The sequence below is a fragment of the Rhinolophus sinicus genome, chromosome 7 (assembly GCF_057876585.1).
Source record: "Rhinolophus sinicus isolate RSI-liver-muscle chromosome 7, RSI-T2T, whole genome shotgun sequence".
Taxonomy (NCBI): Eukaryota; Metazoa; Chordata; class Mammalia; order Chiroptera; family Rhinolophidae; genus Rhinolophus; species Rhinolophus sinicus.
The window spans coordinates 23151595-23223683 of record NC_142507.1 but is presented as its reverse complement, the minus strand read 5'-3'; positions in this window follow the sequence as shown (position 1 = coordinate 23223683).

Below are 72089 nucleotides of genomic sequence, written 5' to 3'. Positions count from 1 at the left end.
GGATCCTGAGGCTAAGGATGTCTGGAGAGCCACTTAAAACAATGGCAGTTTGTAGCTCTGCTAATTAGGTATTGGCCTTTGCCTATCTTTTACTGTTAGAATTACTAAGCAAAAAAACATTGTGCTGAAACTCTGGGCATAACAGGAGGGAGAATTTATGGAGGGTTAACTTTCTTTCATCTTTTACTTTTTAAATAGGAGAACAAGTCTAACAAACTGAATTAAAGGGAGGTGCCTTCTCAAAGTCTTTGAAGTTTTTCTTTGCAAACAGAGTTGAGTTGATTTGAGCCCTTTCCCTTCAAAGTAAAAACCCTACAAGCAAATTTCTTTTATGCATTCTTTGCTCTTTGTGAATTAATAGAGGTTATACTGTAAAAAAAAAAAAAAAAAAAAAAAAAAGAGGATCTGATAAGGAGTAGGAACAAGCCAAGCCCTTTGGAATATTAATAAATGCTGATGAGCTCATAAAATGACAGGACAATGTTTTAATGATTGAAAAGTTTTCCTTCTGTATTCTGGAAGCATGAAATCTTTAGGGTGCTGACTGATTAACAAGAAAAAACTCCAAGTAATCATATGACTCTGAGATGTCTGCATCTCGGGGCTATTTAAATTCAGCCAAATGTTGTCTGATAGCTAGGATTTCTATGTTTCAGTCTCTGAAATAAATGAACAACAAAATCATGTGTAAAATGTTTCAAAATAGCCAACTGATGTCTTACATAAGGTACCAGTTTTGATGGTCACCCTACCTTCAGGATACTTTCTCAATTAAGATTGTACGCTGTAGATGGCTTATAGCAGCCTTAGTTCCACTGCCAGCTCTGCAACTTATCAGCTCTAGTACAGTCTTGCACAATCTTTCTGAGACCCCATTTCCTCATTTGTGCAATGGAGATATGAATGGGAGGGAGTAATTCAGGAAGCTACTTCTGGTGCGGTGGCATGGGATTATAGAAGGCATTCCCTTTATGTGCTTTTGAAATGCTTTGCATACATTTTATTTTACTAAGAAGAAAAAGAATATTTGGATTAAATGAAGCCATGTATGTAAGCAGTCCAGCTTATGTTTGTAGGATGTCATTGGAAGTGCTCTTACCTGTGAATTTACTGGCCTGGGCCTGCTGTCAGCATAGTGACAGTACCTGTCTGGGCTCACCCTCTCTCATGGTAAAATGAGGGGTGTCTGGCCTAGACCTCTTTATGGACTTTGATGTTTGAATCTTGAAAACCAAGCAGTTGCTTTACTCAGAGTTTGGCTCTGGAGAGCTGGAAAGGATTGAGAACTTTTTCTGTTAGGATTAGAAAGGGGAATCTGATGTACATGAGGCAGTGAGCATTTCCTAACTACTGCCTGCAGTCTCCTCATGTGCTCCCATGGTTGGATGCCCTATGCACACATTCTCATGCAGCCTGGGTAAACTGAGGTAGCAATTACTCTTACTAAGCTTGGGGACATCACTGCTAGGCCCTTCAGTGTGTAAGGTTTTTGTTCTCCAGATTTTCTTCTCATCTTTATCGTCCCTTTTCTCCCCCTATGTATATACTACGTATGCATGTAAAATTTTAGTTCAATGCCGTTTCATTCTAACATTGATAAGATGCCATGGAGACTTAATTTTTGTTTATGTTAAATTGCCTATGGTAAAATTGGTTTCATTATAGTTGTTTTGCTGCAGTTCCAAGAACCTGACAGCAATGTTAAATGAGAACTTACTGTATTCACAAACTCTGTATTTGTGAATTTGCATACTCGCTAAAACTTCTTTGTAACCTCAAGATCAATACTTGCTGCACTTCCCAGTCCTTCGTGGACATACACAGAGCAGAGGGAAATTTGAGCTGCCCGACTGGCCTTTGCCCCGCTGAGGTGGCACAAGGCAACACTTCACCTTCTTGTTTCAGCCTTGTAAGTATAAACAAGTGACCTTTTCTCGGTCTACTTAGTGCCACATTTTTTGCATTATTGTTGTTGATTCCACTGTTCAAAATGGCCCCCAAGCATAGAACTGAAGTGCTGTCTAGTGTTCTTAAGTGCAAGACGGCTGTGATGTGTCTTAAGGAGAAAATTTGTGTGTTAGAGAAGCTTTGTTCAGACATGAATTACTGTGCTGTTGTCCATTTCAAGTTAATGAATCCGCAATATTTATTAAATAAGGGTGTTTTTTTTAAAAAAAGAAACACACATAAAGCAAGATTGTATGTTGATCAGTTGATGAAAATGTTATGACCAGAGACTCACAAGAACCTAACTGTATTTCTCCTAGGAGCAATTATAGTGTCCATTAATTCATTGCTCACAGTTATTTTTAGGATACAACTACTGCAAATAATGAGAATTGATGTGTGTGTGTGTGTGTGTGTGTGTTTGCACACATTTATGTACATAATACACACACATAAAACTATCTTCAAAAATAAATCTGATAAGGTAAAATATACAAATAAATAAGAGCAATACAAATGGAAGCATTTGAATGACAACTTAAAGGGACTGATTAAAACAAATTGACAGCTGAATGGAGAATGACTTGATCTTGAACTCTAGGTAAAACTTTTTCCTGCCAATGGAATGGAGCAATGACACCCACTGCTTGGCTGGTTTCTGCTTATTTTTCATTACAAACAAAGCTGTATTCAAAATAAAAATAATCATATCCATGTTAATTTTATATAAGACTCTTCCTTGTAGAGTAATTTCTCTCATTTTCCTCCCGTAGCAAAGAGTATGTTTCTTTGATCTCTTCCTGCCATCTAAGCAGCACAATTAAAATTGCTACTTAATGTCCTTTGCTGCACTGGTTTGTGTTCCCTGAAAGTGACAGATTGTTCTGTGAGTAATCTACATCTAATCTGTATTTCTGCCAAGTTTCAATTCTTGTTTTTCCTACTTAGCAGTAGACCAAAGAGTTCAAGTGAAAAGTTTAAAACCAAAGTTTGTAATTATCAGATGAAAAAGTTAACTTAAAATGACCATTTTTAGAGGAGAGAGACTTGCATCAGTTTAACTTTTTCTATCATGTAACATGTCAAATGCTTGAAGCAACTTCTGAAATTCTGCCAGAATTTCAGCTAAGGACCAGTGTTCCCCAACTTCTTTAATTTTCACTCCTGAGACATGCAGAACAGAGTCCATAGCCAAGATATGATGATACCTTGAGTTGATTAATTCACAGTGTCTTGCACTTGATCGCTGACCCACAGGCTTTGTTCATAGGGGGAAACTTTAAATTGTTTATTCTTTTTCTTTTCTTCTTCTTCTTTTTCCATGCGTGGTACTCATGTGATTTCTCCAGAAGCACATCTTAGCTCCCCTTGTCTGGCTCTCTCTCCTCCTCTCCACTCCCCTCCTTTCTCTCTCCCTTTCCAGTGGGTTGATTAATCCAGTACCTTTACACTGTAAAAATGAACCCCGGGTTTCCTTCAGGTTTTCTCTGTGACCCCATTTTCTCTATGCACACTCCTCAGCTCTTTCAAATCAATTCCCAAAGGTTAGGTGAGAGTCCATCTCCATCTAGAATCACCTGGTCTTAGATTTCACTTTGTCCTGCCAGACCCATAGGTAGTATAAAGAGAATTTAGAACATCTTATCTAAGCTTAGCTATTGTTAAGTGCCCTTGGCCTCTGTTGCCATGGCTGAGAAGGGGAAGTCCATCAGCCACAGGATAATGAGCAGGTGGCCTTGGCAAAAGCAACCTACACAATTGTATGTTTTCTTTGTAGTTGGCTGCCATTATGTGAATTCAATGTTATAATGGCAAACTGATCCAGTTAGTCTAAAAAGCACCAAAATTGATAAAGAAGCCACATCAAGACTGGTAAGAGGGGCAGAGATGTGAAACAAGCTGGCCCCACATTTCCATGTGGCAGAAGAAAATTGGGAGGGATATCTTGGCCACAGAGGTTCCACACAGAAGACCATGGGACCCCAGCCCCACACCAGGCTCCCCAGCCCAGAGTACTGGTGCTGGCAAGAGGGGCCCCGACAACATCTGGCTGTGAAAAACAGTGAGGGTTCCTACTGTCTGGGTGGGACAGAAGGCTGTGGGAAACTCAGATGTCCTCTTAAGGAGTCCACACAGACTTGCTCACAGGCACTCACCCTGGGCTCCAACAGAGAGACAGTGACTCTGGGGGCATCAGAGACATATGTAGGTAGGGGTGGCAGTGGTGGAGGAGACTGAGGCATGTGGCTTCAGGCAAGGGCTGGAAGATAGTCACCATTTTCCCTATACGGGGTCATTCTCCCATGCATCCAGCAGGCAGGTGCCATCTTTCCTGTGTTGAGCCCTCCCCCATGCCCATGGCCAAATCTGAATCTGGTGAGCTATGCTTGCTCCACCTTGGTGACTCACTGAGACCCCACCATACCCAACTTTGTGCTTCACAAGGCTTTATCAGCAGGTATACCTGAAGGGAGTCAACAACTGGTAGCAGTCCTTGCTGTGTCCCAGTGTTTTGCAGAGCTACCCCAGACCTGGTACTGGTGGCAGCCATTCCCTGTTCATAGCGTGACCTCTCCCATGTGCCACCAGGTAAAGCATAGGTGGCAACCAAGTGTGGATCCCTTTGTAGCCCCTACCAGGTAGTCTCTGATATGTCACAGGCAGTGGATAACCTGGGCCTGCAATGAAGCCCCTCCCAAGAGGTCCCAGAATCAACATATTTGGAGGGTGGCTTCAGACCACAGCAGAGCACCACCCAATTAGCCCCACAAGTGGCATACCCAAAAAGTGGTCTCAGCAGGCACCAGATCCCACTGGGGAAAATCTCACTCCATGAGGTAAGCCTTCTGCAGCCCATAAGCTGTGGATGTGACCTAACCCCACACTCAGTCAGCCTGAGGGTCAATCCCACCCACTGACATGCCAGTAGCAATCAAGGCTCAAATACAACATGAGGGCACACACAACCCACAGAGGGACACTCCTGGAGCACCCAGCACAGGTGACAAGGGAGACTGCCACTGGGCCCCATGGGGCACCTACTACATAAGGCCACCAGGCAAGACTGGGAGACATAGAAGATCTACCTAATACATAGAAACAAACACAGAGAGGCAGCCAAAATGAGGAAACAAAGAAATACAACCCAAATGAAAGAACAGGAGAAAACTCCAGAAAAAGAACTAAATTAAATGGAGGCAAGCAACCTATCAGACACAGAGTTCAAAACACTGGTTATAAGGTTGCTCAAGGAACTTAGTGAGAACTTCAACAAAGGGATAGCAAGCATAAAAACAGATATAGAAACCATAAAAAAAGATCCAGTCAGAAGTGAAGAATACAAAAACTGAAGTGAAGAATGCACTAGAAGGACTCACCAGCAGACTAAATGAAGCAGAAGATTTAATCTGCAATTTGGAAGACAAAGTGGCATAAAACACCCAATCAGAACAGCAAAAGGAAAAAAGTACTTTTTAAAAAATGAGGATAGTTTAAGAGGCCTCTGGGACAACGTCAAGTGTATTGCAACAACATTCATGTCATAGGGTACCAGAAGGAGAAAAACGAAAGCAAGGGATTGAGAACCGATTTGAAGAAATAATGATTAAAAATGTTCCTAACCTGGCAAAGGAAATAGATATACAAGCCCAAACAAGATGAGCCCAAACAGACCCATTATACTAAGACACATTATAATTAAAATGGCAACAGTTTAAGACAAAGAGAGAATCCTAAAAGCAGCAAAGAGAAAGGCAACTAGTAACTTATAAGGGAGCCCCCATAAAATTGTCTGATATCTCAAGAGAAACTTTGCAGACCAGAAGGGATTTTCAGGAAATATTCAAAGTAATAAAAAGCAAGGATCTATAATCAAGACTACTCTACCCAGCAAGGCTATCATTTAAAATCAAAGGACAGATAAAGAGCTTCCCAGACAAGAAAAAGCTAAAGGAGTTCATCACCACCAAACCTGCTTTAAAGGAATGTGAGAGGGACTTCTTTAAGATGAAAAAAAAAAAAAAGAAAAAAATATGAGTAATAAGATGGCAATAACTATATACTTATCAACAATTACTGTCAGTATAAATGGATTAAATGCTCCAATAAAAAACATAGGGTGGCTGAATGAATAAGAAAACAAAACTCTTACATATGCTGCCTACGGGAGACTCACCTCAGATTGAAAGACGCACAGAGACTGAAAGTAAAGGGATGGAAAAAGTTATTTCAAAAAATGGGATAAAAAAAGCTGGAATAGCAATACTTATACCAGACAAAATTACCTTTAAAACAAAGGCTACAATAAGAGACAAAGGACCCACTAATCTCACTCTGGGTATTTAGCCTAAGAAAACTGAAACACTACTTTGAGGGGATGTGTGCATCCATATGTTCATTGCAGCATTATTTACAATAGTCAAGATGTGGAGGCAGCCTGGGTGTCCTTCAATGGATGAATGGATAAAGAGGAGGTGGTGCGTATATACAATGAAATATTTCTTGGCCAGAGAAGGAAATGAGTTCTTACCATCTGTGGTGGTATGGATAGACCTGGAGTGGAGTATGTCAGGCAGAAGAAGACAGATACTATGTGATTTTGCTTATATGTGGAATCTAAAGAACAAAATAAACAAACAAAACAGAAACACTCATAGATACAGAAAACATTTTGATGGTTGCCAGATGGGAGCAGGGATGGGTGAAAAATGGAAAGGTATTAAGAAGTACAAATTTGTTGTTACAAAATAGTAATGGGGATGTAGGGTATAGCATAAGAAATATAGTCAATAATATTGTAATAACTACGTATGGCATCAAATGGGTACTAGAGTTATTGGGGTGATAGATGGGAGGGGGTTTGGGCAACAGGATGAAAAGGTGAAGGGATTAAGAAGCACAAATAGGTAGTTACAAAATAGTCAAAGCATAGGGAATATAGTCAATAATATGGTAATGGCTATATATGGTGCCAGATGAGTAGTAGCCTAGTCAGAGGGATCACTTCTTAAACTATACAAATGTCTAACCACCATGCTGTACACCTGAAATTAATATAAAATAATATTGAATGTTAACTGTAATTGAAAAATTTTTGAATGAGGGGGAAAAGGTGAAGGGGATTAAGAAGTTCAAATTTCCAGGTATAAAACAAATAAGTCAGGGGAATGTAACGTACAGCATGGGGAATATAGTCAATAATGTTGTGATAGCATGGTACAGTGTCAGATGGTTGCTGAACTTATGGTGATCATTTCTTTAGGTATATAAATGTTGAATAACTATGGTGTACACCTGAAACTGATATAATGTTTTATGTTAGCTATATTTTTTAATAAAAATCTTTTTATAAAAATCCTCCCAAAAAGCAAAAAAAAGCACCAAAATCTATAAAAATAGTCTATATGGCAAAAAAAGAGAGATCTTTAAAGATATAAGGATTGAAAGCACTAAATACAGCCATCACATTTTACAACTAAAGTTAGTTTTGTACAGCTATTATACTAGAAGTAGGACCATAATTGAGGCCTGCAAACCTCTAGTTTCCAAGTTAACTTAGTCAGTGATTGGTAACTGTATATTTGGGTTTCATTATTAAATTTTATCCTTTGTTAATCAGTATTGTGAACTAGTACAATTATTTTTTTGTGATTTTTTTTCAGTTTTCTTGCAAAAGGTGTTTTAATAGCTTTATTAAGGTATAACTGACTTATAATAAAATGTAAACATTAAAATTGTACAACTTTATAAATTTTGACACATGTACATTCATGAAACCATCCACCACAAAGCAATAAAATGAATGTATCCATCATATGTTTCCTTGTGACCTTTTTGTAATACCTGCCCCCCCATCCCTCTTTGATCCCTCATTGTCCTCCTCCCCCACATTTGGCAACCATTTATTTGTTTTCTGTCATCATAGATTAGTTTGCATTTTCTAGCGTTTTATCTAAATGAAGTCATAAAATAGGTATACTTGTTTTAATTTCTCTTTTTTCACTCAACATTGTATTTTTGACTCATCCATGCTGTTTCCCGAATCAGTAGTTTGTTCCACTTAATTGCTGAGTAGTATTCCTTGGTATGGATATACCACAATTTGTTTGTCCCTTCACTGTTGGGTTGCTCCCTTTTGGAGTTATCAACACAGTTTTTCAAACTTGGCACCACTGACACTTTCGGCTGTATAATTCTTTGTTGTGGGGGAACTGTCTTGTGCATCGTAGGATGTTTAACAGAATTTCTGGTCTCTTTCCATTATATGCCAATATCACCCCCAAGTTGTGACAATCAAAAATGTCTACAGACATTGCCAAATATCCCCTTGGAAGCAAAATCACCTCCCGTTGAGAACTATAGGGCAGCAAATAGTGCTGCTATGAGCATTCAAGTACCAGAGTTTGTATTGAACACGTGTTTTCATTTCTCTTGGATAATATAGGAGCAGAATAGCTAGGTCATATAGATGTATGTTCAATTAAAAACAAAAACAAAAAACTTCCAAATGGTTTCAAAAGTGGTTGGAAGTTCCCACCGGCAGCGTATGAGCATTCAAGTTCCTCAATGTCCTTGTCAACACTTGATACAGTCAGACATCCGACAGTAGTGAGGTGGTATCTCATTGTGGTTTTACTTAATTTGTGTTTCCCTAATGACTAACAATACTGAACATCTTCATATGCTTATCTTATTTGGTGGAGTCATTCAGGGATCATTGTTCTTCATTGTCTGGTGTTCAATGTCTTGCAAACCATTATTTCATATATTTTGTTCATTTTATTTTTCAGTTGTTTCTGGTTGGAGTGTAGATCTGGTCCCTGTTACTCTGTCTTGGCTGGAAGCAGAATTCTTAACATCTGCCCATACATGTTTCTAGTTGTTTCTCACAGTCACATAACACCCGCTGTTATATCTTCTCTTTTTCTTCAATTTCAAATCCTTAGACCTTTGATTTTCTTGCTTTGGGCTTTGAAAGTTAGTTCGCTTAATGAAAAGTTTATATCATATGTTTTCTTTTCTTATCCTAGTTTTTTAACTTCTGCATCTTTAAACATTTCCATGGTACCTAAATGATGTTCGTAAATTTTAGTTTAGCAATCAGGATATCAAAAGGACAAATAGGAGGGATGGATAGAGACTGAGTTTGCCACTTCATTCCAGGTAGTTTTACTTCCGATGTCCTTAAAAGTAAACTGGCATAAAATAAAACAACTGGTTAAATGGGCTTTATCAAAATTAAATATTTTTATTCCTCCAAAGAATAAAAGTTAAGAAAACAATAAGGCAAGCCACAGATTGGGAGAAACTATTTGCAACACATTCAGGCTTATATAATCTATGCAAGTTAATAATAATGGTCAAAAATTTGAACAAACACTTCAAAAAATGATATCTACAAATCGCCATGAAGCACATGAAAAGATGCTCCTCATTTCTAGTCATCAGGGAAGTGAAAATTAAATACAGTAATCCCACTACACATCCTCTAGAATGGCTATTAATAAAAGGACTGACAATGCTGTGTGTTCAATAAGACATAAAGGAATTGGAAATCTCACACACTGCTGGTGGGAGTGCAAAATTGTATAGCCACTTTGGAAAACAAAATGTATGGTTTAATGTATATAAAATTCTAGGAATGGCAAAAAACTATTGTAACAGAAGATAGAGCAGTTTGTGTTGGTAATTAGTTACACAACTGTATACAAATTTATCAAACTTTAAACTATATAAAGGGAAATTTTATTCTATGTAAATTATACCTCAGTAAATATAAATGGGGAAAAATACAAATGTGATATTTACATTGGAAAGGTAAATGTGGAGTAACTATTTTCTACAGTAAATGGTGTAGCAGGCAACTTCTAATCTGCCCTCTAATTCTATTTTTAGGCTTCTTTGCACCCCATTTTTATGTTTTCTTTCAGGCATGTTTTGAAGAAAATAACATAAATCTTAGAAGTACCTTCAGTTTTTTTCATGAAAAATCCAATATAAATACTACATAAATCCCTATGAACATGCTAGAAATCCACACCAACTTGCAAGTATGTGATTAACAATTTAGGCTGAGAAATGAAGGGAGACTGACTCCATATATTTTATTCTCTTTGCTTTAAAAACATGTACTGTTGGACTTTGATTAAATTGCTTGGCTAAAGCACTCCAAACACTGAAAAAAGAACACTACTAAAAATACTTTCCTCACTGAGGAATATTAAAATCAAAGCCTAATTTGACAGCTGAAATGTTGTTGGTCCAACAACAAATAGTGGTGTATTCAATAGTGACCTTTTTCCCTTGGGTCTTTGAAACCTGAGATCCACTTTGATGTTTTTGATCCAAAATGTACATATGCGAAAATACTGCCAGAATCATGCTTTAAAAACATAGGCAGTAAGACCATGGAAGTGTATACAGAAAGAGGGGTCCAAAGAGTGAATCTTAGTGTACAGAGGTTTTTCAAAGCACAATTTCTGGAAAATCCCTTGCATTTCTAATCTACAGTGCAGTGCATTAGGCGGGGCTTAGAGATCTAATATCCAGTAATGGTATATCCATGAAAGCAAGAGGTTATGTGCCTGCATTTGAATGTCAATGCAATCTCTCCCTTTTTCTCCTGCTTTCTCTTATGTTCCTTTTAACTCAGGACATCTTATCTCCTAATTTCAGTTTAGATCTCTCTCTCTCTCTCTCTCTCTCTCTCTCTCTCTCTCTCTCTCTCTCTCTCTCTCTCTCTCTCTCTCTCTCTCTCTCTCGTAGATATGTCATTTTCCTCCAAAATCAGATATTTTCTTATATAAAAAAGGCGTAGCATTTCCTCTTGTGACAATCTCAGGGGCTTCATTGTTCCTGTCACTATTCTCTCCTCTCCGTCTCATCTGATCCATGAGACTGACCTGTATGTATATGCCTGGACCCAAAGTGTACACAGTGACTATGTATGTACATTCCCAAGAGGCTCCTGCATCCTGTAAAAATCAGGAGATGAACTAGACATGTTCATTTATTCAGCATTTTAAAAATACTAATCACTATACTAAGAAGAATCAGTGGTGGACAAGATAGGTTTGGTAAATGTCCTTACGGAACTTTTACCTCAGTAGCAGTAAATGTAATTAATATGCAATTAACCAGGCAAATAACCAGGCAAATAAAATAATGTGCTGAAGGGAGGGTAAGGAAGGAGCTACGAGGTCTAAGTGGATTGGTGGGTGTGACAAAAGCTTCTTGCAGGAAATGACATCAACCCTAGGATTAGATGAGAAAAATCAGTGAGTTTAATGAAGGGGAAAATATTGGAGTAGGGGCAAGGGAGGCATGGCTACCCTCCCAGGCTATGCAAAAGGAAGTATCCTTTAACAGAGGATGTAAAAAGAAGGATTTGAGTCTATGAGCTGAGGGCCGGGGATGAAGAGCCCTATAAGTGGGGTGGAGCAAGTAATAGCCCAGCCCACATCAGAAAGTGGCTTCAGTCATCTCTCCTGGCTCAGCTTGTTCCGGAGCAGAGGCTGCCCCATCAGGTAACCACCTGACACAAAAAGGCGGCATCCTGGACTTGCTTATGGGGACCCACATGAAATATGACCCGTGCTTTCTATAACTTCTCCTGGCAAAGCCTGTGTTCCTACCTAAATTCAGTGAGCCAGGTGTTCTCTTCACAATATCTTGACTAGCTGCAATAACATGAACACAGAGCCCTTACTACTGAGCAAGTGAAATTTTCTATTGCTGCTCAAATTCAGCAGTCTTTCACTCTCCTCCCTGAAAAAACACGGTAAATAGAAATGTTTTCCTACCTTCACTAGCTCTTCTGCTGCACTTTCTTTCCCCTTGGATTTCTCTGCTGTACACTTGTAAGAAAAACATATGCAAAAGAAATTAGAGGCGGCCTAAGTTTAGCTCAGTTCGTTAGAGCGCAGTGCTCTTAACAACAAAGTTGCCAGTTTGATCCCCACATGGGCCACTGTGAGCTTCACCCTCCCAACTAGATTGAAACAACTACTTGACAGATGGGTCCTGGAAAAACACACTTAAAATAAATAAAAGCTTAAAAAAAAAAGAAATGAGCAAAACATTGTGACAGCATTTTGCATTTCCTGTGGCAGGTCACCAGGACGCTTTTGAACATAGAAACTGACCTCAAACAATAAAAGAAGATGAGCAACTCTAAATTAAGAGATGACCAGGACTACCTGCCTGGCTCTCCTGTTTCTTCAGGGACAGACAACACACAGTGATACCTGCGATACCTTTTTTGGGTCTTGACCTCCAGGATAATTGCTTCTTCATTTTGAATCCCATATTGTTAAAAAACCTAGTGTTCTATTTAAAAAACTAAAAAACAAAAAACATTTCAATTGTAAAATACAGCATAAATATTAAAAGTACATAAAACACCCATATGCAGTTTGCCAAGTAATTATATAACACTCATAACAATACCACCCGCTCCGTGCCCCCAAATACCACCCAGGCCCAGATATAGAACATTGTCAGTTCCTCTGTACTCTAATGCAGAGAGGTAAAGACTAGAATATACAGTCCTTGTTTTCCTTTATAATTTTTACTACCTATGGTATGGTTGTAGCCTTAAATATTACAGTTTAGTTTAGCCTTTTTGAAATTTAAATAAACGGAATTATTATGTACATATTCACTTACATCTTTGCTTCTTTTGCTCTATGTTAGTAGGATTCGTCCATGTTGAGAGAAGCTATGGCTGTTCATTTTCATTGCTATTGTACTAGTTTATTGTGTGACATAACACAATTTGTTTATCTGTTCTAGAGCTGATGGTACTTAGCTTGTTTCCAATTTTCAATTATTGAAAACAAGGCTGTGATGAACACTTATACATGGCCCTGTGCAAGAATTTCTTCAAACTGTATTTTTAAGAGTGTCATTGATGGGTCACCTTGTATGCGTATCTCTTACCTTACAGGATAATGACAAACTTTTTTTACCAAAAGGCTTTACCTACTTACACTTCTACCAAATTATTAATATTTATTGATCACCTACTGTGTGATTTAGGTCTTGAGGGGAAAAAAACAATTAACAAAATAGGCAAAATCCCTGTCTTCATTACGTTTACATTCTAGTGGATGGTGACATACAATAAATATATATTTTAAGTGGTTAAAAAAAAGGAATAATAGCGCATAGTAAGGGAGTAGAGAGTGAGAATGGGTGCTCCTTTAAACATGGTGATTGGGGTGGTCTTTCTGCCTCTCTGGGGAGATAAAGGCCATACTTAAAAATTGTGCCCTTATGTTGATTTTAATTATAGTTCCTTGATTACTAGACATATGGGTATCTTTTCATATATTTTCTTGGATATTTGACTGTCCCCTTTTGTGAAGTTCTTGTTCAAGCCTTTTGTCCATTTTAATGTTGTTTCCTCTTATTTTCTTATTGATTCTTCAGGATGTTTCACTTTCTTAATCTTTTGATAAACAAATTTAAATTATGTAGTCAAATTTATCAGTCTTTTATTTATGAAGCTATGCTTCTTGTTGAGTTTTTCTCTGACTTGGTTTTCCTTTCTGTAATCCCAGCACTGGATATACCAGCTCTGTCTAGTAGGTGATACACACTCAAGATGTCAGACTGTGGGCTTCCAAACACGGGCTTGGGCTCCTGAGTCTATATCCTTGGTTTGTCTTTATTTTCCTAGGGAAATTACCAAATGGTGCATTCTTGCTTTCTGAGCCATTGTGTGATTAATGTGCTGCATGCTGTCTCTGGCCCCTGATGCTGCCCTTCACCTGGGAACACAGCTTCCCTTCTGTTCTGTTGCTTTTCTTCTCACCTCCTATGGGAACTATCCACCCACTTGGAGTCTCTCTTGGTCCCACCCCTACTGTGAGCTGGATTAGGACCACCTCATCATCTTCTTATTGGGCCCATTCTATACCATTATCACTGTCCTGACCACAATGCATAAAAAGTATTAGTATCTTTAAAAAGGAGTAAATGTATTAACACTCCGTACAGTATACTCCATGAGGACATGGGCAGCTGACTAATCCTTGGGGACCCAATGCCCAGCACAATGCTTAGCATATGATGGACACCCAATAAATGCTTGTTGATCTGGAAATTAACTCTGAAAAGTATTGTCAGCATCATCAGCCTAATGAATTCTGTTGGCTGATTACATTTTAGATGTGTTTATAGACTCGTTATTAAGGTGGGAACTTTCTCTTACTACTATTAACTAATACTAGGATTTCTTTCCTAGCAAAGAGATTCTCGTGGTGGGTTGAGGGTAGATGGGAGAAAAAAGAGACACTTGGAGGGAAATCAGCTAGGATAACCAGAGGCACTGAAAGCCCGCTGTGGATATTGTATAAAAGGCCATAATCAAACCCTCATATGCATCTCTATCCCATGTCCCAGAAGAAACAGTTATTTCACATTTTGGGGAGATTTGCAAAGTCTGGCAAAGTCTAAGAGGGAGCTCCTGTGTAGTTTGGATAAATTTGCAGCAGCCACCATGTGGATTTTGTGCTATTCATGCTGTTTATCTTTTAAAAATAGGGCAGTGGTTACACAGCTGAAGCCCTGAGCCTGCCCAGCTCCCTGCACGACTCTGCCCGCTCCCAAGCTTGACAGCACTTCCTTCCTGACCTCGAGTAGCTTCCTGCTCTGGCCTTATCGCACACAAAACTTGACACTGCACTGGAATGCACTTAAAGACCTTACATGGAAATCTCTTGCTTTCTACATTTACAAACAACTGTCATCTCCAAAATGCTTTCTTTATTTCCAGATGTACACTTTCTTTAGTAACATAAGATTAATACAATTCCAAAAGAGCAAAGAAAAAAAACACTTTCCATCCCCATCCCTCTTTTTCACCTGGAATTTTAACCTTTTGTTTTATGGGCCTAGGAAAAATAATAAGTATGACATATATATATATATATATATATATATATATATATATATATATATATATATATATTAGCAATAGAGAGGCAGTGGGGAGCGCCAGTGTTTATAGGAACTTTGGGAAATGCCTTCCCACGTAGAGTGAATTATACGATTCACTTTGTATGGTTTTCTTCATTTTATTATGTCTCCACCTTAAAGAAGAAGGGTGGGTCATTTGGTTGTGAATATTGTTATATAAAAACAAATAATCTTTTAGTACTGACATCTAGGTTTCCCTTGCAATATTTTAAGTTTTAATAATTACAAAATATTTTTGTTTCCCATCATCTGAGATCTCCTGATGTACTCTTTCTCCCATAAATTCTCAAGGTAGATAAGAGATAATTCTCACATTGAAAACTAAAATTTGGAATGCCAAATCTCCCAGAGATAAATGGGGCTCACAAAAATTTTAAAGCTCAATTTTCTGAGCTATTTAATATTGATAAAGATAGTGCAACAGAAAGTGTTTCAGGGAAATAAAGCACCAACAGCTCTCTACTTTGCTTGAAAATAATTTAAGATTTGGTATGGTGTTGATCTAGAAAATTCAAGGGGTTAATGGAGGAGAAAAGTATCTTAAAGGAGGTTCTTGGGAGTGTCTTGGCTTTCTAAATTTAATTGCTTTTCATGAGCTCATCAACCTTCTTAAGATATTATGATCTTTTACCCAGGCTGGGGGAATTTCCTCAGATGTGATTAAAGAGTGGGCTGGGCTATGTCCTTAGAAGTCAGAATACTTAATATTGGAAGCATGAACTCTCTTGGAGCCTTTCCCAATTTTATTTCAGAGGAATTCCCCCTCAAAGAACAACTCCCACGATGGAAGGCAGGGAACAGAGGAAGTCTTTTGAAATGTATTTATTTTTTAATTTGAAAGTTGAAGAATCTCCCTCCACCTCTTTGGGAACTACTTAAGTAAAAAGTCAGGGGGAACAGTTTGAAGTCTTTTCTTAGGATGAGTAAATTAAACAAGTGAAGAGTATTTAAAAATACTCATTAAAGGTGCACAATCATCCTGAGTTATTATTTCCAGTGTACATGACTTCAGTCATTTGAGGGAACCTGGTGGACCCTGTGGGTGAGGGTGTCTTAGGTTTTTCACTGATTCTTAAAGAACAAAGCAACTTGACTGAAACTCCTACATGTGAATATAAATTCCCCTGTGATATGTGATGAAGTAGAGTGTATGACAGAACGACAGGGACTGACTGAGGGTTGGAATGTGAGGAAATCGTTCTCTGTGGAGATAGTATTTAAGCTGTTGCCAGATGGAAGAGAAGCAACCCCTGGGTGGAGGGGAGGGAGTGGCTGAGGTACAAAGGCTCCCTTCTAGTGCATTGAGGGGAAGAGTAATGAGAGGGAAGTTGGAGGTAGGCAGGGGCTCTCGCCTACCTACCTAGGAGACATGCAAGGCCTCCTACGTCATGGTAAGAGTTTTGGATTTTTAAAAATTGTAATATACGTAATATAATTTACTATTTTAACTATGTTTAATTGTACAGTTCAGTGGTACTAGATTCATTCACATTATGGTGCAATCATCACCACCATTCATCTCCAGAAATTTTTTCATCTTTCAAAGCTGAAACTCTAAACCCATTAAACAACTTCCCATTACCCCTGCCCCATGGCCCCTGGCAACCACCATTGTATTTTTTGTCTCTTACGAATTTGATTACTCTAGGTGTAAGTCATGTGAATGGAATTATATTTGTCCTTCTGTGACTGGCGTATTTCACTTAGCATTATGTCCTCCAGGTTCATCCATGTCTTGCAAGTGGCAGGATTCACTTCTTTTTTTGAGGCTGAATAATATTCTATTGTACTTATACGTGGTCTGACAATTAAGTTCGTGAACTCGTTGCACCGATGTTGCTAAAAGTTTTTGATATCAGAGGGATTATTCATTATGAATTTGTACCAATTGGACAAACAGTTAGCCAAGTTTACTATTTGGAGGTGCTGAAAAGGCTGCATGAAAAAGTTAGACAAAAATTACCTGAACTTTTCACCAACAATTCTTGGCTCTTGCATCACGACAATGCACCAGCTCACACGGCACTGCCTGTGAGGGAGTTTTTAGCCAGTAAACAAATAACTGTATTGGAACACCCTCCCTACTCACCTGATATGACTCCCAGTGACTTCTTTCTTTACCCAAAGATAAAGGAAATTTTGAAAGGAAGACATTTTGATGACATTCAGGACATCAAGGGTAATGTGATGACAGCTCTGATGGCCGTTCCAGAAAAAGAGTTCCAAAATTAATTTGAAGGGTGGACTAGGCACTGGTGTCAGTGCATAGCTTCCCAAGAGGAATACTTCAAAGGTGACCATAATGATATTCAGCAATGAAGTATGTAGCATTTTTTCTAGGATGAGTTCACAAGCTTAATTGTCCAACCTACATATACTACATTTTATTAATCCATTCATTTGTCAAGGACATTTGGCATTATTGTGAGTAATGCTGTTATGAGTGTAATGCTGTAAAACCTGCACAACAGTATACAAATATGTGTTTGAGTCTCTGCCTTCAATTCTGGATATATTCCCAGAAGCGGAATTTCTGATCACATGGTAATTTTCTTTTTAATTTTTTGAGAAACTGCAATTCTATTTTCTACAGCAGCTGCACCTTTTAACATTACCACCAATTATACAGAAGGGTTCTGGTTGCTCCATATCTTTGCTCACACTATTTTTTCAAAATAATGGTCATCCTAATGGATGTGAAAGAGAGTTTGGAATTCTTAAGTTAGAACCCACTGAATGATTTTAAAGGCAGCAATACAATCCTCGTTCTTTTTTAAAATAATCCCTCTGGCTGCTTGATGCAGAATACATTGAAGGAGGAAGAGAGAGCAACTGGGAAGATCAATTAAGAGAATATTTTGTGTCCAGGAAAAGGATGATAATTGCAAGGACTAGGGTAGCGATTTTGAAGAAGAGAGGTATGCAGATTCAAGTTATACTTTAGAAGGAAACCTTATTGGTCTTGAAGATGGATTGAATGTGGGCGTGACTGAAAGGAGAAAGAGAAAGTAATAAGGTATTGAGGTGTCTGGAATAAACTAATGAGTGGATGTTGGTACTATTTTCAGACATGAGGAAGACTGTGTGTGGGGATAGGGGACAGGTTCCAGGACTGGAAATCAAATGCTCATAAAATATTCAACGGAAACATCAAGAAAGAAAATTGGATTGGTAACATGGAGACTTGGGGAAACTGAGTCAGAAAAATCAGAAAATTTAAGTAAGTAACTTAAGGTCACAGAGCACAGAATGCAAGTGGCAGAATCAAGCAAACCCAGGATTGTGTGACTATGAAGCCTAGTGTTACCCACTCTGTGTCACTGCCTTCCAGTCACAGCAGATCAATCTCCAAGAATTTTGATCAATGACTACATTTATATACTTTGGAAAATCTTTAGTAATAAAAGGGAGACATCACATTCATTAATAAGTGTGAAGTTTAGAATGCAAGCCTTGAAGATCTTTTGAAAATAAATAAAACAACACATTTGAAACATGATAGAAAATAATTGAACAGAGTATGTTTCTCAGAAACCATATCAGAGTTTAATAAATCCAATTGCCTATATCTGGGAAGCAAAGAACATATTTAATCTTATCCAAAAGGCTTTGGAGTCAAGGGTGGTGTTTTAACCACAATGCATAAAAATGCCAGTCGCTGGTATCGAATCATGTACTGATGCGGAAATATTTGTATAGGTGAAGGGATGCTAACCTGATAATAATGACGGACCTTCAGCGGAGAGTGATTATAGCATAAAGATTAAGACTAGAGTTCTGAAATGATACAGAAATGAGTTTGAACCCACTTACTAGCTGTACGTCCTTGGGCTAGTTATTTAACTTGTTTTACCTTCAGTTTCATCATCTGTAAGAGGAAAAACATGATACCTGGATCTAAGGGATGTTGTGAGTGTTAGATTAGATGGTACATATAACTTAGTAAAGATTAGTTATTTTTAAATCATTATTACAGTGACTCTTGAGTATATGTTTTACCTCTGGAGAAAGACTGAGCACCCTAGAGAAAGGACAGGTTGGTAATTTAGGATGGGGGCAGGTCAGTGAGTGTAAGGGGATGGCTATATTTATAGTCAGGGAATAAAATGATGCTTTGTTTTTAAATGTCAAGTTTCCTTGACAATTTTGTGATTTTTCATCCATTGACATTTTATCAGATTAAACACACAACATTTAAAACAAAGTAGCAAAACATTCTACATATTTTTCTACATATATTACCCACATGATTAATGATTTATGAAGCACTGCCTCATATCTTTATAGTCTTAAACATGTAGACTGCTCTAGTAAGGACTGATGGCATGTTTCCTAAAATCCTCTTTTTGGGGCTGGTGAAGTATGGACACAAAAGCACTGGATTTGCCCCCACAGGGAGACCTTGGTTTGAATCCTAGTTTTGCTTCTTAGTTAGCTGTGTGACACTAGGGAGATTGCTTACCGTCTCTGCACCTCTTTCTTCATTTGTAAAATGAGGATGATAATTTCTCATGGGATTTTGAGAGGCATGTAAAGTGGTTAGTTATAGCTGGGTTCATCTTGGTCTGTCTATAAACAGTAGCTATGATAACTATACTTAATATTTTTCCTTTTCTCTTTTTCTCTTGCACTATACAAAATGCTTTTTAACCAGATGAAAGGATAGAGAATAAACATTACTGAACACAGGCCATCAAATGTCCCGTGGAATCTTCGAGAAATCAGGGATGTCATTCTCCCTAGTGAGTCCACTTCCTAAAATAACTGCTTGACCATCTATAACCCTCCTTGATAGAAGTTACAGATGGACATGAGTGAGGAGTTCAGCTTATTTCTTACAGCACTTGTTTGGTTGCTTTCTTGGCTCTCAGCTTAACTGGTTTGCTTTTGAAAGACTATTACCACAACAAGGTTTCCCACTGCTCCTCACAGAGGTCACTCCACAGTGTAATGAGACTTCCTGGTGAAAAGCATGATGTTCTTTTGCTCAACTGGTAGCAGCTTGACCTTTTCCGACTCTCTCTTACCTAGGCCCCAGCACAGTGCCTGACTTCTTAAATTGAAGGGTGAGGACTATAAAGCAGGAATTGGATACTGGTGGATGCAGGGTGGTTGGGAAAGCAAGATCAACACTGCCTTGCAGGGTCAGTGGCTGAGGGAGGAGGGACTGGTCTGAGAAATAAATGATGAGTTTGAAGTTACTGAGTGATCATCAGGTGGTTAGAAGTACGGAGTGGGGCTTGTGGAGGGTTTCAGAATTGGGATACAGCCTGGTGGGCATATGCATGGAGGTGAAAAGTAACAGGGGCACGCTTGGATCACCCACAAGGAAGCAGAACGTGGGCAGAGAACACTGTGGAGGAAGAATTTGAAACTGATTACAGTGGCAAATAGAAGAAAAAGAAGCCAGTGGCATCAGCAGCAGAAAGGAGTTTAGGATGAGGAAATCCCGCATCTTGGGGTTACCATATCTAAGACAGCCCAGCACTGGAGGCACCAGGAGGTTAGAAATGGAGGGCAGGTCATGGCACTTGGTAGCTTCCAGTAACTGGTAACTGGTGACTCCTGAAGTACCCAGTTCAGAGACCGATGGAGAAGTTTCATCCTCACATTAAAGGGCAATAAGTCGTTAACTTGAGGGGTTGAGAATGATCTGCAACATATCAAATTTGATCAAATAATTATTTTTTGAAAATTGCCTCAAATTTAGGCACTGTTTTGAGCAGATTATATAAATACAGAGTTTCTATAAATTACTGATATAGACACAGTACTGATTATACCAAAAAAGTTTCAGAAGTGCTAAAATGTTTAAAAGACAATGTTCAATTTTCTCCTTATGTTTGAACTTGACTTAACATACCTGAACTAAAGTGCTTTTCAACTATTTTCAACTGACTTTTTGAGGTCTTTGTTTTATACTTACTGTTTTGAAATTTATTTTAGTTTTTATTTTAAAAATAAAATTTGAAATTTATTTACTGAGTTTATAGTGTGGATCTTAATTTTGCTGCATCAGATGAGTGTTAGCTTTCCTACAGACTGACTCTAAAACACTTTCTAATTACCTTTAAATGAGTAAGCTCCCAGGCAGGAGGGCAAGAGTCTTGCTATACCTCAGTCCCCTCCCTTTGAGAAAGTGACACATTATGGAAAGTATTAGCTCTTAAGAGGGGAACTGTTATTTCCAAGATTGTAGAAGAGATATATTATTTCAAAAGATTCACCTCTTTCCCTTTTATCTATCCTTGTTTATGTAGATGGAAGGTTCATATAAGGAAACCTAGCCTCACAGCGTTTGCCTTTTGAGGGTATTTGTAATGTTGGTGTGTGCCAAAATGCCTGAGTTTATTAATATGCACTACACATTGTGTTTATTTCTGTTTCATCAAGGTTTTGCCAGATTATGGCCTGTCTGTGCCTGATAGTGGCTGTGTTTGTGTATGAGCACAGGGTCATCTGATAACGAATTGTCGCATCATGCGATTAAGTGATGTTTAAAATGGGTGTAAGCCAGAAGAGTTTGACTCCCAGCACACTTTTAGAAGGTCCGATCAACAAAAGAAAGTTCAAAGTATCTTGGAAGAGGTCATTGATTACAACCAGCGTCTTGATCATTCTGGACTTGTTCCTTCCTGCAGAGACACAATTAAAATAATGTACAGTAGAAATGTTTCATAGTTGTAGGAAGGACACTTTTTTTCAGAGGTAAATTAATATAAAATCTATCTCTTCTTCAGGAAGATAACAAATTGTTTTAGAAGTTCACTGAATCAACTATAGAAGAGTTGATGCTTTATTACATGCATCAGTTCCCAAATGCTGTTTATGATGACTTTCCCTGCCATATCCAAAGCCACATGGGCAGACTGTGAACATTGTGGGAGAAAGGATTCTGTTGTACTCACTTTTGTATCCCCGGTACAGTTTTGCGGTACACAGTAGACAACTCGTAAATTTCTTTGAAAGACTGGATGAATGCTGCAAACAAATCCAGTTACTAGGCAGGAACATTCATTAAAACTTTGACTTGTAAAACTTATACTATGTTTTGTGTATTGATATCTAATCTCTGATTTATCAGTTCTTTAATCAGCTATAAAACTGAATTAGTCTGGAAAGTATTGGGAGAAAGTTTTGTCTGATAGCTAAAGTTCAGGAACAATATCACCCTCATCACTATTGGTTTTGTGCTCCAGGAAAAATTCCAAAATTAAAGTTTTTCCTTATTGATTGTTTTGGCCTTGGGTTCTTCTCCTCAATACTGTGGGCATATCATCCTGTTATAGGTCCTTTGAAACTTAAGAAAATGTGCAAAAGAAATGAATTTGTGTTCTCTTCCGTAAAATCTGGTAATTTTAGTAATCCGTTACCCTATGAGATACAAGGCAACTCTGCTTCCTCTGTAGTCTGTTTTTCCTCCTTTCTTTTAAAATAACCTGCCATCTTTCCAAAATAAACATGAAGGGGAAATACATTAGTGGGTATGTAATCACCCAGATATCTGAAGCAGCATGCCTCTAAAAAAAAAATAGTAAAAATAAAACAATCATCAGAAATTTGTCCTGGTTTTACAAAACTTGTTAGTGTTCTTGTCTTTTGTTTACAAGATTTTTGAAAGAAACATTTATATTTGTGTAAAAAGTTTGCCAAAGTGAAAATTAAATAACAATCTGCCTAGAACTTATTTTCTCTTCGATATCTGAGGTTCTAATTTTGGGTGAACATCATGAAAATAATTATTTTATAGATTTTTTTTTTTTAAGATTTTATTGGGGAAGGGGAACAGGACTTTTTCTCCAAGTCAAGTTGTTGTCCTTCCAATCTTAGTTGTGGAGGGTTCTGTTCAGATTCAAGTTGTTGTTCTGTCTTAGTTGTGGAGGGCGCAGCTCAGCTCCAGGTCCAGTTGCCGTTGCTAGTTGCAGGGTGCACAGCCCACCATCCCTTGCGGGAGTCGAACCGGCAACCTTGTGGTTGAGAGGACATACTCCAACCAACTGAGCCATCCGGGAGCTCAGAGGCAGCTCAGCTCAAGGTGCCATGTTCAATTTTAGTTGCAGGGGGCGCTGCCCACCATCCCTTGCAGGAGTCGAGGAATTGAACTGGTAACCTTGTGGTTGAGAGCCTGTGCTCCAACCAACAACTGAGCCATCCGGGAGGCAGCTCAGCTCAAGGTGCCGTGTTCAATCTTAGTTGCAGGGGGCAGAGCCCACCATCCCTTGCGGGACTCGAGGAATTGAACTGGCAACCTTGTGGTTGGGAGCCCACTGGCCCATGTGGGAATCGAACCGGCAGCCTTTGGAGTTAGGAGCATGGAACTCTAACCGCCTGAGCCACCGGGCTGGCCCCATTTTATAGATTTTTAACATTCTAGAATTACAATATGATGTTCTATTTCTATTCAATATTTATGAAAACTCATTCTGATGAACTTATCTGATAGCTATGTGAATCATATATTATGTTGTATATATTAATCATAAAATGCATATTCCACATTTATTTTTATACCTTGAATTTAAAAATACTTTAGTATTCCTTTTAATCCTGAAGAGTCTTTGATATTTAAGAAACATTTAGAACACTGGCTTGCTCAAAAGACTGTATCCAATCCAATGAGTCTGGTGAATAATTTTACTACTTTCAATATATGGTTCGGAAAATACAATGATCACTCTCCCTTCCATTATCCTGTTTTCCTGCTCCTTCACTTCTTCATCAGCATCCTTTTCATTGTCAACAAATATTTATTTAGGATCTACTCTCATACTGTACAACAGAATTTCAAAGTTTTCAGCTACTTCCCCTAGAGTCAAACCTTGACACATTCTATACTATTACGTGGCCAGGAACAGACCATTAGAAATATAGTGCAGGTTTGTTAATAAAGATTCTGTCCTTTGGAGTCTGTGATAATTTGCAGGGATCTAAGCAAAACCTTCTGTGTACAACCTTCTAATCTAGGAGAGAGGGTTTACCAAATAATTTAACATCATCATAAGATAATAATGTTTATTCCTCTTAAGCAAGTCAACATGCTTATGAGGCCTGAAGATGCTAATTACAAACCATTCTATTTTTAAAAAATTTTTATTGGGGAATATTGGGGAACAGTGTGTTTCTCCAGTGTACATCAGCTCCAAGTCATTGTCCTTCAACCTAGTTGTGGAGGGTGCAGCTCAGTTCCAAGTCCAGTTGCCATTTTCAATCTTTAGTTGCAGGGGGCGCAGCCCACCATCCCAAGCGGGAATTGAACTGGCAACCTTGTTGTTGAGAGCTCGCTCTCTAACCAACTCAACCAACCGGCCACCCCTCCGGAAGCTCAACAGTAGTTGGTTGTCTTCAATCTAGTTGTGGAGGGCGCAGCTCACTGGCCCATGTGGGAATTGAACCGGCAACCCTGTTGTTTAGAGCTTGTACTATGACCAGCTGAGTCATCTGGCCGCCCCCACAAATCATTCTTATCTTGTCACTAAAGTCACAAGGAGGTTGACCTGCAAGCAGATTTTAGTAACCATGGGAATCTTAAAGCCAAATAAACAAATTACAAAACAGTTCTTCAGTTTAGAATGGCTGCACCCCCAAATTCCAAACTACCTGACAATAACACACAGTGTATACACTTGTAGACCTTCCTTTCCCTTGAATGTTGATTTATTACAATTCTACATACTAAAAAGTTTCCATTGTTTACTCTCCTGTGAGTTAGCACTCCAACCAGGACTCTGAAAGGGGGGCCTCTGAGAGTGAGCTCACAGCTAAGCCCCTTTTGGGGTGAGAAGGGTGAGTTCTGAGGCTGGAGACCTTGATAATGGATCAGCCATCATTCCTAGTGGCTCTCTCTCTGAAAGAACTGAAATAGTCCAGTTCTGTCTCACTATAGGGCTAGGGTGTGACTGGGCTAGAAATAGGATATCAAGGACAAATATCCTCTGCCAGGACCCAGGAATTCCACGTCATTGTCCTTTCTCTGAATAGCTTCAATGGCTCACCCCATGCAGCCAGTGGAGGTAGTGCAAAAGCTACCCAGATCATAAAAGAAAAGAAAGAATAAAGAAAGAATAACAGTGGCTGTGTGCGCAGTTTGTTTTTGTGTGTACCTGTGCTGACCTCGGTCTGGCAGGATTCCTGCTGATAGATGATCAACTGGCTTCCAGCTCATCGTGCTGCGGTTCCTTGGCTGCTCCTGGAGCCATCAAACTCAATCCCCAGGAAACAAGCTCATCGACAATCACCACAGCTGTTGTCCATGGATTATGACAAACGCTCTTGGAGACAAGGAGGAAAAGTTCAATTAAATGTGTAGCCATGCTTCTTCAGGGCAGAGTTATGGACGATTTCTGACTGTATCTTGGAATTGGGCAAAGCAAAATGCCTGGTTTCAATTAGAAAGGGAGATGGGGTTGGCATCGGTGGAGATCATTCTTTCCCCCAAATGCAAAGTAGGGAAAGTTTAGTGTTGAAACCGATATCCCAGGCTAAGGAGTCAACCTCCCTGCATGAACACAGCTCTGAAATTTGGGGCAGGTTATTAAACATGTCACCTCAGTTTTGACATACAGTTGTCTCCCCTTTTTCACGGGGGATATGTTCCAAGACACCCAGTGGATACCTGAAACCACAAATAGTACCAAGACCTGTATATGCTGTTTTTTTTCTATACATATATACCTATAATAAAGTTTAATTTATGAGTTTGTCACAGTAAGAGATTAACAAAAATAACTAATAATAAAACAGAACAATTATAACAACATATTATAATAAAAGTTATGTGAATGGCATTAGGGCCGTTATTAAGTAAAATCAGGGTGATCTGAACATAAGCACTGTGATATGAGACAGTCGATATGCTAATAACCCAGACAGCTACTAAGGCGACTAACAGGCGGGGAGCATACGCAGCGTGGACACACTGGACAAAGGGATGATTCACCTCCTGGGTGGGACAGAGTGAGAGGGCATGAAATTTCATCATGCTACTCAGAATGGTTCACAATTTTAAACTTATGAATTGTTTATTTCCAGAATTTTCCATTTAATATTTTCAGACCAAGTTTCACTGCAGGTAACTGAAACCACAGAAAGTAAAACTGGTGTAAACTACTATGCCTATAAAAACAGATAAAAGAATAATACTTCAAAAGATTCATAGGGGTCACCTTTGCAAAATTAAATGTGCTATAAAGTTCTTATAACACTGCCTATCACAGAGTCAACACTAACCATAAGTTTATTTACATACATAGGCACAGGCTGTTATCAATATTTCATGTTAGAAGGCAAGAATTCTGGATGACTAAATAAAAAGAGAAAAACAGAGAAAAGAAAATCTGGCAAGGAAAAATTTAATTTTATATATATTACCTTACATAATATTTCCTTTGATTCTCACAATAACTGTGAAATAAATAAACAGCTAATACGTATTTTATGAGAGCTGGGAAGAGAACTGATTTTTTTCCCAGCTTTATTGAGGTATGATTGACAAATAAAGGTTATATACATTTAGGTTGTACAATGCGCTTTTTAAAGGTATACTATGAGATGATTTAATATACACATACATTGTGAAATGATTACTACAATCAAGTTAATTAACACAATCATCACCTCACATAGTTACCATTTGTGTGTGTGTGTGTGGTGAGAACACTTAAGATCTACTCTCTTAACAAATTTCAAGTAGGACATACAGTATTATTAATTATAGTTACTATGCTGTACATTAGATTCCCAGAACTTGTCTTATAACTGAAAGTTTGTACCTTTGACTAACATCTCCCCATTTTTGCCATCCCCAACCCCTGGTAACCAAGTTTCTACTCTCTGCTTCTATGATTTCAATGTTTTTAGAATCCACATAAAAGTGAGATAATATAGTATTTGATTTTCTGTGACGGGCTTATTTCTCTTAGTATAATATTCTCCAGGTTCATGCATGTTGATGCAAATGGCAGAATTTCCTTTTTTATTTTTCTGTCTTGTTTTGTATTTTATTAATTTTTTTGCAATTAAAATTTTTTCAATCACAGTTGACATTCAATATTATATTAGTTTGAGGTGTTAGGCATTTATATAACTTACAAAGTGATCACCCCAGTAAGTCTAGTACACCCACCTGGCACCATACAGTTACTACAATATTATTGACTATACTCCCTATGCTGTACTTTACATCCCTGTGACTACTTTGTAACTGCCAATGTGTTCTTCTTAATCTCTTCACCTTTTACACTCAGTCCCACCACACCCCCCAATCTGGCAACCATCAGTTTGTTTTCTGTATCTATGAGTCTGTTTCTGTTTTGTTTGTTCATTTATTTTGTTTTTTAGATTCCACGCATAAGTGAAACCGTATGATATTTGTCTTTGTCTAACTTATTTCACTTAGCTTTATACCCTCCTAGGTCCATCCATGCTGTCACAAATGGTAAAATTTCATTTTTTTCTATGACTGAGTAATATTCAATTATACACTGTATTATGTTCAACCTCTTACTTATCCAATCATCTATGGATGGACTGTTAAGTTGGCTATTGAAAATAATGCTGTAGTGAACATAGGGGTGCATATATCTTTTTAAATTAGTGTTTTGGATTTCTTCAGATAAATACCCAGAAGTGGAATTGCTGGGTCATAAGGTAGTTCTATTTTTAATAGTTTAAGGAACCTTCACACTGTTTTCGACTGATTGCACCAATTTGCAATCCCACCAACAATGTACAAGAGTTCCCTTTTCTCCACATCCTGGCCAGCACTTGTTATTTGTTGATTTTTTGATAATAACCATTCAGACAGGTGTGAAGTGATATTTCATTGTTGTTTTTATTTTCATTTCTCTGATAATTAGTGATGTTGAACATCTTTTCACAGGTCTATTGGCCATCTGTATGTTCTTTTTGGAGAAATGTCTTCAGGTTCTCTGCCCATTTTTTAATCGGATAGTTTGTTTTAGTGTTAAGTTGTATGAGTTCTTCATATATTTTGGATATTAACAGATTATTGGATGTATCATTGGCGAATATCTTCTCCCGTTTGGTAGGATGTCTTTGTTTTGTTGATAGTTTCCTTTGCTGTGCAAAATCTCTTTAGTTTCATGTGGTCCCATTGATCATGGTCTATGATCTTTTTAATGTATTGCTGAATTGGGTTGCTAATATTTTGTTGAGGATTTTTGCATCTATATTCTTCAGGAATATTGGCATATAATTTTCTTTTTTTTAATGTCTTTGTTTGGGTTTCGAATCAGGGTAATGGTGGCCTCATAAAATGAGCTTGGACGCCTTCCCTCCTTTTGAGTTTTTTGGAATAATTTTAGATGTGTCATTTAATTCTTTTTTGAATGTTTGTTAATATTCACTCGTAAAGCCATCTGGTCCTGGACTTTTGTTTGTTGGGAGTTTTTGATTACTGATTCAATTTTGTTAGTAGTTGTTGGTCTGTTCATATTTTCTGTTTTCTTTTTGACTCAGTCTTGGAAGATTGTATGTTTCTAGTAATTTATCCTTTTCTTCCAGATTGTGCACTTTGTTGGCATATAATTGTTTGTAGTATATTCTTATAGTCTTTTATATTTCTGTCGTGTCAGTTTGTCACTTCTCTTTCACTTTTGATTTTATTTATTTGGGTCCTCTTTCTTTTTCATTGATGAGTCTGGCTAAAGGTTTGTAAATTTTGCTTATCTTTTCAAAGAACCACCTTTTGATTTCATTGATCTTTTATATTTTTTAGACTTTATTAAATTTATATCCACTCTGATTTTTATTATTTCCTTCCTTATGCTCACTTTGGTTTTGCTTGTTCTTCTCTTTCCAATTTCTTTAGGAGTAAGGTTAGATCGTTTCTTTGAGATTTTTCTTGTTTTTGGAGGTAGGCCTGTATTGATATGAATTTCCCTCTCAGACATGCTTTGGCTGTGTCCTATAGATTTTGAGTGATTGTGTTTTCACTTTTATTTGTCTCAAGGTATCTGTGATTTTTTCCCTGAGCTTGTTGTTAACCCATTTATTATTTAGTAGCATGTTATTTAGCCTTCATGTTTTTTTGTGTTTTTTAGTTTTCTTCTTGTAACTGATTTCTCGTTTCATACCATTGTGGTTAGAGAAGATGCTTGATATGATTTCAATCTTCTTAAATTTATACAGACTTGTTTTGTAGCCTAACATCTGGTCTATTCTGGAAAATGTTCTGTGTGTTTGAAAAGAATGTATATTCTGCCGCTTTGAGGTGAAATGCTCTAAAAATATCAATTAAATCCATCTGCTCTAATGTGTCATTTAAGGTCACTGCTTCTTATTGATTTTTTTCTGGATGATCAATGCGGTACTAAAGTTCCCTATAATAATTGTATTACTGTCAGTCTCTCCTGCTTTTGTCCATCAACACTTGCTTTATTTATTTAAGTGCTCTTATGTTGGGTGTGTAAATGTTTACAAGGTTTATATCCTCTTGTTGGATTGATCCCTTTATCATTATGAAATGTCCTTCATAGTCTCTTGTTATAGCCTTTGTTTCAAGATCTATTTTGTCTGATATTAATATTGCCATCCCAGCTTGTTTTTCTCATTTCCATTTGCATAAAACAATTTTCCATCCATTTACTTTCAATCTATGTGTGTCTCTTGATCTGAAGTGGGTGCCTTGTAGACAGCATATGTATGGGTCTTGTATTCTTAACTATTCAGCCACCTTGTCTTTTGATTGAAGCATTTAATCCATTTACATGTAAAGGGATTATTGAAAGGTACCTAGTTATTGCCATTTTATTATTCATATTTTTATCTGTCTTTCTCTTCTCCTTCAATAAGTCTCATTAACATTTCTTGTAATAATGGTTTGGTGGTGATGAACTCCTTTTGCTTTTTCTTGTCTGGAAAGCTCTTTATCTGTTCTTTGATTCTAAAGGATAGCTTTGCTGAGTAGAGTAATCTTGGTTGTAAGTCCTTGATTCTCATCACTTTGAATATTTTGTGCTAATTCCTTCTGGCTTGAAAAGTTTCTGTTAAGAAATCAGCTGACAGTCTTATGGGAGCTCCCTTGTAGGTAACCAACTGCTTTTCTTTTGCTGCTTTTAAAATTCTCCCATTATCTTTAACTTTTGGCATTTTAATTATGATGTGTCTTGGTGTGGGACTCTTTGGGTTCATCTAGCTTGGGACTCTCTGCACTTTTTGGAGTCATATGTCTATTTCCTTTGCCAAGTTAGGAAAGTTTTCTGTCATTATTTCTTCAATAGGTTTTCAATTACTTGTTCTCTCTCTTTTCCTATTGGTACCCCAATGATATGAATGTTTGTACTCTTCATATGTCCCAGAGGTTTCTTAAACTATTCTTAATTTTTTTAAGTTCTTTTTTCTTTTTGCTGTTCTGATTGGGTGCTTTCTGCATCCTTGTCCTCTAATACATTGATTCAATCTTCTGCTTCATCTAATCTACTGCCGTTTCTTTCTCGTGTCTTCTTTATTTCAGTTATTGTATTCTTCATTTCTACCTTGTTATTTTTTATGGTTTCTGTGTCCTTTTTTATGTTTACTATCTAGTTGAAGTTCTCATTGAGTTTAACTAATCTTCCCCTAAGTTTATTGAGAATACTTATAACCAGTGTTTTGAACTCTGTATCTGATAGATTGCTCGTCTCTGTTTTTTTTTTTGTTGTTTTTTCTTTTGCTGTTTTTTTCTTTTTAGTTCTTTTTCAGGAGTCTTCTGTTCTTTCAATTGGGACATGTTTCCTTGTCTCCTCATTTTGACTGCCTCTGTGTGTTTGTTTCTATATACTGGGTAGATCTGCTACCTCTCTCAGTCTTGGCAGTATGGCCTTATGTAGTAGGTGTCCTGTTGGGCCCAGTAGCACTGTCTCCCTGGTAATCTGAGCAGGATACTCCAGGAGTGTTGCTTGTGTGTGCCCTCCTGTTGTTGCTGTGCCTTGATTGCTATTGGCACATCAGTGGGAAGGGTTGACCCTAAGGCTGACTGGCTGTGAAGACTGGTCACACAACATTGGATGTGCTGCTGTGTAGGGACTGACACTAAGGAGCAAGGCCAGTGGGGCTCTGGTGCCTGCCAAGACCACACTTTCAGTTTGCCATTTGTGGATCTAATCAGGTGGTACTCTGCTGTGATCTGAAGTCAGCCACCCTGTGTGTTTGTTCTGTGACCTCCTGGGAGGGGCTCTGGTGCAGGCCAAGGTCAGCTACTCCTTGTTCCCACCTGGGGGCCACCTGATAAGAGCTACAAAGCAATATGGGGTTGGTACCTTTCTGTCCTGGGCCCGAAGGCATGTAGGATAGGTCACACTGTAAACTAAGCCTGGCTGCAAGGCAAACCATCACTTACCTAGGATCTGCCGACCTTTGAGAGTTTTTAGAAAAGTCTATAGTACAGGTCAAAGATGGCTTCCTGTGAGTCACAACACTGAAAGAGGTTCAAGTGGTGCACAAGTCTCAAGGAGTCACCAAGGTGGGGCAAGTGGTGTTCACCAGATTAATACAGATTCAGCTTTGGCACATACCAGGGCTTGCAACCTGTGGTGGTGGGGGCGGCCTCAACATGAACAATGGCAGCTGCCCCTCCAGCCCTTGCCCCAAAAGCACACAATTCAGTGTCTCCCCTTATGTCATTGGCATCTTTTGAGCTGTTGTCCCTTTACAAGAGTTTAGGGTGAGTGTTTGTGAGTAAGTGAGTCTCTGCATGGGCCGTTTAAGAGAATGCTTGGGTTTACAGTAACACTTCATCTTACCTGGACAGAATCCCCACTAATAGTCCATTTTGTGCTCTGTTTCCCTTGAAGATTCCCCCACTGATTTTCACAGCCAGATGTTTTGGGGGTTCTTCTTCCTGTTACTGGTGCATGAGACTTGGGAGCCTGGAGTGGGTATGGGATCCCTAGCTCCTCAGAGGGGACCTCCACAACTGAGATATCTCCATGATTCTCAACTGCCACATGTTGGTGTTGGACCAGCCTGTTTCACGTCTCCACCCCTCCTACCCGTTTCAAAGTGGCTACTTCTTTATATCCTTAGCCAAAGGAACTCTATTCAGTTGGTCTTCTGATGATTCTCCAGGGTGATTGTTGTATAATTTAGTTGTAATTTTGATGTGGTCATGGGAGGAGCTGAGCACAGCGTTTACCTACTCCACCATCTTGACTGTGTAGAGAGCTCTGTCATGTCACAGTAACCATGTAAGTTTGGTATATTTTTTCTTATTCTAAATGAGAAATTCAAGTTCACTGGATTTACATGTGGTTACACAACTTGGTAAGCATCAGGATTCAAACCCAGATCTGTCTGACTCAAATCCTGCATTCTTGGAAGTAGGCTGCACAACCTCAGAAAGAAGCAGCATCTTCAGTGTCAGCAGGATGGTAGATCTCTGCTAGGATTTCCTTCTTATTATGGCTGAATGATATTCCATTGTATATATTTCCACATTTTCTTTAGCCATTTATCTGTTGACAAATACTTAAGTTGTTTCCATATCTTGGCTATTGTAAATAATACTGCAATGAACATGAAAGTGCAGGTATCTCTTTGATATCCTGATTTTATTTCCTTCCAGGATCTACACCTAGAAGTGTGAATATGAATCATATGGTAGTTCTATTTTTACTTTTTTGGGGAACCATCATATTGTTTATAGAATAATAACCAACTCCAAAATACTCAAAATTAAAATTCTGGGCCTCTTTGAAAATATTATTTTGAAACAAAGGGGTGCTGAGATTGTACCAAAATAATGGATATATTCTGTAGGTAGCCATCTGTGCTGCTCCTAGAAAAGGTGGATTCTGTGTCTCAGATGCTTGTGCTTAGCTTCATTCAACATACTTACTAAGCACTTCTATGTATCAAGTACTGGTATGTGGAGGTAAAAATGTTAACAAGGCACAGTCTAGAAATTCACAATTTAGTGAGGAAGACAGACATGATGCTTATAGTTAAAATACAGCATAATAAATGTTCTTTTGGGCACGTGCTCCTGGTCTCAGTGCTTTGGGGGTCCAGAACTGGAGCATCCTGGTCTGTCTGGGGGTGAGAGCCAAGTCTTCAATACAGGAGAGAGTATTTAGTTGGCTTTTGGAGGACAAGCAGGCATATACCAGGCAAGAAAAAGAGAAGAAAATTCCAGGCAGAAAGCAGCATGAGCAAACACGGAACTGTGAAATCAGTATTTCTGGTCGGTCAGCAAATGAGGAGGTGGGACAATTAAGGAAGAGAGGTGGGAAATGAAGCCAGAAGGCAGATTCTAGCCAGATTGCTAATGATCTTCTATGTTAATTTCTTACTTAAATGTTGCTGGCTCCAAAAGTGATATAAGACTGTCTGTTCAAGTGCATATTTATTTTCTGTATGCAGTAGGGACCCAGTAGATGTTTAACAAAAGAGTGACATGATCATTGTTCCTGCAGCCTGGCCACATAGCCCATCTGTTGGCAGTGTGGAGAATGGGCTGCAGAGTCAGAGACACCTGGGAAGGGCTTGAACAAGGTCCATGGAGATGGGGCCCAAAGTAGAAGAAGAGATGCACTCAGAATTGAGGCATGAGTGTTAGGATTTGGTGACAGGCTGTGGAGTCAAGAGAGGAAGGAATTGAGGGATGACACCAAGGGTTGCTGACCAGATAGTGACTATACACATTTCGGTTTAGTTGGGGAATTTAAACTTAGTATAGACGTGAAAACTATTTTCCAAAAACTCTGATTCTGTTTTAAAATAATTAAACTTAGCTTGTTTTCTACAGTATCACATTGCACCAAAAAGCTCACAACATATTGCTTCTGTCACTTATTAGCTATGTCATCCTGGGCAATTCATTCACTTTCTGAGCCTATATTCTATTATTGACAAAATTTGGATAATATCTATGCTTATAGAATTGGAAATTTAATTTATGATTTATGTGAATAATCCAGTCATGACCCAAGAGTTAGTTGGGTTAGTATATGTTAGTTCCCTTTGAAGGGAAGAATTTTAACTAATGGAGAGAGATGATGTTAATAGGTGGCTAGGGTGCTTTTTCTCCCTCCCCTTCCCTTCCTCTTCTGCCCGCCTTCCTCCTTCTCATCCTTGTTGCTTTCCACCCTCCTCCTATTCCCCTTCTCTTCTTCCTCTTCTCCTCCCTCTCCCCCTTCATCTTTCTTTTCTTTTCTTAGCTGTATTTTGCAATTCAGGGAAGTTAAATATTTGTTTTCTTGTCAATAAAATGAGACAAATAAGCTATTTCTGGACATTTTCTTGTGGATCTAGAATTTACATTATTGAATAAATCTACACTTATGTTTTAATATTTAAAATCACTGTTAAACTGGTCGTTTGCCTCAATTGATCTAAGTGTTCCTAGTTTCTATCTTCTCATTAGTTTCAAATCATTGAATCTCATTGTTTGAAAAGCCATGCTCAAGTGGCCAAGAGGATTTAAGTGTAAGCACACGCAGAGGGATGCTACACTGTTTGCTCACACTGAACCTTGGACAAGGCCCTGGCCTACTCCCCCAAACCTCTTCTGCTTGCCTGGCTCCAGCTTACCCAGGCTTCCATCCTATAGGAACTGGATACAGAGTTCTCACAAACCTCTGTCTAAGTGCTGAGCTTTCAAGGATGTAGGCCAACTCTCGTGGGCTATTTGGGTCTCTGTGCACTTCCAGATCGTAGCACCCCAAATCACACTATCATTTAAATACCTCTTTGCTTGTCCTCTCTTTCATTAAACCTTGAATCTCAAATGCAGGGACCTTGCTCTATTTATAGCTTTATTCCAGCACCTGACATAAGAGTGGGTACAAAGTACTTAGCAAGTGACTGAAGGGCAAGTATGGGTAGAGATAAATCTACTGCTACATTACTCCCTGAGAAGAGTTTGGACCATGTTGAACTGGGGTTATTCATCAGACATGTGTAAACAGGAGACCAAGTCTTGGGAGAATTTGTTATAACATCAGGCGCTGGATGGGAGGATAAGCTATGGGGCCTCTGGTTTTTCCAGGCTAGTCTTCCAAGTCCTTTCCAGTAAAATTTCTGTGTAGATATTCCATTACAAGAACAGAGCTCTTTTAAGGTGAAGGAGCTTTAAGCTACCAATGGTTCTCCATAGTCAGTCTGGACACAGCAGCATCCTATCCTTTTCCTACTTGATAGTCTAAGGTGTTGGCATCCCTAGATTATTGTAATTTAACATGTGTGTATACTGAAGAAATGTTTGAGCCTGGGTGGGGAGCGGAGATTGGACCTTCCCTGAGTTGGTGTATTTTCATGGGGGCTAGAATTTGACTATCTTTTGCCCTGTGGCCAAGGCTAAGCAATGCTGAGTCCTCTTTCTGGTGGCTTCTCAGCTTGGGTGTCCTCTCAGAAACAGGAGAAAGGAGAGAATCACTGTGCTAGCACTGATGTTGCTTCTCCTGGGAACGGCTTTATCTCTGTCTTTCTAGCACGTAGGCTTTGTAAATAGACCAAAGTCTTGACTTCCCTGCTTTGTTAGTGTGCGCTATCATCAGGACCTGGAGCCACTTAGCCTTTCTGTCAAAGACTTGTTTATGTGTAGTCTAGAAAGTCAAATGCTGCTGGGAGGGGAGGGCCAGCTTGCCTGGGGAAGTGTGTCTGGAGTGTAGACCAGAGTGTATCTTGTCTTCCCTTTTGATTTTTTGACCTGATGGGAGCTCAATGTTATAAAACAAAGTGAATATTATAAGCCAAATTTCCACAAACAGAGATGCTAAATTGCTTCCGGTCTTCTGGTAAATTACCATAGTTCCCATTCCTCTTGGGATCATCTTCTAAACTATGCTCTATAATTAAGATTTAAATTAGGTGCTATCCACTTCAGACAAGGTAAAACTAACCCCCCAAAAAATTTGTTTTAAAGATAAACATTAAAAAAGAAGGGGTACTGGTAGGGCTGAACAGGATGTTATCTGCAAGGGAAACAGAATAAAATACCTTCCATCTTTTTTTATTGTGGTAAACTACACACAGCATAAAATTCATCATATTAATTATTTCAAAGTGGCACTTAATATATTCACAATGTTTTACAACCATCACCGCTATCTTTCTACAATATTCTGATGACTCCACTCACCCTCTCTTTAAAAAAATGAAGATTCTGGATGGCTGGATGGCTCAGTTGATTAGAGCATGAGCTCTGAACAATGGGGTTGCCAGTTCCATTCCCACATGGGCCAGTGGACTGGGCCCTCCACAACTAGATTGAAGCAATGAACTGCTGCTGAGCTTCCAGAGGGGCGGCCAGATGGCTCAGTTGGTTACAGCATGGGCTCTCAACAATAAGGTTGCGGGTTCAATTCCTGCATGGGATGGTGGGCTGCACCCCATGCAACTAAAGATTGAAAACAGCAACTGGACCTTGGAGCTGAGCTGCGCCCTCCACAACTAGATTTAAGGATGACTTGGAGCTTATGTGCCCTGGAAAAACACACTGTTCCCCAATATTCTCCAATTAAAAACAAAACAAAACTGAGATTCTGTCTGCCTAATAAAGAAACCAGAACAATTTTAATCAACCAGTGACTGTAGCAATCAATTCATAAAACATCTATATTACAGATAACCCCCATATAACAGCGCACTCCTATAACACGGTTTCGCTCTAACATGGTTCGAGAATTTGGGAAAACACTCCTACAATGTGGCATCCTAGAACACTGTTTCACTCTGTCATGCGGGGCGGCCTCCCCACATAAGAACGCAGGATATGGTGAAGCCAAAAAGGAACACCCACGGAGCCATAGATAGGGGAGTCATACCACTATATTCTCTCTGGCGGCCTGGTGAGACACTCGCAGTAGCAGCCACATGATCCGCAGTCCACCATTCACTTCTCTGCCTGACAACCAACCAACCAATCAATGCAGCCCGCAGTTACATCAGTAGCCAATTGGCTAACCGGTTACAGCTGATGGCCAACCAATCACAGTTGATGGTCATTAACTACCAGAGCCAGCACCTCCCCACGCCAGGCGGAGAGCCTGGAAACTGCTCTCTGGGACTCTGTCCCCACACACTCTAACATAGTTTGAGAATTAGAGAAATCCCTGAACAACATGGAGCATAATAAGAGCTTTTAAGAGCAAAAGATATCTCATTTGAAATTAGGGAAATCCCCAAACAACGCAGAACGTAATGAAAGCCTGGTAGTGATGACAAAGAAAACATTATTTAATACATATTAATGTTATACTTTTGGTGAAAATTGCTTTAATAAAGGTATTTCTTTTAATTATAAAAATATAATAGTATGTTGTTTTTAATTTTTGGAAACTAACCCCCTTTTTTGTATTAGTTCTTTGTTTCATATAACATGGATTCCCATTACATGGCATTTTTTAGGAACCTAACAACCGTGTTATATGGGGGTTACCTGTATATGTCAACCATCCACAAGGAACTGTAATCTGACTGAACTCTTTGGTATGGACTATTATGAAGAGATTTAGCAAAGTAATACTGTAAAAATATAGGTAAAAAATTTTGACATGTAGAATATTTGAAGAAATATAATTTTATTGCTTTTATGTTCATAGAGTACCCTACAAACAGAAAAGAGAGGGTAGAAACACATTTGATTATTCTACTTAATAAATATGAAGACATAGATAGGTGATATAGATCACAATAATATTCTTTATTATTATTACTAAAAAACAAGATAGAAATCATGAATGATTATCACATTAATTAACAGCATGTGGTTTAATAACAATATTTGTACATGATGATTTTCTAGGGGCTCTATGCTTATTGACTCCATTTTAAAGCAGGCTATACCTTTCCTTTGATTGCTTTAAAATTTTTCCCTAGCAAATACTCTCACAGGAAATGCAGTTACATTTCAGTGAGGCATGACAAATTCTAAGTTATTAGAGCCCTAAAATCTCTTTATCAGCAAGTACTTGGCAACCACTCTCATCAACAAGTAGCTTTGTAGTAATCTCATTCAAGAGATTGAACTTATTTTCCTTTTTGTAAGTTAGTCACAGAGTTCTAGTTGTAATGTGAGTCACTATTTCTAACAAAGTGACACATTAAGGGAATTTGTGTACATTAAACTCTGATATTATATATATATATATCTTATTTCCTCAAAAATAAGACTGGGTCTTATATTAATTTTTGTTGTAAAAGATGCAGTAGGGCTTATTTTCAGGGGATGTCTTATTTTTTTTCATGTAAAACAACCTACATTTATTCATTTATTCATGTACAAATATCTACATTTATTCAAATACAGTCATGTCATCTTCTTTTGGAACATTGTCATAACTCTCCAAATCCTGAATTCCGGCTTGAATTTCTTGCGACTCCATTTTCTGTAGAACCATTGGCCTCAATCTCTCATGTCCAGCAATAGAGCTCTCCTTAAATGAGCATTTCTTGTCCGTGTAGCCTGCTTATAGTGCATTGGCAACACAGCTGTCAGTGATTTTATCCCATGAATTCTTCACCCAAGTCACGACCTCTTGCAGGCTAGGCTTCACAAAGTTTCCACGCTGATTTCTCTCCATTCTATTTTCAATGTAGTCATTGATTTCCATGCACTAAGGGTCTTTGAATGGCTTGTTTATTGCAATATCAAGAGTCTGGTGACAGGCAGCCATTCCTGCGGGAATCATTATTTTATCTATTCTTCTCTCTGCAAGGAAGTTCTTCATGTCTTTAGCGCGGTGAGTGCTGGCTGAATCCCAGATTAGCAGACCTCTTTGGCCACCTCGCAAAACAAGTGGCAGCATTAAATCGACCCACTTCCTTATAACTGCTTGTGTGCACCAGGCTTTTTTGGTTTCAAGAACATAAATTCCTGAAACACGTTCAACCTTTTCTTTCTTGCCCTTAGTGATGATTAGAGGTGGGGCTTTCTTTCCATCCAGATGAATTGCCAAAATACAGGTAACATGTGCACTTTCGTAACCAGTAGAGGGAATGTAGATTGACGAGGTGCCCCTCTGATCAATTGTCGTTTGAGGTCCTTGGCCCATAAACACTGCAGTTTCATCCATAGCAATCATGTTGGAGAGTTGGTATTTAAGAAAAGTCGATGCCATCAACAAGGGACTTGAATGCAAGTGCACGTTTAATAACTTCAGTATCTTCCAGCTTAAACAGTGTTGTCGATCTTAGAGACAGTTCATATAGCTGAAGGAAGCCATCCAGCCAGTGTTGTGATGCTTTTAATTCTTCTGGAGATATTTCTAACTGTGGTGCCATTACAAGGGCAAATGCTTGAATATCAGTCCTGCACACAACCAAATCCTTTGCTCTCCTGTCAGCAATCCATTCACAGATGATGTCTTCCAGCTCAGGAAATAATGGTTGCCGACCTGATCCACACTTGTGCTTCTTAGCATTTCTTTTGTCCACCTGTTGACTGAGGTTATCATACTCTGCTTGCCATTTTTGGACCATTCGGAGATCCAACTTCTTCTCTTTGCGGAAAGCCGTAAGATTCTTGCCCGGGAGTCCTCCACAATTTCTTTCTTGTACTCAATGGAATAGCTCTTTCTTTTTGCACTCATTTTGTCTGGGGGTCAAAATATTCCCTTTAAATCTACCATTAAATCAAGTGTTAACTGAAGATTTACATTACGAGACAGGAGTGGCAACAAAAATCATGACAGTTAAGAATGATGGTCCACACAAAAGCAACGAAAAATTGCAGGCACCAAAATTCAGAAAATGTTTCTTTATTTCACACAAGTGCATTAAGTATGTCCATTACAACACATGATGTATTTAATTATGAAGATTCATATTAGACACAACCACGTCCATTCGTTATCAAGTGTGCATGTTATTTATGCGGTGTGTCTGTACTCTGATTGGTCATTTGGCAATAAGTCTCCTGTTCACCTGTTTACATAGGTGTTTACCTCTCATCCAAAGGCACCTGCCTGGGTATTTACAAATAATTATAATTTATATTATCATTTATTTTAAGTATTAATGTCAATAATATTATTTATTTATATTTAATTATATATTAATATTATTTTATAATTTAATGCATCCATCATGTGTTGCAATGGATATACTAAATGTATCCATCTGGCTGACAATCTTAACTGGGGCTTATTTTTGGGGTAGGACTTATATTTCAAGCATCCTGAAAAATCATGCTATAGCTTATTTTCTGGTTAGGTCTTATTTTCAGGGAAATACTATGTGTGTGTGTGTGTGTGTGTGTGTGTGTGTGTGTATGCCTGCCTTAGCAAATTAATCTTGCATTTCTTAGTGATTATCTTTTAAAACTTCATGGATTACCTTTCCATCTTCTCTTACCATATTCCTCTTTTTTAAGTGATAAGGTATTTTCTTCAAATTCTTCCTATGTTGGGGACTCTAAATTCACCTCTTATTTTGTTACTTACCAGGTTTTATGCAATTGAAATGCAGCACCATATTTTGTCAGTGGGTACTGTCTACAATGTTATATATTAAATATAGATAGATAGATGATTGATAGATAGATAGTGTTGAAAGTGAACTGACATCTTAAGATGCTTAACCATAGAGCTGGGAGGACTAGGGGTGGAGCTGGGCCCCTTATTAACTCTCTAGTCTTGACGTCCTGCTGAACTCTATGGTAAGTTCTGGAGGAAGGTGCAAATCAAGGTGGGAGCTATGTTGGGCTCACCCTTCTTCCCATGTGGGTGGCCTGTTGCGCAAGACCAGCCAGCAAGTATGCACACACTCTTTGGTTCTGTTTCTTTTTCTTCTTCTGAATAAACCTTTTTTCTGTTGGTATATTATCTGGAGAATTATTTGGCCAGTTGACAATAGATATAGATAAATAGATAGATAGATAGATAGATAGATAGATAGATAGATAGATAGATAGATAGATAGATATATTTATAACTGAACCAAATGAAAGAATTGACCAAACTGGGTAATGGATGCAAGAATGTTTCTCATGTTATTCTCTCTATAGTTCTCTTTGTTTATATTATTTAGTTATTTTAACAATGTGAAAAAATATAACTAACCTAAGTCCATGAATCAGAGGCTTTAAAATTTGTAAATTGGAATTAAAACTCAACTTCATTAAGCTTGAAGTTAAAATTATATCTTCTTTTATGTTCATAGTTTACTTGCAGTGTTATCAAACAAAATGGTTTTCCTAGTGTTCATAAATAGGTTAAATTTGTTTCCGCTCATTTTTAATTAAAGGTTATACATAGCCTTCAAATTTCATCCTCCTTTAAGAAGACTTTCCCCAAAGCCAGAATATGTCTTGCTGATTGCTCTTGATTCTCTTTTAGCTTTAATCATTCATTGCTCTGTGATCTTAGCCCACTTACTTAAACTTTCTAAGATGTGCCATGAGTGTGAAATAAAGATAATAGCAGAACCCAGCTCCTAAACTGATTTTTGAGGAACCTCCACACTGCCTTCCATAGCTGGCTGCACCAATCTGCATTCCCACTGACAGTATATGAGGGTACTTTTTTCTCCACAGCTTTTCTAACACTTGTTGTTTGTTTTGTTGATGATAGCCATTCTGACTGGTGTGAGGTGATATCTCCTTGTGGTTTTTATTTGCATTTCTGATGATTAGTGATGTTCAGCATCTTTTCATTTGTCTACTGGCCATCTTTATATATCCTCTTAGGAGAAATGTCTATTCAGGTCCTCTGCCCTATTTTGAAATGTCTATTCAGGTCCTCTGCTCTATTTTTTTTTATTGTTGAGTGGTATGAGTTTCTTATATATTTTGGATATTAGCCCCTTATTGGAGGCGTTGTTTGCAAATATCTTCTCCCATTTGGTTGGCTGCCTGCCTCTTTGTTTTGTTGATGGTTTCTTTTGCTGTGCAGAAGATTTTTAGTTTGGTTCATTTATTTTCGTTTTTACTTTCCTTGCCTTTGAGGTCAAATTCATAAAATCCTCTTTGAACCCAAAGTCCATAAGTTTAGTACCTATGTTTTCTTCTATGCAGTTTATTGTTTCAGGTCTTATGTTTAGGTCTTTGATCCATTTTGGGTTAATTTTGGTACATGGTGACAGACAGCAGTCTAGTTTCATTCTTTTGCACGTGGCTTTCCAATTCTCCCAGCGCTACTTATTGAAGAGGCTTTCCTTTCAGCATTGTATGTTTTTGGATCCTTTGTCAAAAATTATCCTTCCGTATTTATGTGGGTTTATTTCTGGATTCTCAATTCTATTTTATTGGTGTGTGTGTCTGTGCTTCTGCCAATACCATGCTGTTTGTTGTTGTTGTTGTTGTTGTTTGTTTTTTAGTTAGTTTATTGAGGTGACAATTGTTAGTAAAGTTACATAGATTTCAGGTGTACAATTCTGTATTACATCATCTATAAATCCCATTGTGTGTTCACCACCCAAAGTCAGTTCTCCTTCCATCACCATATATTTGATCACCATGCTGTTTTGATTTTGGTGCTCTGTAGTACAAGCTGAAGTCAGGGAGTGTGATACCTCCAACATTATTCTTTTTTCTTAGGATTCCTTTGGCTATTCAGCATCTTTTATGGTTCCATACAAATCTAATGATTTTTTCTTCTGCTTCTTTAAAAAATACCATTGGGATTTTGATGGGGATTGCATTAAATCTGTATATTGCTTTGGTTAATATGACCATTTTTAACTATGTTGATTTTTCCAATCCATGAACACGAATGTCTTTCCATTTCTTTGTGTCTTCTTCAACTTCCTTTAAAAATTTCTTATAGTTTTCAGTGTGTAGGTCCTTCACATCCTTGGTTAAGTTTATTCCTAGGTATTTTATTCTTTTTGCTGCAAGTCAAAAAGAATTGTTTTTTGTTTTGTTTTTTAATTTCTTTTTCTGAGATTTCATTGTTAGTATATAGGAATGAAATGGATTTTGGTACGTTGATTTTTTAGCGGGCAACTTGATTGTATTCATTTATTGTTTCTAATAGCTTTTCAGTGGAGTCTCCAGGGTTTTCTATATAAAGAATTATGTCATCTGCAAAAAGTGACAATTTAATGTCTTCATTTCCAATTTGAATGGCTTTTATTTATTTCTCTTGCTTGATTGCTCTGGCTAAGGCTTCCAATACTATGCTGAATAACAGTGGTGATAGGGGACAACTCTGTCTTATCCCTGAACATAGAGGAAAGGGCTTCAGTCTTTCACCATTAATTATATTAGCTGAGAATTTGTCATACGTGGCCTTTATTATGTTAAGGTGTTTCACATCTGTACCCAGCTTATTAGGTGTTTTAATAATAAATGGATGTTGTATCTTGTCAAGTGCTTTTTCTGCATCTATTGATAAAATCATATGATTTTTTTGTCCTTTATTTTGTGTATGTGGTGAATCACATTGATCGATTTGCGTATGTTGAACCATCCTTGTGCCCCTAGGATGAACCCCACTTGGTTGTGATGAATAATCTTTTTAATGCATTGTTGCATTCAATTTGCTAAAATTTTGTTTAGAATTTTTACATCTGTACTTATCAGAGATGTTGGTCTGTCATCTTCTTTTTTTGTATTATCCTTACCAGGTTTTGGTATCAAAACAGGATAACAGGTTGGCCTCATAAAATGAGTTAGGGAGTATTGTCCCTTCTTCAATTTTTTGGAAGAGTTAGAGTAAGACAGGTATTAGATCCTCTTTGAATGTTTGGTAGAATTCACCAGTGAAGCAATCTGGCCCTGGACTTTTGCTTTTGGGAAGGTTTTGAATGACTGATTCAATTTCCTTACTGGTGATCAGTCTATTTAGATTTTCCAATTCTTCGTGATTCAGCCTAAAAGGCTATATGCTTCTAAGAACTTGTCCATTTCTTCTAGGTTATTGAATTTGGTGGCATATAGACCTTCATAGTATTCTTGGATGATCCTTTGTATTTCTGTGGCATCTGTGATAACTTCCCCTCTTTCATTTCTGACTTTGTTTATTTGTGTGTTTTCTCTTTTTATCTTAGTGAGTCTAGCCAAAGGTTTGTCAATTTTATTGATATTTTCAAAGAAGAAGCTCTTTGTAGCATTAATTTTTCTATTGTCGTTTTGTTCTCTATTTCATTTAGTTCAACTCTGATTTTTATTATTTCCTTCTTTCTGCTGACTTTGGCTTTCGATTTGTTCTTCTTTTTCTAGTTCTTTAAGGTGTAATGTGAGGTTTATACCAGGGATTTTTCTTGTTTCTTGACATAGGCCTGTAATGATATAAATTTTCATCTTAAAACTGCTTTTGTTGCATCCCCAAATTTTGGTAGGATGTATTTTCGTTGTCATTTGTTTTTATGTATCTTTTGATCTCTCCTCTCATATTTTCTTTGACCTAGTTGTTCTTTAAAAGTATGTTGTTTAATCTCCACAGATTTGTGGTATTCCTACTTTCTTTTTGCAGTTGATATCCAATTTAAAGCTTTATGATTAGAGAATATGCTTGGTATGATTTCAATCTTCTCAAATTTGCTGAGGCAAGTTTTGTGTTTCAATATATGGTCTATCCTTGAGAATGCTCCATATACACTAGAAAAGAATGTACAGTCTGATGTTCCAGGATAAAGTACTCTATAAATGTCAGTTATGTCCATTTCATCTAATGTGTCATTTAGAGCTGTTATTACTTTATTTTCTGTTTGGATGATCTATCCATAGCTACTATAGTTGTGTTTTGGTCAATTTCTCCCTTTAGTTCTGTTAGTAGCTGCTTGGTATATTTCAGTGCTCCCTGATTGGGGGCATAAATATTGATGACTGTTATGTCTTATTATTGTATAGTCCCCTGAACTATTATGTTATGTCCACCTTTGCCTCTTGTTGCTGTTTTTATCCTAAAGTCTGTTTCATCTGAAATCAGTATGGTTACACCTGCTTTTCTCGGGATACCAGTTGCTTGGAGTGTCAATTTCTACCCTTTCACTTTGAGTCTATATTTGTCCTTGTAGCTGAGATGTGTCTCTTGGAGTCAGCATGTGGTTGGGTTTAGTTTTTTGATTCAATCTGCTACTCTGTGCCTTTTTATTGGTGCATTCAGTCCATTCACATTTAGGGTGATTATTGATATATGAGGATTTCCTATCATTCTATATTTGGTTTTCTGGTAGGACTGTGTGTCCATTGTTTCTTTGCCTTTTTGTTGCTGTCTATTATTTCAGTGTGGTAGTTTTCTATGATATTTCCCTCTGTTTCTTCTTTTATTATGTTATATATTTCAGTTCTGGATTTTTTTTTTTTTTTTGAGTGGTTACCATTGAATTTATGTAAAATTTATGAAAGTTTCATATTAAGCGTATTCTATTTTATTCAGCATGCTTACTTTCTCCATTCCCTTATGCCAGTTCAGACCTTTACTCTCCCCACTTTTATGTTTTTGTTGTCACAAATTATCCCTATTTATGCTGGTCAAATAGCCTCCTTCAGTGTTTCTTGTAGTGCAGGTCGTGTGTTAGAAAATTCCCTCAGCTTCTGTGTGTCTGGAAAGGTCTTTATTTGCCCATCATATCTAAAGGACATCTTTGCTGGATGTATTAATCTTGGCCCATAATTTCTCTCTTTCAGTAGTTTGAATATTTGAGTCCATTTCCTCATGGCTTGTAGAGTTTCTGCTGAAAAATCTGATGATAACATAATGGGCTTTCCTTTGTAAGTTACTGTCTTGTTTTCCCTGGCTGTTTGAGGATTCTTTCTTTGTCGTTAAATTTTGACAGCTTCAGTATAATGTGCCTTGGAGAAGGCCTGCTGGGATTGAGGTAATTAGGTGTTCTATTTGCTTCTTGGTTTTGAGGATCCAGTTCTTTCCACAAGTTTGGGAAGTTCTCATTCACTATTTATTTGAATATACTCTCTGTTTCCTTCTCCTTCTGTTATACCCATTATTCTTATATTGCTCTTTCTGATGGAGTCAGAAAGTTCTTGTAGAGTTTTTTCATTTCCTTTAAGTCTCTCTCTTCTTCCATCTGTGTGTGTCATTTCCAGATTTCTATCTTCGATATCACTAATTCTTTACTCCATCTGGTCAGCTCTATTACCTAAACTGGAATTTCTGTTTGGTTCTTCTTTAAAATGTCAATCTCTTTGGTAAAATATTCATTTTGTTTTTTATTGTGTTTCTGAGTCCATTAAACTGCCTGTCTGTGTTTTCTTGTATCTTGTTGAATTGTTTAGGAACTGCAATCTTGAATTCTCTGTTAGTTAAGTGACATATTTCCATGTCTTTAAGTTCGTTTTCTGGAGACTTTTCACTTTCTTTCTGAGCTGTCTTATTACCTTAGTTATTCAGGGCAATTAATGAATTATTATTTCTCTTCCTGGGCATCTACAGGAGTGGATTCTGCAGCAGGTTGACATGAAGAGGTCTTTTTTTGCTTTCTAGTAGTTGTTGGTGGAATGTTTTTTCTCTCTCCCGCTACAGCCTCTTATTCTCGCTCACACTGTAGCATTATATTTTTCTCTTGCAGTGTTCTGGCTTCTCATGCATTTGGGGCAGGGGGTTCCCTGGAGGGTGGGCTTTTCCGCTGTGAGCAGGTCATCTGGGTCTCAGGGTACCATCTCTGTGGGAGGTTGTGGAGGGTGAGAGAGATCTGAGCTTTTGTATTCCTAATGTCCCCCCACAGCTCAATGCAGAGCCTGTGTGCCTCAGCACTCTGGTTGCCCCTGCAGGGTTCCACTCAGAAAGGTGGGGGTGAGGTGGACTGTGAGAGGTGACTCTGAGCAATGATGAATACCAGTCCACATTTGTCTTACCCCTACAGTTCCTTCCCTTTCACTGGAATTAATTGTGCTGTGAGTCTGTGGCTGCGGGGCTGCAGTTCTCAGGGTTGTAAATATTCTGTTCTTTAATCTGACATTGCTACTGTTTCTTCTGGAGCCCTCTTCTAATCCTGGCAAGGTGGGAGTGATGCAAGCTCTGGGAGGGCAGCCAGGCTATGTGTATGTTTTCTGCCTGGCAGTGATGGTTCAAATCCCCATTCTCTGACGTGTCTGACTCCAGCTCTTGGTTCAACGGTATTATACGCTGATTCCTCAAGCAGGACTGTGGACAAAGGGGTGCACTCACAGCCTGGATTCTTCCCTCTCCTATGACTGCTCCAGACTGCAGCAAGCTCTGGTGTGAGTCCTGTGTCCTGAAGTCTGCATCTTTGTACTTCCCCCTTCCCTCCTCCCTCATTCGCCCCATTTGCCTAACTTCAGTTGATTCGATTTTATCTGTGGGTCTCTTAGCTGTTCCTGTGTGCCATGTAGGGAATCCTTTGTTGAATTATAGCTGTTCAATTTTTTGTATCTTCTAAGGGAGAGTTCAAGAAGCACTCCTCAAACTACCATTCCTGTGATGTAATCCCATTTGAATAATTTTTAAGTGTCCAATTCAGTGGAATTAAGTACATTCACATTGTTGTGGAACTATCACCACCATCTGTCTTTAAAACTGTTTCATCTTCCCAAATTGAAACTCTGCTAAACTCCGTTAAACACTAACTCCCCCTCAAGGTTCATCCAAGTTGTACCATGTGTCATAATATTATGCCTTTCTATGGCTGAATAATATTCCATTTTATGGATATACCACATATCTGTTTATCCACTTTTTGGCTATTGTAAATAAAGCTTCTATGAACATTGCTACAAATATCTCTTCAAGACCCTGCTTTCAATTCTTTTGGGAAGACACCTAGGAATGGAATTGCTGGGTCATATAGTAATTCTATGTTTAACTTTTTGGGGAATCTCCATATTACTTTTCATAACAGCTACTCCATTACACCGTTTTATTTATTATTTTTTGGTTTTGCCATTTTAATTTATTCATTTTTATTAAAGTATAATTGACATACAATATTTTATTAGTTTCAGGTGTACAACATAGTTATTCAACATTTATATACCTTATAAAGTGATCACCATGATAAGACTAGTAACCTTCTGTCACTGTTCAAAATTATTAAGATATTACTGACTATATTCCCTGTGATGTGCATTACATCCCTGTGACTTATTTATTTTATAACTGGAAGTTTATACCTCTTATTTCCCTTTATGTGCCCATCTCCCCACCCCCCTCTCCTCTGGCAACCATCAGTTTGTTCTCTATATCTATGAGTCTGTTTTTATTTTGTTTTGTTTGTTCTCTTGATTTGTTTTTCAGATTCCACATACAAGTGAAATCATATGGTATCGACCCTTTTATGTCTGACTTATTTCACTTTGCGTAATACCCTCTAGGTCCATCCATGTTGCAAATGGAAAGATTTCATTTTTTATGGCTGAATAATATTCCACTACAGATATATATATATATATATATATATATATACACATATATGTATATATAGTGATATATATAGTGATATATATAATGTGATATGTATACAATGTGATATAGCTATATCACATTATATATATATATATATATATATATATATATATATATATATATATATATGTATATATGTATCACATCGTTTTTATCCATTCATTGATCAATGGACACTTAAGTTGCTTCCATATATTGGCTGCTGGAAATAATGCTGCAATGAACATAAGGCTGCATATATCATTTCAAATTAGTGTTTTTGTTTTCTTCAGATAGATAACCCAGAAGTGGAATAAAACTCCTAGGAGAAAACATAGGTAGTAAACTCTTTGACTTCCATCTTAGAAATAATTTTTTGGATATGTCTCCCCAGGCAAGGACATCAAAAGCAAAAATAAATAAATGGGGTTACATTTAGCTGATTATACCAAACTAAATCTTTTGCACAGTGAAGGAAACCATCAACAAAAGGTAAAGACAACGCCACTGAATGAGAGAAGATATTTGCAAATGATATATCTGATAAGAGGTTAATATTCAAAATATATGAAGAACTCATACAACTTCACATTAAAAAACAAACAATTCAATTAAAAAATGGGCAGAGGACCTTAATAGACATTTTTCGAAAGAGGACTAAAATGGCCAATGAACATGTGGAAAGATGCTCAATGTTGCTAATCATCAGGGGAAATGCAAATCAAAACCATAATGGGATAGCACTTCACACCTGTTAGATGGCTATTATAAACAAGATAACAAATAACAAGTTGTTGGTGAGGCTGTGGAGAAAAAGGAACCCTTGAGCTCTGCTGGTAAGGTTGCAAACTGGTGGAGCCACTATGGAAAACAAGTGAGACATTCCTCATTTCCTCAAAAATTTATTTAAAAAGCAGCTACATCATTTTACATTCCCACTAGCAATGGATGAGGGTTCCAATTTCTCCACATCCTTGCCAACACTTTTGGCAAGTCTTTTGGCTTCTAAGTGTCTCAGTATTCATGACTAATAGCTACTAAAGGGAAACTTATGAATCACCACTATTTTTAACATGTTAAGTGTTGAGATATTATGAAAAATTATCAAAGACAGTTTGATAATTATCAAAGAAATAACATGGGAATCAATAACTTATGATGGTATTTAAGCCCAGCTTTGTAATTGAGTCACACCTCTCCTTGAATTCTTTTTTTAAATTAAATGTATTGGAGTGGCATTGATTAGTAAAATTATATAGGTTTCAAGTATACATTTCTATAATACATCATCTATCCATTGCATTATGTGTTCATCACCCAAAGTCAGTTCTCCTTCACCACATATTTGACCCCCTTGTCCCTCTTCTACCACCCACCTCCCCTTACCCTCTGGTAACCACTAAACTGTTATCTGTGTCTATGAGTTTTTGTTTCTTTCTTTGTCTTGTTCATTTGTTGCTTTCAGTTTTATATCCCACATATGAGTGACATCATATAGTTCTCAACTTTTTCTGTCTGATTTATTTTACTTAGCATGGTAATCTCAAAATCCATCCATGTTGTTGCAAATGGCAGTACTTCATCTTTTCTTATGGCCAAATAATATTCCATAGCATATGTGTACCACATATTTTTTTATCCAATCATCTATCAAAGGACACTTTGGTTGTTTCCATGTCTTGACCAATGTGAATAATACTGCAATGAACATAGTGGTATATATATCTTTATGGATAAATGTTTTCAGATTTTTTGGGTAGATACCCAGAAGAAGGATTGCTGGGTTGTATGGTAATTCTACTCTTAATTTTTTAAGGGATTCTTGAATTCTAGCTTTGCATCTGTCAGCTATGTAACTTTGGCAAGTGATGTGACTTGTCTGCATGTAAGCCTACTTACATGTAAACTAAGGATCACAGTACTTAGTTCTTATGGTTGTTATGGGACCAAAACAAGATGTGAAAAACGTACACAGTGCTGGTCACGTAGAACTTAAATGCAACTTTCATTGCTATCTTTGAAAAACTTTTTTCTTAAGAAAATGATTATTTAAGAATGTCATCTTCTGCTACTTCAATTAGTATATATTTTATTTCCATTTTGGAAACGTTTCTTCATTCTACAAATTTACACATACACACAGGCACTTCAAAGATTTAATTTTGATCTGATCTGGAAGATGAGAAGTTGATATACGAGGTCTGACAATTAAGTTCGTGAACTTGTTGCTAATTTTTTTTTAATATCAGAGGGATCATTCATTACGAATTTGTACCAACTGGACAAATAGTTAACCAAGTTTACTATTTGGAAGTGCTGAAAAAGCTGCGTGAAAAAGTTAGATGACCTGACTTTTCCCCAACAATTCATGGCTCTTGCATCACGACAATGCACCAGCTCACATGGCACTGTCTGTGAGGGAGTTTTTAGCCAGTAAACAAATAACTGTATTGGAACACCCTCCCTACTCACCTGATCTGGCCCCCAATGATTTCTTTCTATATCTGAAGATAGAGGAAATATTGAAAGGAAGACATTTTGATGACATTCAGGACATCAAGTATAATACAACGAGAGCGCTGATGACCATTCCAGAAAAAGAGTTCCAAAATTGCTTTGAAGGGTGGACTAGGCACTGGCATTGGTGCATTGCTTCCCAAGGGGAGTACTTCGAAGGTGACTGTAGTGATATTCAGCATTGAGATATGTAGCACTTTTTCTAGGATGAGTTTGCGAACTTAATTGTCAGACCTGTAAGATTAGAGTAGGAAACAACCTAACCTAACTGGAGATAAATTATTTGCCCTGTTTTGAATGGTAGGAAGATGGGGCAGAAGTAAAATGGTTGACAAGTGGCAGGGTCTAACGGAGAAAGATCTGGGGTTCAGGAAACCTAAATTCTGTATCAAAGAATAGCACAGGCTGGCCAGGGCTTTTGTGTTCTTTATTTTCCTTGTTCTCAATTTAACTACCTTTAAAATAGCCATGAAAACATTTATTCCTCTTTCATGTGACAGTGCTCCCCAGGGAGTGGATAAATAAAAGTAATGGTTCATTGTAGATGTTGAATGTGGCCCCAACGCTGGTCAAAAAGTCCTAACTCTGCTTATGATACCAGTTTCCAGTACTGCGCCTCACTTCTGACAGTAGGAAGTTAGCAGGACCTGGACTGCTGAGTTCCATACTACTCTGCTTAGTGACTTGGGACTGTCAAGGGGTCTTTTAACAGGCACTAAATATTCTTACAGTTCTTGGCAAATGGTAGCTCTTTGCGTTTTCTCCATTTTCTTTTCCCCTTTTCTTATTTCCCAGCTTTTTTTCTTTTTTCTTTTTTTCCTTAAATCAGCTATCACTAAAGAGCACTTGGATTAGTGCCAGGTAAAGCCAGCCCCAGGGGACTATACCTTTGGCCAAGTCCTTATCAGTAAACACTTCTACTGTCAGAAAAGGGAAATTCATCATTGTCTTTGGATGTTTGATTAGGGTCCTACTGGCAGCCTAGCTGGACTGTGGCTCTCAAGTTCCAACATGCAGAATTTTAATTTCATTTTAGAAACAGTGATGGCAGGGGAGCGTCTTTGCCATTGATTACACTGCAGCTAAACATGGGATTCCTCCTTTGGAGACAAACTATTCCATCCCTTCCTTGGTGGAAAAAGTAAAGATGGTCTAAAGACAGAACCGGTGGCACAATTTATGGAAGCTAGATAGACAGACTATTGCTCAACAATGATTTGGAAGCCCAGGCAAAGATCTACAATGACCCTGAAGAAGAAGAGTTCATGGTGGTTAAGACACGAGCCAACTGGATCCAGAGAGAAAAAGTCCACTGGAAAGAAAATTCAAAATTCTTTAATAATGAGAACAGAACATTAATTCTCCCTTTCTTAAGATCATTGTTAGTTCTCCACATCTTAGAATAATTAATAGAGAGCAGGCATCTCCACATGGAAAAATAGAATAATAACCTGAATTATATCTCTAAGCAGTAAGTTGTAGACCTGTCAAAAGATATAAAATGTTCAATTCCCAGTGTAAATTTGGTCTCATTTTTGCTATTGTGCTATTGCTTTTTTGATATAGCATAAGCACGTAGTGTTTTTCTTCAGTGTAGGACTTGATCATTATTATATTTCATATAATACATGCAATTTTTTTACATAGGTAAAACAAAATTCTATTTCCTAATTTATATAATATTGTGGAAAATGAATATGATGTACTAACAGAAATTTTCTTTAAAAATGTCTTCAAATTAAGTATGTTATTGATACACTCAAACTGATATACGAGTCTGCATTTGTACACATATGCATTAGCCTTCAGGAAAGAAATACATAACAATATCTCTATAATGTCTATTTTTCATCTCAAATTTTCAAAGTGATGTGTTTCAAAGAGCCATTGTTTTCTCCATTTTCTCTTTCTATTTGAAACCATAAAAGTACAAATACTTTTTACAAATATCTTTTAACAAGTTGGCGGAGCACCTTATTCTGGAAAAGTAGAGATTGAAACTGATTTGTTACACCCAAGTTGGGGGGGAAGTTGTTTGTTTGTTTTAGAGTGGATTTAATTGTCTTTAAATCAGTGTTTCCAGCTCCAAAAGCTACCTGTACTTTGTTGAGAAAGATCACTACACAGAATTTTTGTGATATTCTTGGAAGCTACTTGAAGCAAACTTAATACACAGCCTTTGATGACTTGAAACATACCTACGATAAGTTCAGGTCTCATTGACCCAATGGAAAACTACAGATTGATACTTCTTTTGTTGAACAGCTTGTGACTTCATTAATTTCATTGACAGTAATTCTGAGTGAAAATTATGAAGGCCACAGAGTAGAGTTAGTGAACCGCATGAAATGTCAGCATGCCCACTTTGGACTCTGCAATCTATATTTCTCTCTCCCCACTCCCACCCATACTGTTTGCTTTGCCAGGCGGCTTTTTTTCTAATCTAATTTATAATGCTCCAACATTTAACCATGACTTCACAGGAGCTTCATTACTGACAGTCCTGGAAGGCCTCCCTAATTCCACTGAGCACTGTGGATGTTTTACTATGGACATTTTGCTTTCTATGTAGGCAACACACACATGCACGCACGCACGCACGCGCACACACACCCACCACACAAAGCACACACATACTACACACACCACACACACGTACTGTGTCTCAGAGATAGCATCAAAAAAAACACTTACCTAAGTTTTACACCAGATGGATTCTTTTATACCTCATAACAATAGTGAGCAATTGTTTTTCCGCCTATGGTCTATTTCACTGTCTTTAATAAAACAGCATCCCATCTCAGTCCTGGCCCTTTCACCTAGTGCCTAGTGCCTCTTTCTGACCCCAGTACTAGGTATCAGGGTAGGTTTATCAAAGCTAAGGAGGCCCAGCCCAGGGGCTTTTGCTGGAGCTGTTGAGAGAAAGACACACTCATTTTTTCAGCTGGGTTTGGGGTTGTGAGTCACAGTCCTGCCACCATGAGAGAAAGCCTATTTGAGAATGGAGCCAGCATAGAGGTGAGAAAGACTGTGACATGCAGTTCAGGCCTGAATCCCCTGCCAGGTCCTCCTCCCCACACTTCCCATTTTGGCCATAAAGCTTTGGGGTTTTTTTTCAGTTTCAGTTGGAATTTTTTGTAAGTTTCAGTTGTATTTTCTGTCATTTGCAATCTGAAAACTCCTGACTAATCAATGATTTTTAGAGAAAATTAGTTTGTTACCTTCTGAGATAGATTGAATACACAGTATTCTTCTAGGGGTGACCTCTTAATTGGTGTGTTTAGTAAAAACTTTTTCCACAAGGCAAGTGGCATAAACTTAAATTATAAGAATTAAAACTAAGACTGTATTACGATGCCACGGTATTAATAATAAATAGAAATATTTTTGTTTTGATGAATATAATTTTTGGTTGGGAATTTTAGATATTATGTCTAGATATAAAGATAAGCATATAGCCCTTAATTAAAAATATTAAAGGAAATACTTACATATATTTAATTAGAAGGATGATTTAGTAAAGACAAGAAGAGCAAATGCTATCTGACCGCAATTAAAAAATCAAATCTATTAACATAACAATGAGATAGCCAAAATGTGAGAAAAAAATAAAATTTTTAAAGTATTTAATCTGTCAGAATTTTTAAAAAGAGCAATAATTACAATAAAGCACTACTAAGTATTTATGCAATATCTAATATTATTACACCTGTAGTTTTAGTAGTTCAGTACTCTGTGTCTGGGTGTGTTTTAAGGATATAAATGGGTTTTTTTCAACAAGAAAAGAAGCACTACAAATTATAAGTTTAAAAAAGTTAACAATGCATCACAAAAAGATCACCAAATTTTAAAAAAATATCACATATTTTATTAGCTAATTGTTTGACATAGCTCTATAACATTTTTCCTTTACTTTTTGGTGACATACTCTTTAAGTGCCTCTCTATATAACATTGATTTTGTAATAGAATTTTCTATAAAGATAATATAAAGATGACTAAGTCTTTCCTTTAGCAAGCTTGACAGATTTTTAAAAAGTTTTGATAGTGTAGACACATTTTTTTTTCAGTTTCACAACATGCTATTGGCAAAATCTTAACAATTATTACCAAATTTGGGAAAACGTCTATCAAGTTTCTTTTATATAAGATTTTAGGACATTTCAACCTTCTTGTAAAATAACTACTTTTATCTATATTCTTGGGATTGACAACACACAATTTGTCCATGATGTTCTTTTTATAGTGTTACCTTATGAATTATCGATCATGTTTACTGACATCAGTATTTTGCGTAAACTACCGTCATAGCCAGGTGTATAACGTATAAGAGCATTCCAGCACTATCTGATGAAATGTCAGAGTGGAAATAGACAGAGATCTTAACTGATTATTGTGAAATATCTTATTCTTTCAAATTTTTAAAAATATAAGACCAATTGAACACACAAGACCCTTCCTAGAGTTTTGGGATGGGCCAGTGTGATTGGAGACCCTGAAACCTAAATTTATGAACTTCAGCTAAATTCAGTTTTGGGCAACACTGAAAATTAGAAAGAGTTCAGCTAAATCTCAGTTCTAGTCTGCTAGTTAGAAAAATGAGACATATTTCTTTGCTAAATTATTCAAGAATCCCTAGGAAAAAGACCATTATACTTTTGGTTTGCATAAATACAATAATAGAACTATTTCTTGGCCATTTGACATGAAGTTTGGTCACTCCTTGAGGCTGAAATGTTCTGATACCACGTTGGTTCCATTAGTTCTTGGAGATGAAACTGGGAGATCAACTTCCTCTTTGGGTATTTTCAAAGTTGAATCACATGTTCCTGGGAGATCTAGTTTTCTAAAGCATTTGTGATCAGACCTCCCAGGGATTCTCTAGAATTCTGTCTCTTTGCTCCACCACTCAATTACCAATACTTTGGAAGCCATCAGCACTTGGAAAGTATAGCTAAGGGGTTTAGAGTATACCAGACTGATCCCTATCCCTACGTAATCTTGTAACTTCTGTCATTTATTTGATTAAAAATGGTAAAATTTCTCTCTCTGAGTCTCTTGTTTAGGGGGAAGGCAGGTGCCATGTTGTGAGGACACTCAAAGAACCCATGGGGAGAGGCCCACATGGGGAGGAACTGAGAGGCTTTCTAACAACAACCAGAATCAACTCATCAGCCATGTAATGAAACATCTTGTTAGTGGATCCTCCAGCCCCAGCCAGGCCTTCAGATGGCTACTGCCCTGGCTGACATCTTGACTACTACCTTAGGAGAAACTCCAAACCAGAACCAGTATCTGTAAAATTCGAATACACAGAAATTGTAAAAAAATTAATGCTTTAACTTGTAGATTTAAAAAATATTTGACAGCTTTATGGTGATATAATTCAGATCACAAAATTAACCTACTTAGAGTGTACAATTTAATGTTTTTTCTTTAGTATGTCCAGAAAGTTAATGATGGACTTTTAAAAATTGTGATAAAAGAAATTTAACACAAAATTTACCATCTTAACTATTTGTAAGTGTCCAGTTCAATGGTGTTATGTACATTCACATTCTTGTACAACCAATCCCCACAACTGTTTCACATTTCTAAACTGAAACTGTATACCTCTTAAAAACTAACTCCCTATTACCCCTCCCCTGGCCCCTGGCAACCACCATTCTACTCTCTAGCTCTATGAATTTTACAGCTTTATTCAAGGTAACTCATATAAGTAGACTTATACAATGTATGTCCTTTTTATGGCTGTATTATTTCAATTAGCATAATGTCTTCAAGGTTCATACTTGTTGTCACATGTATCAGCATTCCATGTCTTTATATAGCTGAATAATTGTCCATTGTATGTACCAACCACATGTTGTTTATCCATTGATCTATTGATGGACACTTGCGATGCTTCCACCTTTTAGCTATTGTAAATAAAGCTTCTATGAACATGATTGTACAAATCTCTTCAATACTCTGCTTTCAGTTCTTTTGGGTATATACTCAGAATTAGGATTGCTGGATCATATGGCAATTCTATATTTAATGTTTTGAGGGACTACCACAATGGTTTCCATAGTGGTTGCACTATTTTACATTTCCACCATAATTGGTCTCATGTAAAGTTGTTCTTATGTAAAATATACATGAATAGAGAATGCATGAATGATCTGGTGAACACAGTTTCACATTTAGACATTTAGCTTCTCATATGTACAGTTACAGGACAAATCCTGTGAAAATTCTGATGAAACCATCATAAAAAGTGTTATCAATTATCGGTTGTTCAGCATACTTCTGAAGTGGCTCAGTATCTGAATATCAGAATCTATATATCTTACACCTTGCCAAACCTTCTGGAAGCTACTCTCTTACTTTTCCTCTCTTTATGATAACTGTATCTACCGGAGATCAGTTGTCCAGTATAGAACTCTTGATCCACAATCTGGGTCCTTAAGAAGAGAATACAAAGTTCAGAAAAATGTGAAACAAAACTACATTATTTCAGTATATATGAGAGTACGTACTCAGGTTTACATTCTTTTTTTTCTTTTTCCGTAAATCATTAAAAACAAATGCAAAAAAAATGAGAATACCCTAAAACAGTCCTCTCAAGGAGCCAAACAATGTGTGATTGGGAGACCCATTTGTCAGAGGAGAAAGTTCAGTCTCTGAGCTCAGCCTTAGGTTCTTAGAGCTGGACAATCTGGAGAATAGAAGGAAATATTCTGCCTGAGTTGAATCTTTGACAGATCTTCCCCATGCAACAAAACCATTCCAGAGAGAACCCAGTGTCTGTGACCCTGCAGCCCATCCACATTTGATGTGGCACGCCAGCAAGGTCATTGTAGGGAATAGGAGAGGAGTTGCTGATGGAGGAAGTGTTTACTAGGCCCATCGAACCCTTGTATTTAAGGGAGGAAAACGATAAGCTGGAGAATACAATAACCCACCTCTTAATGGTGGTGAGCAATCAGGACTGGAAAACTATCAGAAAACGGGGCAGGTAAAAATGAGGGGTTAGAGTGTTTTTGACCATTTGAGCTACTTTGTTTTCTTTTGTCTTTGATTCAGACATTTGTTCATCACCTCCCTTAAAAGATGAATTTGTTCAAGATGAAGTTTCCATATTTCCTATTAGAAAAAAGCATAGCATATACTTAAATGAAGAATATTCTTTTATTAGAGCTCCCATTACTAGATATGAAGAATATTTAAAGTGACTTTAGAATACTTTTCCAGAAAATATCCTGGGTTCTACCCATATTAGTGGGTGGTCCCCACAAACCTCACTATGCAGTGAGATGGGACCTTCCATTTTGTGGCAAAATGGCTCTAGAAGGGCCTTCAGGGCTTCTTTGTGGTTCCAGTGGAGTTCTCATACAAAGAAGGTGAGTATGTGCAAACAGAAGTCCTCTGGATATCAGCAGTGCAGAACGTCAGCACTGGGAGGAACTGCCTCAACATTTATCTGTAAAGTTGGAGGCTCAAATTAGATGAGTTCTACTGCTTAGCAGCTTTTGGATCCTGGTAAGTTTTGTTGATCCAGGTCAGGGCCATCTCCATGTCCAGGCCCAAGAGCCAAACCCAACCTGTTCTTCAGGACTTGCCTCTTTCCCTTCTCTTATGTATCTGCCTTGTTCACTAGCCTGTGAGCTTTTGGGAACAAAGGATCATGTCTATCTTTGAAATCCCAAAATTTGCACAATATGTGGTATAAAATCCATTCTCAATAAGTGTTCTTTCAATTTCAATTTTTAAAAAAGATAAAGAACGTTGATTGGTGTGTCTTCCAATTAAACACCAGGCCCATAGAGAAAAATGCCTCTCCTTCCCCTTATCACCCCCAGTCTTCCCAGTCCCACAGATCAGAGAATAAACTCACCACCATCTCTCTCAAATCTGGCCTATTTTCTGACTTCACTCCAGGTACCTTAAGATAAAACATAAGGGTCATCTTAGACCGTCTACCCCCCTCATCCTTTATTATCCCTTATTTCACGATCCCATGTCCTACTGACTCAGTCCCCAAAGTCCCTCTTGTTTGCCACTGGATTCTCAGTACTTAGTAGTACAGTGCCTGACAGAGTAGGTGCTCAATGACAATTAGGTGAATAAAGGAATGACATTATTAAGGTATTTGAGGAATCTCAGATGCTGCCCATCCTCAGTAGTACAATGAATTGTCATCTGTTTGAAATCGTCTAAGTTTAAGCACAGAGAAGGGAGAATGCGCCATGTGATTCTGCACATTACTTTTCAGTGCTCTGACTTGATTTTTTAGAAGGGTAGTCTACGAATGTTTTCCTCGAGGTATAATGAAGACTGTCCAGGAGGTACTCGGCATGAATGGTCCCAAGGAGTCAGTTTCCTACTCTCAGGTTGCATATATGCTCTGAATTAAAGGTGCTGTGTGTTATTTTGCACCTCTGCAGGCACCTTTACAGGAAGCCTGACCCCAGTTGACAAGAAAAGGGTATTTCACTATACATTGCCTTAAGGGACAAAAATCTAGGTATCAAAAAAGAAACCATTTGGGGACTGGCCCAGTGGCTCAGGTGGTTGGAGCTCTGTGCTTCTAATGCCGAAGGCTGCCTGTTCAGTTCCCACATGGGCCAGTGGGCCTCAACCACAAGGTTGCTGGTTCGACTCCTCGATTCCCAAAGGAATGGTGGACTGTGCCCCCTGTGGCTAACAATGGCAACTGGACCTGGAGCTGAGCTGCGCCCTCCACAATTAAGATTGAGGGACAACAACTTGACTTGGAAAAAGTCCTGGAAGTGCACACTGTTCCCCAATAATGTCCTGTTCCCTTCCCCAATAATCATTAAAAAAAGAAACCATTTGCAATAGTGTCTCCTTTAACCAAGTTAACATCTCTACCTCTGCATTTCATGAACAGATACTTCATACAAAATTTTACCTTCATATTTAGTAATTATTTATCAAAAGTGGAAAAAGTGCTCAATTATATACTAGCAAAAATTGTATCAGTTATTTCATCCAGGATAAATCATTTTTTTAACAATTACTAGAACCATTTGGTAATAGTAATTGTTAAAAATACTAAACTTTAATTTACATACGTTTTCCCAGGGACAAATGATGAGTGATCAGAAAAATAAAATCTCAAGCATATAAATAACTTGCACTAGGATAAAATTATGAAAGGCATGTGAAATGGAAATATAGATTTGAGGAGAAAATGGATTGATGTCAAATTTCTGAGTGTTGATGAAGATCGTATTCTAATATTTTAAAACAGGTAATGGTAGTTAACAAATGACTGTGTTACTGCTATTCCACTGGATGTATTTGAGAGTGAGACAAATAATTTTATTTATAAATTTAAATAGTTCCAATACAATGGAGGTCACATCCTTTGCAACTACTTAAATTTAAGGTAAGATTTTTGAATGGCAATGCATCAACATAAAGGGGAGCGGTAGTTTTTCAAAATTCTTAACGGGGATGCGTGTTTTAATCATTTTCTAGATAAAGCCATAATATTAATTAAAGAAAACATTCCTTGTCATTCAGTTTAACATAAAACTGTAGAAGGTTGCCATTGAAGAACTGAAAATAGAAGTGCCTCTGCAGGTCATGTTGCCATAGCATAGGTGCTATTTAGAGCCAGGAAAAGTGAAGCTCGGTTGCCATACAAAAGACCTCCCCAATTGTGTATTGCTTATTTCCTCACATTGTGGGCCTCCAGGATCTGTTGGCAAATGTGGGGGTGAGTCAGGCCTGAGCTGCTGATTCCAGGGCCTAGATAAGGCATCTGGAAATCTCTCCGAGAGCCTGAAGAAATGGTAAGGCAGCCACCCATTTTATCAAGGTTGCTTAGGGTGGTGCCAAGGGCATGGTTCTGCTGGGTCCTGTGGTACCTACTTGAAGACATGTTTAGGCCACTCTATGGTGAATCTACACAGCCTAACACCAGGACACATGCTATCGGTGGAAGAACTCAACTTTGGGAAGGACAGTCTATCCGCAGAGAGAAAAACCCAGGGCAGTTCCTGGCACTTAGAAGGAACTAATAAATGTTCTGTGTATGAATTCCTTCAAAGCAGCCTTAAAGATATATCCCCAAAGGTTGCAACCCAGACAACAACTTAATAGTCTATTATTTCCCCTAGAAATATGCAAGGAATGAATGAATGAACTAAGCACCTCACTGAACCTGTGCCTTGAGTCTGTCAGCCTGACCTCTCTGTGAATTCCTGTCTCTCAGGTGTTCTACTCACCTGATGGCCAGGCAGGGGAGACCCAATGTCTGCTGGCGATTCAGTTGGAATGTTTACGGGCACCTTCAAATCCTCTCTTTCAAAAACACAGTCCTGCATCTCAGCTAATCTCCTGACCTCTCTTTTCAGTGATCTCACATTTATTCAAGTCCAAAATGCAGAACCAGCTTCCAGCTCTCATTTTTATCTGTGCAATATCAAACAGTTTGTTGTTTGTTTGTTTATATTATGGTAAAATATACAAAACAAAAATTTACCAGTTCAACCATTTTTAAGTGCATAGATTTAAGTATACTCACATTGTTGTACAACCATCGCCACTATCCCTTTCCAGAATTTTTTCATCATCCCTAACGGAAACTCTATACCTGTTAAACAATGACTCCCCACTTCCTCTAGCCCTTGGTAACCTCTAGTCTATTTTCTGTATTTATGAATTTGACTACTTTAGGTACTTCATATAAGCTGAATTGTACAGTATTTGTCCTTTTATGTCTGGCTTATTTCACTTAGCATAATGTTCATCCATATTGGACCATGGGTTCATTAATATTGTATCATATGTCAGAATTTCCTTCCTTTATAAAGTTGAATAATATTCTATTTTATTAACATACCATATTTATTCATCCATTCATCTGTCGATGGACATTTCTAAGTTTGTTAATCTTTTTTTTTTTTTTTTTTTTTTTTTTTTTTTTATTGCGGTGACAATTGTCAGTAAAATTACATAGATTTCAGGTGTACAATTCTGCATCACATCATCTATAAATCCCATTGTGTGTTCTGTGTATCCCAAATCCTTGCCCCTCAATGGCCTGGGCTCAACCAACCCTTCTTATCTTATCTGACTACTTTCATTACAGTCCCCATAGTCACCCTATTTCTCAGGTCAAAAAATGTTTGTTGGATGAGTACTGTATTTTGGTAACAGAATAAAGCAGAAAATCAAAAAAATCTCCAATGAACAAGTCCACCTTAGAAAGCTGGAACATGGTTTGAGAACTCTTCACCTCCACCTGTCCCTCATATCCTCCTCAGGACTGTGCCACCCACCGTTTGCTCTCTAGACTATTCTTCACACCCCTCCTTGTGAGCCCCATCTCCCAGTGCAAAAGGGACTCCCACCCCATTAGGTGACTAGATCATACATGGTTATGAGCAAAAATCCTGGATCTAGATCACCTGTCTTCAGATCCCAGCTCTGCCACTCACTAGCTTATGCCCTGGGACAAATTCACAGTCACATAACTTTTACTACAGTATATTGTTATATTTGTCCTATTAATATTTTAGTATTATTGTTGTTATTTTCTTACTGTGCCCAATTTATAAATTAAACTTTATCATAGGTGTGTATGCATAGGAAGAAAACATAATATATATAAGGTTCAGTACTAGCCATAGTTTCAGGCATCCATTGGGGGCTTGTAATGTATACCCTTTGGATAAGGTTAGACTACTGTATTATTACAGTTACCTTTTTGTGATTACCCTCAACTGTAAACTTCAGCTCATTTATTAAGTTTCCACTCTCTCTTAAATATCTTCAAATACCTAGTTATGTGCTAGGCACAAGGAGTATACTTGTAACAGTAAAACATTGCCTCTGTTCTTCAGGAGTTCCTAGTATGTACTTCTGTTTCTGTCTAGAGCCCCATGTGATGGCATAGTGTATTATTCTTCCTCCCTTCCTTCTTTCTTTTTCTTCCCTTTCCTCATTCCTTCTTTCCCTCCTTTCTTCTAACAACTACATATGAGGTCAGACAATTAAGTTCGTGAACTCATTCTAGAACAAGTGTTACATACCTCATTGCTGAATATCACTAAGGTCACCTTTGAAGTACTCCCCTTTGGGAAGCTATGCACCAACACTAGTGCCTAGTCCACACTTTGAAGCAATTTTGGTACTGTTTTTCTGGAATGGCCATCAGAGTTCTCGTTGTATTACCCTTGATGTCCTGAATGTCATCAATATATCTTCCTTTCAATATTTCCTTTATCTTCAGGTAAAGAAAGAAGTCATTGCAGGCCAGATCAGGTGAGTAGGGAGGGTGTTCCAATACAGTTATTTGTTTACTGGCTAAAAACTCCCTCACAGACAGTGCCTTGTGAGCTGGTTGTGATGCAAGAGCCACGAATTGTTGGCAAAAAGTTCAGGTTGTCTAACTTTTTCACGCAGCATTTTCAGCACTTCTAAATAGTAAACTTGGTTAACTGTTTGTCCAGTTGGTACAAATTCATAATGAATAATCCCTCTGATATCAAAAAAGGTTAGCAACATCGTTGCAACAAGTCATGAACTTAATTGTCAGACCTCATATTGGGTGCCTACCCTATGTCGGATACTGCCCCAAATGCTTAAGACCCTGCAGTAAACAGGATAATCTCTCTTTCACGGAGTGCACTAACTGATGGAAAAGACAAATAATAAATACATAAGTGAATAAATAATATAATTTAAGAGGGCAATAAATACTCTGGAAGAATCAAGAAGTGTGACAGAAATGGTGTGTGCTGCTTAACGTAGTACTGTCAGGGATGTCCCCACTGAAGAGATGTCACCTGAACAAGACCAAAGGAAGGGAAGGTGTCAGTCCTGACCAGACCTGCAGGAAGAGCAATTCAGGCAGAGGGAACCGCCAAGACCCAGAATCAGGACTCAGCTTGTTGTATTTGGGCAAAGTGAGCCAGAGAATAGTAGAGAAGGTGCAGTGGAAAATGAAATCAGGGAGGTAGGCAGGGGATCATGGTCTTGTTGGTCCTCGAAATGTGTGGTTAAGGGCTTGTATTTTTATCCCAAGTATGATGACAAGCCACTTAGAGGGCAAGTGACATCATTAAGTTAGTAAATTACATGATCCAGTGTATATGAGGAGAAGCAGGAAGACCAGGTCAGCTGCCACTGCAAAACAAACCCAGCAGGTGTGCACTTAATAACTGTTGAGCAGAGCATTTGCTGTACTGACTGCAACAGTAGAACTCACTGAGAACCGCCTCTAGCTTACGCCTTTTAATTTTTAAAAATCAAATAAGATCTAAATAGATACTACGTTATGTGAATCAGACCCCAAAAATCTTAATCTTATGCTAATTAGAAGAGTGAATTTATTAAATTTCTAAGTTCAAAAAGAAAATATGCTAAAAGAATTTTAAGCATATTTCCCCCAAGAAATTTTACCAGAGAGGGAAGAGACAAATTCAGTCCTTTCATCTCTCTCTGATAGAACACAAGTGTTGATGTAATTTTAAATATCTCATGGGGTGAGTTTTTATTGTTTGTTAAAGGCAATTGTTTTAATATTTCAAACATCTTTCTATTAAGAATTTAAATTGTAATTTTTTTTTCTATTTTAAACTAACAATGAGCCAGTGAGTATATATTCACTATAAGAAGTAATAAAAGAGAGCTGACTGGAAGACAAAAGTTTGTCTCCTTTTGAATTAATTTATTAGATCTATTCAATTATGTTGGCCAATTTGAAAGGAATTCCTGTCTCTATTCTAAAATTGTTTATTTTGGGTATTTGTAGGTTACTAATCTTAATCCTTTACTCATCTCCTATCCCCTAATCCATGTCAAAAAAGAAAAAAAGAATCATTGATTGGCCCAGCTAAACATCAAAGGAATGATCTCCCCCATAAATCAACCCCACCAATCTCTTGCTCTGTTGATTTCTCCCAAACTTTTCCCATTTATCTGTTGAACTGCTTATTCCTAAAGCCTCATGTTTGTTGTCAGAAATTCTTCCTTGGTTTTTCTGCTAAAAGTTATTGTCCAACTTGAAAAATTAAGTAGTTCTGCCCGGGTGAACAGCATGGAGATATCAAATCTGAGAAATTCAGCTGCATCTCATCTTGAGCATTAAATTGACAAAACCCCAAGATTCCCTCTCAGTCCCTTGCCTCTTTAAAAAGTGCCTTCATGTCTCAATGATCACAAAGGTTGCCTTTGTTTGTTTTCTTCTTTTTTAGAAATGAAATTAATGTGACGATAACCTCCTTCCCACCAGACCTGAGTATTGATTTCTGCTTTATTTTCTGGCCCCTCTTCTAAGTTCTGAAGACTCTACCAAAGGGGGATATTGATCAGCAGGCTGCCTGTCACTTCCTTGGACACAAAGGACACAAGCCCTGTTACCTCTATGCCCCAGAATAGATCTAAAGATACAGGGTCAGAGATGAAAGGCTTCTGATTAGTTCTTCTTTGTAATCAGCCTCCCAGGAAGTGCTGAGCCTCTGTTTACACCTGTCCTTGGAGTTTAAGATGGAAAACTTTTACTCCCAGGTCTATGCATGAATGTAGGTGAAGCAGAACCCTTATCTTTCTCAGTTTCTCATTGGGAGAGATGGATTGTTTGTTGTGAAGACGGTTTGCCTTTTTAGGTAAAAGACCTATGCTTCCTGGGCCTTTCATTTGTTGCCTGCACTGCCAGGACTTCATCTGTTACAGGAATTTCAATGCTTTTAGGCACTGACTAAAGAAAACCCAAATTAATTTCCTCTGAGAAAAAAAGTGTGCTAACCCTGAGGGACTCCTTTTTCTTTCCTCAGGTTGAAGTGATGCCATTGATTTCATTGTTAAACCAAAGCAGAGAGGGTCAAGGGAGTTTCACCAAGCGAAGGGAAAGAATGCAAGAAACAAGTCATTACTTACCCATGTTAATGGAATGGCTAATTAAAATTCAGAAGGGCAACTCTGAACCATCACCTGGAGAACAGTAGTTTTCTAAAGTGGCCTTGGCCTAATCCATCCCCCCTACAATTAACTCAATGACTAACCTTTAAAAACAAGGTCATGTCATAAAATTCTGGTAATCCTTTGTTAATATTTTATATATATTCTCTCTTTCCAGTCCTAGATAATTGCCTTAAAATAGGCCTACATTTCTCATTGGAATTACGCCCATATTCTTCTCTACTCTCTTTGCCCTTGTCATGTCCTAGTCATTTATTAATATATTCTCACTCATCAAATAAGGGAAGTTATTTTCATGCATATCTCCTAAACTTCTCTCTGGTTTCTAGAGATGTGAACATCTAACTAGTCAATAGGTCCAATAAGCAACAAAGAAGGAAGAAATATCCAGAGTTTAGTTTAACAGTCAAAGTGAGCCTTCATGTTTCAGGTAATGTTTAAGGGACAGCATGACAGGCGGGCATAATGTCCTTTGGATTTGGGCCAACAACAGCCCTCTCCACCTCTCCTTGTTCCCCTTCTCTGTGCTCTTCCCTATTCCTTTTCGTGTGAGGAGGGTGAAAGAGAAGCAGGTTCTTCTGGTTTCAGGGCAGTAGATTTCAGTCTCCTCTTTCCAGAACCTGCAAAGGTCTCTCCCAAATCTGCCCAAACTGTTTCCTGACCCCATGAGGAGCTCCCTCTTCTTGTCCTCTCACATTCCAACATGGAAGCCAGAGAGCAGGTGTGTTTGGGGCTGGTAGTCATACCTGCATTCAGTTTAGTAGGAGAACATTCCCTGCATCGTTTTGCACCCCAGTTAAAACAATTGTGTGCTGGAAATAATTTCCACAACTTGTTGAGTATAACTAACTATAAATACAGGTATCTCTTTTTGTTGAGGCTCAGTAATCAACTCCATGGACTAAGATGGCCATCACAGAGCACTGGTAGGGAATGAGAATCGCAGATTTGCTGAGAAGCAAATGCTCATTAACTCAATTTCCCTGAAACTATTTTTTCACGTGTACAGTTAACTTTCCTTAATTTCAATAATTAATAAAATGTAACTCATTTTTTGAAAAAATCCATATAGAAAGATTGATTCTGTTTGTCCATATTTTAGATTGTGACAATCAAACTTAACCTTACATAGGAACAACAGAATTCCACAGTCACCTGACTCAGAGGTAGTTTCCTTCTCTCTACTGCACCAGTGTCAATTTAATTCTGTCATGAAAGAAATAGAATAGTTTCCAGAGGCCTATCTGCAAATGCTAATCTTATGATAAACAAGAAATCCAAGCGCTATTTGTTTTAGGGTATTTTCCAACAACATCCAGTCCAGTTGGTAATTGAACTTGGGTCATAAAACAATTCACATAGATACAGGGATTAGTAAACCTTTGAAGACAGTGTCAATCAAGATGTGGCTCCTTTGTACCCTGCTGCTCCTAAATTCTACTGAAGTTTGGCTCCTCCTTGTTGTCCTGCAATTCTAGATCACTAATTAACAACACCTGGGCATGCTAATGCTGCTTGCCCAATGAGTATATCATGAAATTTATACTGACTCGTTTAACCATGTCACGGGCCACTTAAAGGTGCCCTTCAGAATTAACCTGATGTGGTTGGGTTAAGTCAATATGATGTTTATTGTTTGCTTGTTTAATTCTTGTTTGATCTTCATTACACATGAGATTTGGGCGGTTCCTTATGATTGTGTGTTCAAGAACTGGAAGCCCAGCAAGGAAGACATCCTTAGGGAAACTGAAACAAGAAATAAAGAGAGAAATCACTTTTAAAAGACACTGAAAAAAGATCCACCTCCAAAAGGAATTTAAAGCTAGCCCTACACTCTCATTATCTAGTTATGTGCTAGAGACAAGTAGACACCCTGGGCATGTTTACCTTGTATTTAATAATAAGCTAGATATATTCTTTAGGTCTCTTCCATTAATCAACTGGCCTTCTGATGCTTCCTCCAACCCCCAAGCTGGTTCCTGCCCAGTAACACTGCATGTACCATTCTCCCAGGCTGGGTGCTCACCCCAATCTTCACACTGCTGGTGCTTTTCACCAACAGGATTTGCTTCAATGGCAGTGCTTTCCTGAGACCCTCCCTATAGCCCAGCCACTTGTCTCCTCTCCGCCTATTTGGGACAGCATACATCAACATCTAAACTCTGAGTTGCAAATCATGCAGCTTCTGTTTATCTCTCTCTTTCTCTCTTGTTCATAGCCATGTCCCCAGCACAAGAGAAGCACCGGGGGCTCAGTAATTATTGGTTGAATGAATATTCAAAGAATACAGGTATCACTTCTGTATCATACAGATTGTTTTCTTATTCTATACTAGCTGTCTTTGTTGTTTTTCAGAATCCATGGAGGGTTTTTTGTTTTTGTTTTTGAAGTGTTGGCTTTGCTTTTCTAAACTGTTTTATTGCAAAATAATATCAAACTTACTGTACTAAGTATAGTACAAAGAACGCTCAGTTACTATAAACTAATATTGTGACATCCTGAAAAACTTCATCTGTCTGAAAGTTCAGGGTGAGTAATTTCCTCAAATGTGCTGAAAGTTCAGTTTGTCAATTATATTTGTATTTTGAGACTCCATTTACCCAAATGAAAGGGATAGTGGAACAGAAATCTGGATAGTTAATCAAGGAAACCATACTGGTTTCCCTTTTCTTCAGCAGCCAAGTTTCCCCCATCTCAGAGATATCATTTTGGGGTAGTTTCCTTAACTTTGCATTGTACACTTTGGGCATTTGCCAGTAGTCTGGTGCTGCCTCCTCCTGATCTTGTTTGCTTCTTTATCATCTCAGCATATCTTCTCACCCACCTTCTTTCTCTTCTTTTAGCAGAGTTGCGAGATGGAAGTAACAAGCAGACTTAGAATAATGAGAAAGCAATAGGAATATTTAATTCTTAAACCCTTTGCAGAATATTGAAAAGTCCCTGCAGTGATGTCTAAAGTCAGCTCCTCTAGGGTGTGGAGGGAAGCATAATGAAGTAAAGCTGGCAACGAGGGCAGAAAGCAGCTTGCTCTGAGCTGGCTGCTCCGAAAGGCACAGAGATGGAGTCTGGAGGTCATGGCCATCGGTAGCTCCCTTCTTTGAACCTAACAGGTAGTGTACCATCATTGCACATTGCCATTGTTTGTTTCACACTATTGATACAGAGAGATGAGCTGCCTCATCACCTACCTTGTGCAGAAACCGCCATTTCCCCCTCCTGCACAGGCAAATATTTACCAGTTCTGTGAACATCAAGGTGTATCAGCATTAAGCAGGCAAATGGTGACGAGCGTCAGCCTGGGGTCAGATGCCAAGAGGAACAGGGGCTGGGCTTCACCTCGCTGCAGGCAACAGTAACAGAGGGAGAGAGCTTTAACTCTTTGGGACTTTAATCTTATTCAAATTGGCATTGATATACTGTTGTCATTTGACCCACCATATAATTAGTCTTGAAAATAATCTTGATCTCAGGTATAAGTTTGTAGACTCTGTGAATTTCCTCATTGTCAGCATCAAGACTAGGAATGCAAAGGAAGAGAAAAAGAGGAAGAAAAGAAATGAAGAATGTAGAGAGAAGGGAAGAAAGGTCCCTGCAGTGGGTGGTTGGCTGAGTGATGGATATACTTCTTTTTGCTAAATTCCCGCACCTCAGGGCTGTGCCTCACTTTCCCAATCCAAATTAAAATATGGGAATGACGGGGTCCCATGGAGAGAATCAAACACCTAACAAATGGAATTATTAGACTGTTTTTGGAAGCATAAACACACCTTTCAATAAGGATCTAGGACACAGATAAAGCCCAGAGCTGGAAAGGACGTGAGATAAAAAGTGAGGAATAAATAAAGGGAGAAAGGACCAGGGACAGGGAAAGCCAAGGAGGAAGGTGGACCTGGGCACTGGCAGTCCACCACTCCCATGTAGCCAGCCCCGTCCTGTGAGCAGATGGTGGCAAACATTTCCTCAGATTCCACATCCATTGTTCTGCCTTTATTACATGGTCTCACTGTCTATCATAGACGGAAATGAAATAGGTCTGGAATGGTTTCCTCTTCCCACAGTCTTCTTGGTTCTGTATTGATAGATGACTTTTAAATATAATATCCTTACAGATATGAAAATTAAGCTGCTCTATTTATTTAATGGTCAGAACTGTCAGGGTTTTTTTTTCTTTTTTAACATGAGATACAATGAATTTGCCTTTTTCAATTCTCCAAGATTTCCTTATTATAGTCTAAAAAAGTGACTTAATTTTCCTGGGTCATCTCACCACATCAGTTGGAAATATGTGGTGTCAATACTCAGCGCTGTCCTGTCAGAGCTTGGCCTCCCTTCCCCCCAGTCCCAGCATTTGGCCAAGTGGTCGCAGGTTTACAGGTGGGTGAAGAGAGGCAAGACCCTGCTTTCCCTGCACATGTACTTGCCTTCTTCTGTGGTCCCATTTTACCTGATCTTCCTCAGTGGTTTTCCATAATCTACAGAGCTCTTCCCTACTGCTTTCTTTGTCTCCTAGAAGGCCCATTTCTTTTTGTGTTTTGGTTTTTTTATTATGATGTGTAAACCACACACTGTTTCTGTTTTCTTTATCTGCAACCTGATGGGTCTTTCAGATCCTAGACAGAGAAGGTGCATGTTTTGCTTTTCTCGCTATCTCTTTCTGTCAGTATAATCAGTCATTTCTTTAGCCCTGGAAATGTCTGTTAAAAGTACATTCAGGGCCAGCCCGGTGGCTCAGGCGGTTAGAGCTCCGTGCTCCTAACTCTGAAGGCTGCCGGTTCGATTCCCACATGGGCCAGTGAGCTCTCAACCACAAGGTTGCCAGTTCAATTCCTCGAATCCTGCAAGGGATGGTGGGCTCTGCCCCCTGCCACTAAGATTGAACACGGCACCTTGAGCTGAGCTGACGCTGAGCTCCCGGATGGCTCAGTTGTTGGTTGGAGCGCATCCTCTCAACCACAAGGTTGCCGGTTTGACTCCCACAAGGGATGGTGGGCAGCGCACCCTGCAACTAGCAACGGCAACTGGACCTGGAGCTGAGCTGCACCCTCCACAACTAAGACTGGAAGGACAACAACTTGAAGCTGAACGGCACCCTCCACAACTAAGATTGAAAGGACAACAACTTGACGTGGAAAAAAGTCCTGGAAGTGCACACTGTTCCCCAATAAAGTCCTGTTCCCCTTCCCCAATAAAATCTTTAAAAAAAAAAGTACATTCAATTTTCCTTGTAAAACTTTACCCCTAAGATTTTCTTTTCATCAGGTTCTTTCTGCTCCTATTTAAAGTGTATTCAAATATGTTTTTCTGACACTCACGCTGACAATGCTTATTTTCCTTAATACCATGAATACTATTATCAGGATGATCAGTATTTTCACTAACGTTTATGAAGGACTTTTTAGAAAACTTTCTTATGCTAACATGCATTATCTCATTTAATCTCAAATAACCCATGAGGTAGATACTAGGATCATCCTCCATTTAATAGATGAGGAAACTGGCTCTGAGATATGACAAATAATTTATTTTTATTTCACAGCTCGCAGCCGGCAGCAGTGGGATCTATTTGGAGTGATAAGAACTGAGCCTGTTCCACTGTGAAGCCAGACCACTACCTGTGAGGCTTCTACTGGGGGCTGGTAGAACGTTTAAGAGTGAACTGATGTGGTGGGGGGCGTCCAGAAAAGTACCCTGATTGATGCCACGTACTCATTCCCACCTTGAGAACCGCTGAACTCATGTATAAATTCCACCACTTTTCCCTTTGCTTCCTTCATTAAATATAATTCCTTTCCATTTGTAAAAATCAAATTTAGAAGCCAATCTACCTGAAATGACTATTTCATCTTCTGTACTAAGAAATCATTTAGAAAAATCATTGGCCCAAAAGATTACATTTGCTTCCTAAAAGGCCATTCTTTTTCACCCTGAAGTACCTTTTCGCTAGAAGAAGCTGGTAACCTGTGTCGTATTTGGAACTTTTTAATTGGAACAGAAGTTTTACAGTTTATCATCTGGTGAGGGTTTTCAGGGGAAAGTGTCAACATAAATTTGGAATTTCCTGACTTCTGCAGATTTGACTTATAATCTTGACATGACTAGAAAGGAAATCTTAAAAAAATATTTTAGAGTGTTTTATTGTGGAAATGTCCCCAAACATTTTCATCCCATTTTCCCAGAGAAACCTGACAGCTTGAGGAGGGAAGGAGAGGGGGGAGAGAAGAACAAAACCCAACAGCCACATCCTTGAACTCTTTTGTGTGTTTAGAACAATGTCCAGTTAAAATCAAACAATATTGCTGCTAAATCCGTCTAAAATAGTCCTTGGTAAGTGTTCTTGCCTGATGGAAGAGTTTTGTGGGAAGGCGGTTTTTAGAAGCGATGAGAGCTAGGGCTTTTCTGAAGAGCAAGGGCCCAACGCTGACCACGGAGGCAGCTAGGCATGGCAAGATACAGTATCTTTCCAATA